At 38.4% G+C, this 72,089-nt stretch overlaps 1 protein-coding gene across 2 annotated transcripts; it reads left to right on the top strand.

Annotated features, from left to right (window-relative positions):
• Positions 1-13,887: 13,887 nt before the first annotated feature.
• Positions 13,888-68,452, top strand: AKAIN1 (A-kinase anchor inhibitor 1). Of its 2 annotated transcripts, none has more exons than XM_039463817.2 (2): positions 13,888-14,126; positions 64,845-68,452. In XM_039463817.2, the coding sequence occupies exons 1-2, from the start codon at positions 14,090-14,092 to the stop codon at positions 65,036-65,038; spliced, it is 231 nt and encodes a 76-aa protein (XP_039319751.1). In that variant the 5' UTR covers positions 13,888-14,089; the 3' UTR covers positions 65,039-68,452. The 2 variants fall into 2 exon arrangements, with proteins under 2 accessions (XP_039319751.1, XP_003924873.1); XM_003924824.3 differs by lacking the exon at positions 13,888-14,126 and adding an exon at positions 14,212-14,567.
• The last annotated feature ends 3,637 nt before the right edge of the window (positions 68,453-72,089 follow it).

Genomic DNA, 72,089 nt, shown 5'->3' with positions numbered 1-72,089 from the left:
TTCATTTTCTTCATCACATTCAGGTACACCTATCAAACGTAGATTAGGTCTTTTCACATAGTCCCATATTTCTTGGAGACTTTGCTCATTCCTTTTTATCCTTTTTTCTCTAATCTTGTCTTCTTGTTTTATTTCATTAAATTGGTCTTCGTCCTTTGATATCCTTTCTTCTGCTTGATCAATTCAGCTGTTAAAACTTGTGCATACTTCGCGAAGTTCTCGTGTTGTGTTTTTCAGCTCCATTAATTCATCTATATTCCTCTCTAAATTGTCTATTCTCATTAGCATTTCATCAAACCTTTTTTCAAACTTCTTAGTTTCTTTGCATTGGGTTAGAACAAGTTCTTTTAACTCACAGAAGTTTCTTATCATCCACCTTTTGAAGCCTACTTCTGTTAATGGAACACACTCGTTCTCCATCAGGCCTTCTTCCGTTGCTGATGAGGAACTGTGATCTCCTGTAGAGAGAGAGGTGTTGTGATTTGGGGTATTCTCAGCTTTTTTAGGCTGGTTTCTTCCCTTCATTATAAATTTATCCATCTGTCATCTTTGTAATTACTGACTTTCTAATTAGGTCTCTGAGTGGACATCCAACTTGTTGATTCCCAGTGCCAGAATCTGAGCAACTGGCTAAAATGTTTAGTAATGTTTAGCGGTGTTAAGATTGATGGTGCTTTTCTGACTCTGCACCAAGAACTGCTACGCCGAGGCCTGGCAAAACCGCCTCACCGGCCACAAGAGTCGTGCTGGCGATCCGAGGGGCTCCTCCGCTGGGAATCTCCTGGTCCGTGAGCTACAAAAATTCGTCTGAAACTGTGGTTTCCTTTCGTTCTCTGTGCTTTCACTGGGAGCTACAATCCCGAGCTACTAGTGATCAGCCATCTTGGATCTCTCCTCTACTCTTGTGACTAAATGTGTTTTTAATTCTGTTGCTATATTAAAGCAAAATTAACAGCTAAGCTCATTTGAGGTCTATTTGCCTACTATTTGACTTGGAGCATTTTAGTCTCTTTGTCTTGTCATACCTCAGGTGTTTTGTTTGTTTGTTTGTTTGTTTGTTTGTTTTTTCAAATGGAGTCTCAAAAGCTGGAGCAGAGAGAAAAAGTGCAAGTCCTTATTGATTTCAGGGTAGTGGGATGCCCTGCTTTTCTGCAGCAGCTTAGGAGAGGGTTGGACCCAGCAAACATTACAAAAATAATAATGACAATCTATTACAGGTTAGATTTTACAGTAGTTATGGATGAGAAAAAAGGATTATTTGCTTTTTAATTATTATGTTTAAGCATTAGCACTCCAATAGAGATCTTAATTTTCAACAAAACAAAATGAAGATTAGTGTGCATTTTCTATTTTAGCTATAGCCCATGTATAACTTAAACCACATGTCCTCATTCAGAAAATCAGAAGATGTGCCCTTGCCTAAGAAATGGCCATAATCAAGTCCAATCATCCTTTAATTACAAGATATGGATGTTTCTCTTTTCTTTGTTTTCTTTTTGAGACAGGGTCTTGTTCTGTCACCCAGAGTGGAATGCAGTGGCACCATCTCAGTTAACTGCAATCTCCACCTCCCTGGTTCAAGCACCTGCCTCAGTCTCCCTAGTAACTAGGATTACAGGTGTCCATCACCACACCAGGCTAAGTTTTTTTGTATATTTAGTAGAAATGGGGTTTTGCTATGTTGGCCAGGCTAGTCTCAAACTCCTGACCTCAAGTGATCTGCCCACCTCAGCCTCCCAAAGTGCTGGGATTACAGGTGTGAGCCACCACGTCTGGCCCATATCAGTTTTTGAAGGTAATGATGGATATTATTAAGGAAATAATGTATACAAAACATTTAATATAATTTCTGGTATATAAGAAGGGCTCAAGAATGTTAAAGAGCATTGTCACCTTAGTTTAAAGTCTTTTAGGGGAGAAATTCTGACAGTTCAGAAATAATAGCATTTGAATAATCCCTCTGGAAGCCAACAATCTATATAGGGGTATTATTTTAAGGATATTTTGTTTTGTGTATAATTTTTAATATTTCAGGTGAAGTTTACATAAAATAAGATTAACCATCTTAAAGTGAACAATAGTGGCATTAGGTACATTCACAATATTGTGCATTTTCTTAACTCCAAAAGGAAACCCTGTACTGATACCAACTGTACCGGATTCTTCTCCCTGCCCCTGGTAACCAATAATTCATGTTATTTCTGTATGGATTTTCCTATTCTGGATAATTCTTATAAATGGCCTTATATAATAGGTAAACTTTAGTATCTGCCTTCTTTCTCTTAGCATGTTTTTAAGGTTCACATTTTGTAGTGTGTATCAGTACTACTTTCTTTTTTATGGCTTGTTATTCCATTGTAAGTACATATCACATTTTTCTATTGGTGTAACTTTAGGCTGTTTCCAGCTTTTGGTTATTGTGAATAGTGCTGGTAGGAACAAGTATGTACTTATACTTGCTTAAGTACCTGATTTCAGGTCTTTTGAGTAGATAACTAGTAGTAAAATTGCTGGGTTGTATGGTAAATCCATGTTTAACTTGTTGAAGAACCACCAAAACTGTTTTTCACAGTGGCTGAACCATTTCACATTTCCACCAGCAATGCACAGGGTTTCAGTTTCTCCACATCCTCCCCATCACTTGTTATTTTCCATTAAAAAAGATACTGTAGCCAACCTGTTGGGTGTTGAGTAGTACATCATTGTGGTTTTGATTTGTATTTCCCTAATGACTAATGATGTTAAGCATCTTTTCACAGATGTGCTTGTTGGCAATTTATATATCTTCTTTGGAAACATATCTAATCAGATCCTTTGACCATTTTAAAAATTGGGTTTTCTTTTTGTTGTTGAGTTGTAAATGTTCTTCATATATTCTGGATTCTAGACTCATGTTAAAGTGGTTTGCAAATATTTTCTAGCATTCTGCAGGTTGTCTTCTTTCTTGATAACACCTTTTGCACAGAAGTTTTTAATTTCGATGATAACCAATTTATCTATGTTTGTTGTTCATGCTTTTGGTGTCATATCTAAGAATCCATTGCCAAATTCAGTATCATGAAATTTTTCTCCCATTTTCTTCTAAGTGTCTTATGGTTTTAGCTTTGTACCTAGGTTGTTGATTCATTTGAGTTAAATTTTGAATTTAGAATGAAGAAAGAGTTCAACTTCATTTTTTTGCATGTGGATATACAGTTGCTTCAGAAATGCAGAAATGTAAGATGCTAAAGCAACTGAATATGCACATGCAAAGGAATGGAGTTGAACTATTTCTTCATTCCATATTCAAAGAAAAATTGAACTCTTTCTTCATTCCATATCTTTTCTCCCATTGGATAGTCTTAACACACTTGTCAAAAAGCATTTAGCCATAGATTGGTTTATTTCTGGACTCTCAATTCTTTTCCATTTATTATATATCTGTTTGTATGCCAGTATCACACTATTTTGATTACTGTAACTTTGTAATAACTTTTCAAATCAGAAAGTGAGTCTTTTGACTTTGTTCTTGATTAAAACATTGTTTTGGGCTGGGCATGATGGCTCATGCCTGTAATCCCAGCACTTTGGGAGGTCAAGGCAGATGGATCACATGAGGTTAGGGTTTGAGACCAGCCTGGTCTTAATGTCTCCATTTTGATTTATGACTTTAGTTATTTGCATCTTCTCTATTTCTTTCTCAGTGTAGCTAATGTCTGCCAATCTTGTTGATTTTTTTTCTGAGAACAAGCAGCATCTGGTTTCATTTATTCTCTGTTGTTTTTACATTATCTCTTTAATTTATCTCTGCTGTAACCTTTATATTTATCTCTGCTATCTCTGGGTTTAATTTGGTCTCTTTTAAAAAAAATGTTTAAGTATGTATTGTGAACTAAATTGTGCTCCCCCATTCATATGTTGAAGTGCTAGTTCCCAATGTGACTGTATTTGAGGTTAAGTTCATTAGGGAGGCAGTCAAGGTTAATGAGGTAATAAGTGGGGGGCCCTCCTATGATAGGATTAATGTCCTTATAAGAAGGAGAGACATCAGAGCACTCTCTTGCTCTGTGTGCAAGCATGCACAAAGGAAAGGCCATGTGAGAGCACAGTAAGAAGACAACTGTCTGCAAGCCAGGAAGAAAAGCCTTATCAGAAACCAACTCTGATGGCACCTTGATCTTGAACCTCTGGCCTCCAGAACTGTGAGAAAATTAATTTTTGTTATTGAAACACCCAGTCTGTGGTATTTTGTTATGGTAGGATTAGCAGATTAAAACAAGGTGTGAAGTTACTGATTTGAGATCTTTCATCTTTTGTAAATATGCATTTACTGCATTTACTGCTGTAAATTTTCCTCTGAGCATTTTGCTATATCCTATAGGTTTGGTAACATACATCTTTTTAAATAAATTTAACTTGCTTTACTACAACCTTGCTATCATCCAAGGCAATAGTGTATAATAGCATTCAAAAATTTTTTGTCACAAGGCTTTAAAAACATCTTGAAAAGGTAGTAGAACCACACATACATGCACAAAAATCATGGTCCCAGTTCTCATTAGTTAAAAGAATTTCTTTTTTGCAAGGTAGAAACTACTTGAAAGATATATTCCTATAGATATATATCCATGAAATATACTCTTGATTGAAGAATATTTAGAAATGAATATGAAAGGAATGTGTTTGGGTTCTCCAGAGAAACTGAACCAATAGGACACACGCACACACACACACACACACACACACACACACACACACAACAGAAAGAGAGAGAGAGAGAGAGAGAGAGAGAGAGAGAGAGAGAGAGAGAGAGGCAGGCAGGAAGGGTAAGGGGTGGGATAGTTTTGTGATCACAGGGACTGGGAAGTCCAAAAGCTGTTAGGCAAGCTAGGAGGCTGGAGATTCTAGTAACATTTGAAGTTGCAGACCTGAGTTTGAAGGCTGAAAATTTGGGCAGAATTTTCATTTTGCAGTCTAGGATAAGAATTTTTTATTTGGAAAGCTTGTCTTTACTCGTTGCTTTTAACTGACTGGATGAGGTCCTCCCATATTACAGAGGGTAAGTTGCTTTACTTAAAGTCAGTTGATTATAAATGTCAATCACATTTAAAGAAAACTTCTATAGCATCACATAGAATCGTGTTTGACCATAGAACTGATCATTATATTCTTGCCAAGTTGACACATAGAATTAACAATGTAAAAATAAAATGAATATTTGAAGATATTAGAAAGAGAGAAGGCATAAACAAAAGTGGACAATTATGAGATCTCCTCTGAATGTTGGTTTTAACTCGTGATTATTTGAGAAACTAATTTAGATTAGAAAGATTTAAAAACAGTTTCTTTAGGCATGTAAATTCGTCATTATAGAATAGTTATTCAAAATATATTTGAAACTTGCTGAAAGCAATTGTGACAAAGAATGGGGCAACTGTCATATAGTTGTTTTTGTTCAGAATGCATCTTTTATCACTTGCTCACTCTGTTTGGGGGATTATTTATAGTGACTCAAATTGTGAGTCAGTAAGTAAGATGTCCCTTGATGTCACATTAAAAAGACTGGTGAGACTTACAAACTACAGGGACTTGATGAATAGATGATCTCTGGGATTGAAGTAGCATTTTTAAATGAGTATCTTTTCCTTGCAGCTGTCTTTGGGAGACAGCTCTCCTACCTCATGGATTTTGCTTTGTTTTGATGTGGGCCTAATACTAAGGTATTAGCCCTTTTTGATCATTTGTCAGCATGTTTCGGGCCCCTACTACATTCGCCAACCTTACGGCTTTATTAGGGGCGTCAAGTGAGTAATGCACGTGAAAACAATTTTGGAAGGGATAAAAAGGCAGGTTGATGATATCGGTAAGACAAGTCTTTACCAAAGAGATCATAAAATATCAGAGAATTTATCAGGAGCCACTGGTAGGCTTTAAAATTTCATAAAATATCTAGATGAATTTTGGTATTTTAGATGATAAAGATGATTGTATTAAATTTTAGAGCTTTCATTGTGGGAAGCATTAATGAGTTAAATTCAAAGTTCTAAAAGCAGAGGGAGGCAGTAATATGGCTTATGTGACTGTCAGTTTAACAAGGGTGAGTGGCCATTAGACAGAATTCCAAGACCAACACTATGGTTTATTATATAAAATGCTAATCGTGAAAATTTTTGAGAAAGTGTTCTCCTACAATCTGAACTGTCTTTTTTTTGCTCCTGCCTTTTTTTAAGTGTTGCTATTCCCCATCCCAGGGCATTATTTGTTCTTCCTCTATATCTTCTCCCTATAGTATTTCAATCAGGAATTGGCACTTAATAAGCACTCAGTAAGTGCCCAGGAGGCACTAGATGAACAGATTATAGTTTTTGTGAACATGTCTGTTTGCCATATTGGATTATATATAAATTAAAGAAGATTATGCCTATTAATTTCTGAATCCCGTATGTCTGGAACATGGCAGATACTGAATAAATTGTTACCAAATTGAGTAAAATAGGTCATAGAATACAAGAGATACATTTAAATACTGAGAATGGTTGGCTTAAGATGTTAGCAAGATGCTTCTGAGGAAAGCAAGCATTGGACATACACATGTAAATGACACCATGACTTATTTATGGAAAAATTCTGATGACTGCTAATTATATGCCAAGATTTTCCCAGGCATTAGAAATGTAGTGATGAATAAAAAAAGACACAGTCGCTGCTACTTGGGAGCTCATGATCCAGATACTGCATACTGAAAGAAAATTAAAATTGAGATAGCATATGACGAGTGATCCCACTTCTCTGACTGCAGTTAGAGAAATGGTCCAGAGTAAAACACTTGAGATTTGAAGGATGTGAAGGCACTAGTCTGGTAGAAAGGAGAAGATGCGTGATTTTCACAAAGGCAATAGGCAAAGCTCTGTTGGTCAGAAGAAGTGTGGCCACGTCTCAGAAAAAAAAAAAAAAAAAAAAAAAAAAAAAAAAAAAAAAAAAAAAAAAAAAAAGACCTTGTCCCTTTTGTTCCATCTGCTCAGGTGTCCATTTTGATTGCCTCTCTGCCGTTTTCAGGTCTTTTTTCAAATTTTGCCTTCTCAGTGAAGTCTTACCTGAATAGTACTTAAAATCTCAGACTTCCTTCTAATACGCTCTATTCCCTTCCTACACTTTTTTTTGATAACATTCATCATGGTGGAAAATATATTTTTTTGTAGTTATGTTTTTGTTGATCTCTCCTCAACTTGACTGTAAACTCTATGTGGGCAGGAGCTTTTTATGTTTTGTTCACTTTGTATCATCAGCCTTAGAACAGTGCTTGACTCGTAGTATATATTCATTATTTGTTAAATGAATGAATTAATGAATCCAAGTATGCATAGTGAGTAGGAAATTAGATTTATAAGTTTGTTTCTCAGAGAAGACTTCTTCACTGGAAAAACACATCAGAAACTTGTTAGCATGTAGATAGGTTGAGAATTTATCCACGTTGGTCTGGAACAATCTGGGCATTTTTGCCAATAGTACCCCTCCGTTCCTCTTAAAAATGCTCTCTGGTATGGAAGATTCCTTAAAAAATACATGATAGTTGAAACCATAGGAGTGGATTAAATTGCCTAGAGAAAATATAGAGAGTGAAAACAGGAAAGGATCTAGGAAGAGCGCTTAGGGTCTCTAACTTAAAAACTCATAAAGGAGAAGCACTGAGAGAAGCTGTCAGAGGAAGAGGAGGAAAACCAGAAGAATGTTAAAACAAAAACAAAAACAAAAAAATGCTGAGAAAAGAGCAGTTCAAAAGAGCGGATGGGCTGCGTACAGTGGCTCACACCAGGTGCAGTGGCTCAATGTCAGCACTTTGAGAGGTTAAGGTAAGAGGATAATTTGAGCCCAGGAGTTCAAGACCAGCCTGAGCAACATAGTGAGACCTCACCTCTACAAAAAAATTTAAAAAAATAGCTGGACATGGTGGCATATGCCTGTGATGAGGTTCAGTTTATCAATTATGTTCTTCTATGACCCATGCTATTTGTGTCTTATCTAGACAATCTTTGCCTACTGTAAGGTTGCAAAGAATGTCAATGTTATCAGTTGATTTTTAACAGAACCTTAAAAGTTACCAGTTAGTCACTTTTGTAATGATCTTAGCTATCATATTCTAAAGAACAATTCTTCTCCAACACTGAAATCCCTGTGCAGAGTACCATGACTCTCACCAATTCTGCATGGAGCCCTTGAATAATGATGCAGAGCTTTGAATAATTGCTTTAAAATTGATAAGTGTTACCAAAGGTAGTGATTAAATTTACTCTTCAAACATGCAGCCTAAGTGAACAGGATATGAGAAGAGCAATCAATTTTTCAATTTGGATTGTATTTAGGCTCTCCTCTTTGTGATACTTTAAAAAAATTATCTTTTCTCTCTTTCTCCTATTTTTTCTTTTTCTTTCTCTTTTTTTTTCTTTTTTTTTTTTTTGAGATGGAGTCTTGCTCTGTCACCCAGTCTGGAGTGTAGTGGCGCATCTCAGCTCACTGCAAACTCAGCCTCCCAGGTTTAAGCGATTTTCTGCCTCAGCCTCCCAAGTAGCTGGGATTACAGATGCCCACCACCACGTCTGGCTAATTTTTATGTTTTTAGTAAAGATGGGGTTTCACTATCTTGGTCAGGCTGGTCTTGAACTCCTGACCTCATGATCCACCATCTTTGGTCTCCCAAAGTGCTGGGATTACAGGCATGAGCCACCATACCTGGCCTTCTCCTATTTTTTTAAATATTCTCTTCTGAGTATCTCAGTATACATCTTTTCTGTCTTTTACATATTTCTCCCTTATGTATGCTCCTCCTTCTTTCTGTTTCCTGCCTCTTTTCATTCTCCTTTGCTTATTCCTTTTCCATCTTTCAACTTCTCTCTTCACTTCTTTTCTTTCCATTATTCTCTTTTAATTTTTCCCATTGTTTCTTCTTAAATTGACTTAGGGTGGAAGCTATAAATAAACATACATTTATACATTCAGAATTTATTGGATAAAGTTTTATAATGTCTATTCCTAATTTTGAATGTGAATTGAAAGTTAAGTTAGTTGAATGCTTTATGCTTCTCCTTATAAACTAACCATATAGGTTTTATTCTGAATGTTGTTTTCAACTAATTTGCCATCTTCTGTCATCTAGTAAAGTAAATAACATCATTTTGTGGTTTGGGAAAAACCTTGCTATAAAAATGAGCACAGGTACATAGTTCTTTGGCAGTGAAAAAGGTCTTCAAAGACATATTTTTTTCAAGAAAATATTCATTTTTCATAAAAATGCAAATATTAACTATTCTAGTGAAATTTTTTCAAGAAAGTTTTGCTGATGTTTACTTTCAGAAAATATAGCTCTTTTATATTCTCTTTTAAAGCATCCAGCAAGATTCAAAAACTGCTTCATAAAATGCAAACCTTCAGAGACATTGTCCTATACTCTTCAAGCCTGCAATACGCTTTAGCATTTTCTATTTTTTAATGTTATTTTTATTTTCCATTCCTCTGTATCTTACTGTCTATCTTAGTTTTTATTTTCTGTTCATGCCATTTCTCTCTATATATGTATTTTTACCTCACGTTTTTAGGTCTCTATAGGTTGAATAGCACAAAGATTAGTTTTTCTATATCTTTTTCCTTATTCAGTTTTTCTATTTCCATCTCTCTGTATACCACATTCTGTCATTCTTTTTTTATATTTCTGTTTTACTTCACTTCTGTGTCCTCCTTAGGCCCAATTTGACATCTTTTTGTAGCTTTTAGAAAAGAAAAATAGTTATTTTCCATTATTTTATTTCTGTAATCACTGAAACCTATAAGCCAAGACATTTTGGAAGCAATTTTAGCTTAATGCCTTAAAATGAAAATGCCTTTTTAAAAACCAATTTCAACTGTCCTTAGAGATGCTAAAATTATTTTTAAATGTAGTGGATCAAATGATCTATTTAAAATAAGCATAGAGTGGAAAGAATCAGGGAATGGCTGGAGTCAAGGTATGCTACAAATAACTGGGGCAGTGGGAATGTTTCAGAATTGGGTTTCAACATTTTTTATTTGCTTAAGCTTGAAAGAGAAAGTAGAGTAAATGAATATTAGAGTAAATGGATAGAAATTTGGGGAAATCTGAGAGTTGTAGCTCTAATCTGCCTATGGTGATTTTTTTAGGGTCTCCAATTTAATGTTTATGTATCATGTGAATTTTTCATTCTATCATATAATGTATTCATGCTCACTTTTTAATTTAAAATGTTCCCAAATCTCCTAGTAAACTCATTGGTTCTACCAGAGACTTTTTCCTCCTGTGCCTTCTTATTCATTCAGCACTCTATTAAGTATCTCAAGAAGTGGTGCCCCAGTTTGATAAGCTCCGCACTGCAGCAAAAAAGTTGGGGTATCTGGTGGAGCTTGTTTACTATTTACTTCCTATCACTATTCCCAAAAGTGACTAGATATGACACTGCTAAAAGTCTGAATGGGGTAGATGGTGTTGGTAGCTGACTCTCTGATAAATGGCTGTCTTCAAATGCAATTGACTGAGTAGAGAGTGAGCCATTCTGAGTGAAGGTGTTTAAACAGAAGCAAAATATTATTGAGAACCTCATTGTGGGGTAAGACTGGATAAATGGTCTATCAAAAAGAATCTGGTTCTTATCCTAGTAGAATAAAAGGAGACTTTCATTTTCCTATCAGGCATTCTATTGTTAAATTGATCGTTTATATTAAGATGCAAAGACATGAAAAATTCTAAGATGGAGGACAGTGGCTCACACTTGTAACTTCAGCACTTTGGGAGACTGAGGCAGGTGAATTACTTGCTCAAGACCATTCTGGGCAACCTGGTGAATCTTCGTCTCTAAATAATGCAAAAATTAGCTGGGCATGGTGGTGTGCACCTGTAGACTCAGCTACTTTGGAGGCTGAGGTGGCAGGATATTTTGAGCCTAGGAGGTGGAGGTTGCATTGAGCTGAGACGGCACCATTGCACTCCAGCCTGGGCAACAGAGTGAGACCCTGTCTCAAAAAAAAAAAAAATCCAGTAGTATTATTGGGGTTCAATAAAACTAACAGAATAATAAACCAAGTAGTAGTAAACATTGGAGATAGTACTGTTGACTGTAAAATTTACTGGTGAAATAAATGAAACTGTAAAATAGAAAAATCATTGAAGTGCCTTGGTTTTATTGGAAATAAAACAATAGTTCTGACTAAAATATATGCACACAAAAACTCGATTGGAAATATATTGTCCTCTGGCTAGTGGTGTTGGGCAGAAAAAAATGAAGAGATGATGGGAAGAAGAAGGGCAGAAAAGAGCTGAGGATGGGGCTGAGAAGAGTTTTTACAATTTTTATCTTTTTTTCTGTTTTTGACCTGTTGAGCTGGATTCTTACTACCTCCTATTGCTGCTGGAGACTAATCAAATAGCCGAAGAAGCCCCAGGACCATTTTCAGCCATTCTTTTTTTCTACTACCATCTTGGCTACTGCTTATCTAGGGTTTCTATGGGAATCCATCTGGGTTCTTTCTTTGTTTATAACTCAAAAAAAAAAAAAAAAAAAAAAAAAAAAAAGAAAAAAAAACAGGCCAGACACGGTGGCTCACACCTGTAATCCCAGAACTTTGGGAGGCTGAGGAGGGGAGATTACGAAGTCAGGAAATCGAGACCATCCTGCCTAACACGGTGATATTCTGTCTCTATTAAAATACAAAAAATTAGTTGGGCGTGGTGGCGCGCCCCTGTAGTTCCAGCTACTCAGGAGGCTGAAGCAGGAGAATCACTTGAACCTGGGAGGCGGAAGTTGCAGTGAGCCAAGATTGCACAACTGCACTCCAGCCTGGCGACAGAGTAAGACTCCGTTAACAAACAAAAGACTCCGTCAAAAAACAAAACAAACAAACAAAGAAAAAACAAAATGAAACTCAAAAAGATAAGTTCTGAAGTTAGGAAAAATAGAAGTAATTTCCTTCTTTTTAAAATGCTGATGCCTCTAATACCTTGCTATCCAAGTTTACTCCATAGACCAGCAGCATAGAACTTGTTGGAAATTCAGAATCTCAGGACCTAGTTCGTTTTCCCGCTGCTGACAAAGTCATACCCCAAAATGGAAACAAAATAAGATTTAATTGGACTTACAGTTCTATATGGCTGAGAGGCCTCAGAATCATGGCAGGAGGCGAAAGACTCTCCTTATGTGGCAGCAAGGGGCAAGAGAAATGAGAGAGAAGCAAAAACGGAAACCCCTGATAAACGCATCAGATCTCGTGAGACTTATTTACCATCCTGAGACTAGCACGGGAAAGATCGGCCCCTCATGATTCATTTACCTCCCCAGGTCCCTCCCACAACACCTGGGAATTCTGGAAGAATTCAAGTTGAGATTTCGTGGGGACACAACCAAACCACATCACTGCTGAATCATAACCTTTATTTTAACGATATGCCCATGGGATTCGAATGCACGTTAATGTTTGAGAAGCACTGATCTAACACATTTGGTTTGCTTTCCCACAGGGTGTACTCTACTCCCAGGGTGCCAGTGATTTCCTGGAATGAGTTTAATTGAGGCTGTGCTCTCTCTTAAGTAATCCATTAATCCATTTCACAGCTAATCCTTATAACAAACCTTCAAGATACCTTAATCCTTATATTGCAGACGAGACAGGACAGGTTAAGTAACTTATTTAAGGTCATGCATCATAAATGGTGAAGATGTTGTACCTGGGTCTCAGTCTGAGTATTCTCAAGTACTTTGTTGTTGTTGTTCCTATATTATATTGTTTTTCGTTGAACTTACTCATGGGTAACTGTTTATGTATTGGGAGATGAAAGCCCACTTAAACATAGGGGCTGTAAAAGAGAGCCCTTTTGAGTATGTTAAAAGAAAAATGTCTTTCATTCAAAAATTATTTTAAATACTGTTTTACCCTTTCCATGGGATGAAGCAAAGAAGACAGAGTGAAGCACCATTGGAGAAACTTGGCGAAATGGGAGAACTCCATCCCGTCGTGCATACACTTCACCCTGCCCGTCAGCTGACTTGCATCTTGTTGCTGCTGGGGTAGGCCCCATATGTTCAAGCCTGTGTTGAACCAGGTGCTAAGAGCAGTACTGATTGTATTATGTTGAGACTGTCCATATGTCTCCATGCAAACTGTAGTTCAAAAGCTGTAAAACTATTTGCATTTTCATTTTATCGGATGGCTTTGAACAAAACCAGTGCCAATAAGGCTATTTTGATGCTTTATATTTGCCAAAAGACTGTAGAGCTTATGGCCATCAACGGATTATTAAGAAATACTTAATTTTCAGAATAGTTATATTTTCCAGGGATAGTTGCAAGTGAAGAAACCCCATAAAACACTGGAGATGACCTTGATTACCTTTGTTCTTGGAAAACCATATTTAGCTGGAAGAATTGGGGAGAGGCTGGAGGATTATGGGTGGGTTTAGCTTTGGGTTTGTAACCCACATGAACCTGTTTCAAGCTGGGTGACATCTAGTGTGGGCTGTGCACACTGTACAAATATTACTTAGGTAATAGATACCTAAAATGAGCAATGGATCAGGAGCATGAAGTGAACATGAGGCAATCCCAGTACCTTTAAGGTAGAACTGAGTGCCTAGTGGGGGAAGGGGATGCAGACAGTTTTCAGCTGGATAAGGATAGGGGAAGAATTGATATTCCTTGATTGATCTCGGGGCTGTTCTCACACTTGCAGGGGGCTCTGTTGGCTCATCCTTGTCAAAGGTGTATGAGTTCTCTTTCCTCTGCCCTGGCCAGCTTTTTCTAAAGTGATGACCTTGAGAACCTTCAAGCTTAGGACGTTTCAGAGCCGGGTTTGCCACCTGGGAGTGGGGCCTGATAGTGGCGTCCTGCTCAGTGGCACACTCCTCGAGTGCTCCATAGCCACTCTGTCCTTCCCTACTGCTCTCTTCTTGACGTTATCAGAGGACTGGGACTCGCGAGAGAGGACTCAAGGACCTCTAGGACCTATTAACTTGACAGCCCCGCCCCTCTGTTCAAGCCAGCCAAACTCGGAGAACTCAGAGTCATCCTCGAGAGTAAAGAAAGCTCTTAAGAGTTTTTTTTTTTTTAACCTATTTTAAATGTCAGTCCAATATCCACGGGAGCGAGCGACAGCAGGTAATTAAAAGCAATTAGCTGTCCCCTGCCGGGAAGTTTGCCTTTCTCTGTCTTCCTCTTCCGTCCTTCCTCGTCCGTGAAAGCGGTGGAAGTGCTTTGCTCCGTAAGCAGCGGTGTACGCCGCCGAGCTGGCACAGGAATGAGGGATGGACTGAGCGGGGAGTCGCTCTCCTCCCACCGCCGCGCTGGCCGCGGGCGCAGAGGTGCTTCGGGCAGGCAGAGCGCGCCGCAGCGGCCGGAGCTGCGGCCCCAGGATCTCGCGGCGGGAGCTGTCCGGGGTGCTGACCGTCCCGTCCGCCGCCCGCCACCCGCCGCCAGCCCTGCGCGCCCTCCTGCACAGGACACCGCCAAGTAGGGCCTTTTCCCCATTCTCCGTCTGCCCGTCTTTCTCTTTTAATCCAGGGGCGTAGCGGCTGCAGGAAATCATGGTGTTCGCTCCAGGTACCCCGCACCTTGCTTTTTCACCAGGTGTCCAGGAGGGGAGCAGGGTAGAGGACCGAGAGGAGAGGGAGAAAAGGCCTTTACCTTTCGGCCTCATCTGCGCGTTTCGGAGTTCTGTCTGTGTTCGGGGGCGGGGGAGTGCCTCGGCGCGTCGCCTTCGCCCCTCTCCCCCGTCCCGCCCCAGCTGTCCTCTAACACCCTCCAGCCCTTCCTCTAACTCGTCCCGCTGCTCCTCTTCCCTCCTAGCTCCTCCAAACCCCATCCGAGCTCAGGCATCTTGAGAACTGGGACTTTGGCCAGCAGCACAGGCACCTACACGGGCGAGAGAGGAGCGGTGGGGCAGTGTAGTGGGCTTCGCGCTACTTTCGTGGGAATCTCCTTCACTGCTACTTCCTTCCCCCTCCGCAGAATTGGCAAAGTGACCTGGGTCTCCCTGGCCTTAGAGGAGAAGGAGGAGAAGTGGGCAAAGCCAAGGGGAGTAGGACGAAGGGCAGAGGAGCGATACTCCTTAAGGAATTGGCCCTGACACTCCGACCGGAGGTTGCACCACAGAGGCTGCTACTGCGGCGCCGCTGGAGGTTGCAGTGTCTTTTTGGAGCAGACAGTGGAGGACCTTGGTCCCTTTGCTGCTCTCCGTGGGTACAAATTGGCGAAGAGTCAGATTTGTCTGCGGTTGACCGGCTTACCGCCGTGTGCATGCGTGGGTATTTATTTGAGTCCGCCCTACTGGAGCAAGGGATGTATATCAGGGAGGCCAGGCTAAGCGAAAAAAGCGGGGAAAAGCGTGGTCATTGTGAATCTCCGACGCTTTTCCTAGGAGTAGATCCAGAGCATTTCTCTTTCATACATTTTAGGGTCTGTTTCCGTTAAAGACTACCGTGGAAAACAGGGAGTGGGGAAGGCTGGAGAGGCCTAGAACTCTCTAGCTTTGTTACAGGGGTCTTTAACTTGAAAGACTGGCATGCATTTGCTGCCGTTATGGGCCTCAGATGGCTGGGGAGAAAAGACATAATGTGTGTGTGTGTGTGTGTGTGTGTGTGTGTGTGTGTGTGTGTGTGTGTTTTAACGGAAGAATGGAGTCTGGACTTCAAAAAATTCAATTAGCAAAACTTGAGAAGAGGAAGTTAGTCCCCTCCCCCTCCGTCTCAGGATGCCAGCTGGGGAGGGAGGGATGAGTTTCTGTAGGCTCTAGCTTTACCACAGGCAGTGGTTCTTAGGGGAACGCCTTAAAGGAATACCCAGGAGCTCTTCCCATGCCTATCCCAAATAACTCAAGGGAGGAAATTTTTCCATATAGTGAGGACATTCAATCAACACTGGAACAAGGAAGTTGGAAAACAGCTCTTTGCTGCATTTATACAGCACTTAACACTTAACAAAGCAGTTTCATGCTGCTATCTCATTTGATGTTCTAATTACCTTAGGAGTTAAGGAATATCATCCTGCTCTACCATCCCCAGGGAGGCTGGTTCCAGATAATCTTGCCAGTCTCAAATGGAGTTTTCTGACCTCATGTTTTGTATTTTTCTCCCAGAACCTTTCTTCCTGACAAAATGTCTTGCCGGTTTCAGGGGTAGATGCTTTGTGGTCCAAAGTCAGATGTAGCTAGAGACTCACCATATCCTTTTCTTTCCAAGGAAGGGAGAAACATGGTGTTGTCCAAGAGTTATGGCTAACTAGTCATTTTCTAAGAGCAAGATTGTGAGTGATGGCTAGTGTAATGAACAGTGGTGAATTTCTGGAGTGGAGTGGCTTGGTTTAAAGAGCTCACACTTTGGACAAGACTTTACTTTTCCATTTTGCTTTCAAGTTTTGTATTAGTGTTTTGCTCTGTATGGAAAGTAAAGGTTATTCATAACTGTCGCAGATGGCATAAATTGACCTGGATAGGATAGATACCAAAACCTCTGGGGAAACATTTTTCTTTTGCATCACTTCTTCAATTTTGGGGTTCTCTTGAAAAATCGTAAGCATTTTGGGACAAAAACAGGGTGCTAAAAATATTATGTCAACTTACCTTCTCATCTATGGATCATTTGTTTTCTAATTCATATAGTGACATGTACTATTCTTTAAGAAAAGCAGAACAATGAATTGCTTTTGAACTCTGCCGGATTTTCAGCACTGCAACCTCATTTCTTGCCTATTGCTTTTCTAAATCTCTATAATAAACTGGGAATCCAGATGTTTTATAATAGTTAAAGGAAATACACTCCTATCCCTTTCCTCCAAGCTAACCTAACACCCAGAAAGGGAAGAAACAGGGTCATGTGCTAAGATCACTCCAAAATTATTAAAAGGGTGTTATGTAAGCCAAGATGAATATAACAATAAATTAACAAGAAGCTATTCATAAAATTGGGTCAATGGGTACTGTGGTCTTTAAAATATGTTGTAGCTTTTTTGGATTTTAGTGCAGGAGAGCAAGAACCCTGAAGTATTGTTCAGAACTTCCCTCAGATGACAGGTCTGCCTTTGAATGATTCTCCTGGCTCTTTACCTTAAAGGCAAGCATGAAAAGTGACAGATATTTGTAGAACAAGTTCTAGTTCAGAAGTACAATGAAATGAGGGAGAATTAGAATCAGACTTTATTAGCCCTAATTAGGATTCAGTCTTACCATATGGCGTAGCATATCCTTACATTTTCTTGTTTCAGTTAGTCTATAGATTGTAAAGAATACAGCTTAAGTTGGACAGGTATTTGGGTTGTTTTCAGTTTGCATAGGGCAGACAGCAGTTCACTTCTATTTTTTCCTCTTTTTAAAATTATTAAGTCAACTATAATTTAGGAGAGTTTTAATTTTGTGCCTGACAGTTTTCAAACCCCTTAAAGGTAAGGGACATGGCTACTAATTTTTTAAGGACTTAATTACTTGAAGCCCATCAGTTATTTATGCTTCCCTTTAAAGGAACTATACAAAATTATTAATGGTTAAATGAGGTATAAAGTATACATATATATTAATTTCTCTTTAAGTACCATATGTACCTAAATAGAAGTTAAACTAAGCTAGGCTACATGACTTTGGCTAAAGACCAAAATGAGGCCCCTTGCTTCCTTTTCCTAAATTGCTTTATTCCTCCTCCTCCCATCCCAGTAAACTGAAGATAGAAAATTTCAAGAGCAATATGAGAAAGCTAAGAAGCAATACAACCAATACGGAGAAATATATTTGTACCCATGATACAAAACTGATCCAGGTTATTTAGGCTGTGGATATGGCAATATCTTCCATTCAGGAGGAAAAAACAGTTCTGGGAGGGGTTCCTTACTTCTAACACAGTACTCTTGGTATTGTGAGGAAATATCAAGGAATTATTACTAATTTATAGACAAAGTCAAAGTGGAACTAGAAGAAAAACCAGTGGCCATTGGTAGTAAACGTGAAAAAATACACAAGGGAATGTCAGAATATTTCTTGGCCTAATTCCAGGATGAGAAAAATGATATGTTCACAAATCCAAATGATTTTTCGGTGCCATGGTTCCACCCAAAGAATTTTAGACTCTGAACAATCAGTTTCCTTTTCCTAAATTCCTTCTCCCTTGAGGAAGAGCTAATAAGAAACAGAGTATGAGGTGGAAAGTGAGGGCAGAAGTTACATTATCCCTGGGCCATTCCCCACTTGCTTTCATGATTTGTATATAATTCAGGGATTAGTGTACCTTTCTTGTGGATAGGCCTAATATATACTTGATTTGCCTTCAAGTCAGGTGAATTGCCAGCATAAAAATAGTTCTTTTCTTGCATGAAAATTAGTCAAGGTATGATAACAAGGATTCATGGAGGAATAGAAATGTTGTAATTGTAAGCAAAAATCTAGCCTCTTGACATCTAAGCTCCATTGGAAGAATATTTAGTACCAATATTTCTAGAAGGAGCTTCCTAAGATATATAAGAAAATATTCATTGCAAGGTATTTATAACTTGTCTTTATTTGTATAAACTGCTTAATAAATTCCTGAGACATTGATAAATAAATAAATTATGTATCTGACAGTGAGGTTTACAATCTGCCAATACAATAAATTCTTTTCTGTTAGCCTAGTCTTTCTTTTTTAACTTCGATTTATGTATTATTTAAAAAATTTATATATGGTAAAATTGGCTCTTTTGGCATAGAGTTATATGAGTTTCAATGTATGTATATATTCATGTAATGACCACAAAACAGTTTCATTGAATCTAGTTTTTCTCTTGTAATACTCCTTTGTAGTCAGATCGTTCCCCCTTCCCCCTCACCCTGCCAACCTCTGGTGACCACAGCTCTCTTTTCTAACCCCATAGATTTACCTTTCCAGCCTGTTGTATAAATGAAATAATACCGACTTTTAGACCACTGGAGCTGTTTCAACCAAATCCCATGGATGGAGTGGCTTATAAATGACAGAAATTTATTTCTCACAGTTCTGGAGGCTGGAAGTCCAAGTCCAAGATGCTGGCAGATTCAATGTGTGGAGAGGGCCTGTTTTCTCATAGACAACACCTTCTCACTCTACCCTCATGTGACAGAAGGGCCAGGGGTCTTTCTCAGGCCTCTTTTATAAGGGCACAATCCTTTTCATGAATGTTCCACCTCTGTGATGAAATCACCTCCAAAAGACCCCACTTACTATCACCTTGAGGGTTTAGCATAAAGTATGTAACTTTTGGAGCCTGGCTTCTTTCACTCTGCATGGTGTATTGTGTATATGGAAAGTTCATTGCTTTTGACTGTTAAGTAGTATTCCGTTGTATGGATGTACCCAAAGCTGTTCATTCCTTCCTTCTTCAAAAGGAATTTAGGTTGCATTCAATTTTTGGGTGATTATGAGTAAAACAGTATTAAATATTGCTGTACATATGTGTAAACATAGATTTTAATTTGTATAAATACCTAGGCTTGGGACTGCTGGGTCCTTCAGTAAGTACATGCTTAACTGTTCTCCAGAAGGGATGTACCATTTTGCATTACCACCAGCAATGCATAAGAATTTTACCTGTTCTTCATCTTTGCCATTCTAATAGGCACACAGTGGTATTTATTGTGGTTTTAATTTGTATTTTCCTAATGACTAGAGGTTATATATCTTTTTATCAGTAGCTTATTTGCCATGTGTATATTTTCTTCAATATATTGTCTGTTCAAATATTTCACCCACTTTTTGAAGGAATATTTATTTTTGTAATGTTGAGTTTTGAGAAATTCCTTTATATACTATGTAAATATTTTGTTGTCAGTATGTGATTTACAAATATTTTCTCCCAGCTTGTGGCTTGACTTTTTATTCTCCTAACACTGTCTTTTTTAGAGCAAAAAGTTTTAATTTTACTGCAATCTAATGAATTTTAAAAAATAGATTGTACTTGTGATATCTAAAAACTTTACCTAACCCAAAATCATGATGTTTTCTCATTTTGATTTGTGTAAGTGTGAAGTATATCGTTTCACTTTTTTGCATATGAATGTCCAATTGTTCTAATACCATTTGCTAGAGAGACAATATTTCTTCATTGAATTACCTTTACATCTTGAATAACTGTGTCTGGTGTGGTAGCTCAAGCCTATAACCCCAGCACTTTGGGAGGCCAAGGCAAGAGAATTGCTTGAGGCCAGGGGGTAAGACCAGCCTAGAAAATTTACAACATAATAAGATCCTGTCTCTACCAGAAAGGAAAGGAGAGGGGAGGGAAGGGGAGGGATGGGAGGGGAGGGGAGGGAAGGGGAGGGGAGTGGGGGAGGGGAGGGGGGAGGGGAAGGGAGGGAAGAAAGGGAAGGGAAGAGAAGGGAAGGGAAGGGAAGGGAAGGGAAAGGAAAAAGGAAAGGAAAGGGGAAAGGAAGAAAGGAAGAAAGAGAGAAAGAAAGAGAGAAAGAAAGAAAGAGAGAAGAAAAATTAGCTGTGTGTGGTTGCACATGCCTGTAGTTCCAGCTATTAGGGAGAATGGGGTGGGATAATCCTTTTTGAGCTACCATTGAGCCACTGCACTCCAGACTGGGAGACAGAACAAGACCCTGTTTCTAAAAACAAACAACAAACCCTAACTGACTATATTTATCTGCATCTATTTTTAAACATTTTAGTCGTTTCATTCATCTATATGTGTGTCCTTTCATTAAGACCACACTGTCTTTATCAATATAGCTAGATACAGGTGGAGCATCCCTAATCCAAAACTCTGAAATCTAAAATACTCCAAAATCTGAAGCATTTTGAGCACTGACATGATGCCACAAATAGAAAATTCCACACATACTTACAAACTTCATTTCATGCAAAAATTATCTAAAATATTGTATAAAGTTAACCTCCATGTGTATAAGATGTATATGAAATATATGTGTATCAGCTATGTGCATAAGCTATACATGAAATATGAATGAATTTTGTATTTAGACTTGACCCATTCACAAGATATCTCATTATCTATATGCAAATATTCCAAAATCTGAAAAATATTCCAAATCCAAAACACTTCTCCTGAGCAGTTTGGATAAGGGATACTCAACCTGCAGGAAGTCTTACAACCAAATAGTGTAAATCCTCCATTACCTTTCTATCTAAATTTTAGAGTCAGCTTGCCTGTATCTACATAAAATTCTGTCTAAATTTTTATGGAATTTCCTGAAATCTATGGATCAGTGTGTGGAGAATGAATTTAACTATGTTGAGCCCCAATTTATAAACAGATAAGTCTCTTAATTTATTTAGCTCTTCTTTATTTCATGAGAATTTTGTAGTTTTCAGCATATTGATCTTATATATTTTGCTACATTATACTTAAGTGTATCTTTTGAGAGGAGCTATTGTACATGTAATTTAAAAGCAATTTGACTTCTGAACATTCATTGCTAGTATAAGGTATCATTCAGTTTCACATATTGACCCTGTTTTCTGCATTCTTGATTCACTGTCTTAATAGTTTTAAGAGATAAGTTGCAGATTCCTTAGGATTTTTTTACTGTAGGCAGGTACTTTGTTTGAAAAAGGTTTTATTTCTTTTTTACTAATTTTATGCCTTTTTGTGCAGACTAGTGCTCCTACTTCAATATTAAATAGGAATAGTAAGAAGACATTCTTGCCTTGTTTATAATCTTAGGGGAAAGCATTCAGTCTTTTACCTTTAATTATGATATTAGCTATAGTTTAGTTGCAGATACTTTTTATTAGGTTAGAGAAGTTTTTTTTTTTTTTGCAGTACAACAATTTATTTCACATATACAATGTATTAGGTATTACAAGTAATCTAGAGGTGATTTTTTTTTTAATTTTTATTTATTTATTTTTTTATTGCATTTTAGGTTTTGGGGTACATGTGATGAACATGCAAGATTGTTGCATAGGTACACACATGGCAGTGTGCTTTGCTTCCTTCTGTCCCCTCACCTGTATCTGTCATTTCTCCCCATGCTATCTTTTCCCACCTCCCCACCCCCCCGCCCTTCCCCCATTTCCCCCCAACGGATCCCAGTGTGTAGTGCTCCCCTCCTGTTCATTGCAGCACTGTTTACAATAGCAAAGACCTGGAACCAACCCAAATGCCCAACGATGATAGACTGGATAGGGAAAATGTGGTACATATACACCATGGAATATTATGCAGCCATCAAAAACGATGAGTTCACGTCCTTTGTAGGGACATGGATGAATCTGGAAACCATTATTCTCAGCAAACTGACACAAGAGCAGAAAATCAAACACCGTATATTCTCGCTCATAGGCGGGTGTTGAACAATGAGAAGTTTCTTTTTACTCACAGTTTGTTGAGAGATTTTATCATCAATAGATATTGAATATTTTCAAATATTCCCTCATCACCAATTTACATATTGAAACCCTAACCTCCAATGGGATGGTATTTGCAGTAGGGCCTTTGGAATATAATTAGAGTTAGAGGAGGTCATGGGGGTGGAACTCGTACAAATGGAAATAGTACCTTTATAGGAAGATACATAAGAGATATTATCTCTTTCTCTGCCATGTGGGAATACAGGAAGAAGGCATTCATATGCAAGTTAGAAAGAGAGCCACATGCCAGAAACTGAATTGGCTGGCACCTTGATCTTGGACTTCCCAACCTCTAGAACTCTGTAAAATAAATGTCTAAAGTTTAAGCTACCCAGTCTAAGGTATTTTGTTATAGTAGCACAGATTGGGCTACTATTAGTAAATGGTGTGAATATTTCAGTTTTTTCTGCTTGAATAAGATAGATTGTATAATTTATTCTTTAAATGTTTCCTTCACCAGTAAAACATCTGGTTATAGAGTTTTGTTCATTGGGACATTATTAACCACAAGTACAATTTCTTTAATAGATAAAGGACTATTTTGTTTATCTTGAGTGAATTTCAGTAGCCTTTTAATAAATTGGCCTATTTCATTTAGTTTGTTGAATTTTCATGCATACAGTTGTTTTAATAATTTCTTATTTTCTATTTAATGTATATGAGTTCTATATTAATAGCCTCCTCTAGCATTTGCATGTCTCCTCCAAAACTCATGTTGAAATTTAATTGTCACATAGCAATTTTAAGAAGTGGACCTTTAAGAGATGATTAGGTCATGAAGATTCTCCCCTCATGAGTGGGGATGGGAGAGGCAATGGGAGAAAGATTACACAGGCATTTCAAAGATCTTCAAGGTTTCCCCTCTTAACTCAGGTTCAGAGCTCTAAGAGGGCAGAATGGTTTTGGGGGATGGGCATGGGGTGCCCTCTACAGTCTTGCTACCCAGAGTATCTAGGCTCTCTGATCCCTACATTTCAGCATAGCTCTCCTTGGCTGCTCCAGCCATGGCTCAAGTGGGCTCAGGTGTAACTCTACCTGCTGCTCCAAAATGTACGAGCTGCAAGCCTTGGTAGCATCTACATGATGCTAATTCTGTGAGTGCAAGAATACAAAGCTATGAAGGCATGGCTTTTCCCACCTAGATTTCAAAGAAAGTCATAATCAGCATTGGTGCCCAGGAAGACACTTGCTCCATGGGTGGAGCTACCACAGACTTCCTTACTAGGTCAATGCCAAGTGGATCCATAGAAGTGAGGCCACCCTTGAGACCACAGAACTGTAGAGTTACCAGCATACAATGCCAGCTTGGGAGAGATGCAGGCAAAATACTTCAAACTAAGAGAGCTGAAGCATGAACTGAGCCCAGCAAAGCCATGAGGGAAAAGTTGTCCAAAGTCTTGAAGTCCAGCTCCGTCCCAGGGTACCTAGGATTCAGGACATTGAGTCAAAGGACATTATTCTTCAGCTTTAAGATTCAATGTTGTTTTCTGCTGGGTTTCGGACTTACATGGGGGTCAGTTACCCCTTTTTTTCTGGCCTATTTCTCCCTTTTGAAATGGGAATGCCTATCCTATGCATGTCCACCATTGTATTTTAGAAGTAGATAACTTATTTTGATTTCACAGGTTCACAGCTAAGAGGAATTTGCCTCAGAATAAATCACACCTTGAATCTCAGCCATCTTTGATTTAGATGAGACTCTGGGCTTTGAACTTTTGAATTAATGCTGGAATAAGTTAAAACTTTTGGGATTATTGGGATGAAATGCATATACTTTGCATTGTGAGAAGAACATAAGTTTTGAGGGGCTAGGAGTAGAATCCTATATAGTTTGGATGTCTCTCCCAAACTCATGTTTAAATTTAATTGCCATTGTAACAACAACATTAAAGAGGTGGGACCTTTAGGAGGTAATTAAGTTGTGAAATTCCTGTCCTCATGAATGGGTTAATGCCATTGTGATAGGAGTGGTTTAATTATTGCATAAGTGGGCTCCTGACAAATTGACAAGTTTGGCTTCATTTCTCTTCTGTCTCATATGCTTGCTTCTGCCTTCCACCTTCCCACAATGGGATGATCCTCACCAGATGCCAGCTCTTGGGCTTCCCAGCATCCAGAACCATAAGCCAAATAAAATTGCGTTTTTTGTAAATTACCAAATCTGTAGGAATTATGTTGTAGCAGCAATGGACAGAGACATTTCCCTTTCATTCTGGATATTAGTAATTTGTGTCTTTTATCTGGTTTTGTCTGTTTGGCTACAGGTTTATTAGTTTTAGAATCTTTTCAAAGATACATATTTTAGTTTCATTGATTTCTTTATTGGTTTTCCTGTTTTCAATTTTGTTGATTTCTGTTCTTTATTATATCTTTTTTTTTCTTGCTTTGACTTTATTTTGCCTTTTTTTCTTGATTTAAGAGAGAACTTATATTGTTTATATGAGATAATTCTGTTTTCTAAAATAAGCATATAATGCAACAATTTCCAGCTAAGCATTGCTTTAGAGTTTTCTAAAAATTTTGATGTATTTTCATTTTCATTCATTTAAAAATATTTTCTAATTTCCCTTGAAACCTCCTTATTATTCCATGGATTATTTAGAAGTGTGTTGTTTAGTCTCCAATTATTTTGGAATTCTCTAGATATATTTTTGTTATTGATTTCTAGTTTCATTCTATTGTGATCAGATAATAAACTTGTAATTGTTTCAGTTGTTTTAAATTTGGTAAGGGATGTTTATAGGCCAGAATGTGATCTATATTGGTGAATGTTTTACATGCAATTTTAAACAATGTATATTTTGCTCTTTCAGGTGGAATGCTCTATAAATGTCATTTTGATACAGCTAGTTGAAGGTGTTGTTCATTTCTTTTACATCCTGGCTGATATTCAGCCTACTTGGCCTGTTGATTGCTAGAAGAGGAGTACTAAAGCCTCCAGAAAAAAATAGAGGCTTTTTCCATTTCTCATTATGGTTTACCACTTTTAGCTTTATATATTTTATAATGAGAGAAGGTCTCTCATTAGATACATACACACTTGAGATTGTTCCGTCTTCCTGGTGAATTGACCATTTTGTTGTTAGGGACTGTCCCTCTTTATTTCTAGTAACCTCACTCTGAAGGCTATTTTGACTGATAATAAATCTGGAGCTTTTTAGTTTTATTTTAGGTTCAGGAGTACATGTTCAGGTTTGTTACATTAACTGCATGTCACAGGGGTTTGGTGTACAGATTATTTTGCCATCCAGGGAATAATCATAGTACTTAATAGGCAGTTTTTGATACTGTTTCTTCTCCCACCCGCTACCCTTAAGTAGGCCCTGGTGTCTGTTGTTCCCTTCTTTGTGTCCATGTATACTCAATGTTTGACTCTCACTTATAAATGAGAACATGCAATGTTTTGTTTTCTGTTCTTGTGTTAGTTTGCTTATGATAATGCCTCCAGCTTCATCCGTGCATCTACGGAGCTCTAGTTTCTACAGTTCCAGCTGCATCCATGTTGCTGCAAATGACATGATCACATTCTTTTTATGACTGTGTAGTATTCTATGGTGCCTATGTACCATATTTTGTTTATCCAGTCTACTGTTGATGGGCATTTAGGTTGATTCCATGTCTTTGCTACTGTGAATAGTGCTGTGATAAACATACACCTGGATGTGTCTTTATGGTAGAATGATTTACATTTCTTTGGGCATATATCCATTAATAGGATTGTTGGGTCGAATAGTTATTCTGTTTGAAGTTCTTTGAGAAATCACCAAACTACTTTCCATGATGGCTGAACGAATTTACACTCCCACTAGGAGTGTATGAGCATTCCCTTTTCTGTGAAACATCACCAGCATCTGTTATTTTTTGACTTTTTAAGAATAGTCACTCTGATTGCTGTGAGATGGTATGTCATTGTGGTTGTGATTTGCATTTCTCTAAAGATTAGTGATGTTGAGTATTTTAAAAATATGTTTGTCAGCCACATGTATGTCTTCTTCTGAAAGTGTCTGTTAATGTCCTTTTAAAAGACACTTTTAAATAATGTCCCGTTGATTTTTATCCTCCTCCTTTTTATCCAGGTTGCTTATTTTTTGCTTGTGAATTTGTTTAAGTTCCTTATAGATCCTTGATATTAGACCTTTGTTGAATGCATAGTTTGTAAATTTTTTTTGTATTCTGTATGTTGTTTGTTTACTATATTGATAGATTCTTTTGCTGTGCAGAAGCTCTTTAATTTAATTAGGTCCTATTTGTCAATTTATGGTTTTGTTGCAATTGCTTTTGGCATCTTCATGAAATCTTTTCCAGGGCCCATGTCCTGAATGTAATTTCTTAGGTTATTTTTCAGGGTTTTTATAGTTCTAAGTTTTACATTTAAGTCTTTAATCCATTTTGAGTTGATTTTTTATATGGTATTAGGAAAGGATCTAGTTTCAGTCTTCCACATATGGCTAGCCAACTATCCCAGCACCATTTATTGAATAAAAAGTCCTTTCCTCATTGCTTGTTTTTGTCAACTTTGTTGAAGATCAGATGGTGGTAGGTGTGCAGTAATATTTCTGGGCTCTCTATTCTGTTCCATTGGTCTACGTGTCTGTTTTTGTACCAGTATCATGCTGCTTTGGTTAATGCAGCCTTGTAGTATAGTTTGAAGCTGAGTAATGTGATGCCTCCTGCTTTGTTCCTTTTGCTGAGGATTGCCTTGGCTATTCAGGATGTTTTTTTCTTGTATGTTTCATATGAGTTTTAAAATATATATTTTTTCTAATTCCAAGAAGAATGTCATTGGTAGTTAGTTTGATAGGAATAACACTGAATCTGTAAATTGCTTTGGACAATATGACCATTTTAACAATATTGGTTCTTCGTATTCTTGAGCATGAAATTTTTTCCATTTGTTTGTATCATCTCTGATTTATTTGAGCAGTGTTTTGTAATTCTTATTATAGAGATCTTTTACCTCCCTGGTTAGTTGTATTCCTAGGTATTTTATTCTTTTTTGTATCTATTGTGAATGGGATTGCATTCTCAATTTGGCTCTCGGCTTTGAGGTTATTGGTATATAGAGATGCTACTGGTTTTCGTACATTAATTTTGTATCCTGAGCTTAGCTGTTGTTGTTTATCAGAACTAGAAGCATTTGGGCAGAGACTATGGGATGTTCTAGGAATAGAATCATACTGTCTGCAAACAGAGAGAGTTTGGCTTACTTTCCTCCTGTTTGGTGTCTTTTATTTCTTTCTCTTGCCTGATTGCTCTGGCTAGGACATCCAGTACTATGTTGATTAGGACCAACTTTCTTTTGATTAGTATTTGAATGATATGGTAGATCCTCATTATTTGTGAATATCATATTTGCAAGTTTGCCCACTCCCTAAAATTTATTTGTAACCCCCAATTCATTGCAGCACTTTTGCTGTCATTGTGGGGCATGTGCAGAGTAGCAGAAAATTTGAGCCACCTAACACATTTCCAGCTAAGGTTGAACACTCTCTCTTTGTTCCTGCTCTGATACTATAAACAAATGTTCTTGCTGTGCTCTATTAGTGCCATGTGCTTTGTATTTTTGTTGGTGATTTTACTGTTTAAAACGACCCTTGAATGTAGTGCTGAAGTGCTCTATATTGTTTCCAAGCACAAGAAGGCTGTGATGTGCCTTATGGAGAATACACATGTGTTAGGTTGGCTTGATTCAGCCATGAGTTATAGTACTATTGTTTGTGAAATCAATGTTAGTGGATCAACAGCATATGTTAAGTAAGGCGTCTTTAAACAGAAACACATATTAAACAAGGTTGTGTATTTATTGCTCAATTGTAAAAAATGTTGTGAAAGAGGCTCACAGGAAACTAACCCTGCATTTTTCATAAGATCAATAGTTTCAATATGATCTAATAAGTCTTTGCAGTAACTTTATAGAAAATAACTACTGTGAATAACAAGAATAAACTTTGTATCATTTTCCATTTTTTTACTTTTAAACTACCTTTTACATTAAATTCAACACTTTTTTAAAAATCTTGCTTTTTAATCAACTGCAAAGAGTTTTAAAGGTGGTTTAAGTTGGCTACTGACTACCTACATGTCTTTCTTTTCTAATTACTGTATTGTCTGATTTCACATTATCATTTAAAACTGAATTGTATTTCACCATTTGAAAATTTTTGTTGGTATAGTTTTGGAAATTTTAGAAAGTGTAACTAACCAAATGAAAATATAAAATCACTCACAGTATCATTCAACTAATCATTACCGACACATTGAATATAACTTCATATCCTTTGTCTGTATGAATATATATTTTTCTTTTTGTAACAAAAATTTTAACCTGACATGCAAATTATTTTTTGATGTGTCTGTTTACACAGTGAACTCTAATTTTTTTTATGTCATTCAATTGTCTTTTAGATATCATTTTTTAAAAAGACAGCAAAAGGTGCCATTATTTATATTTTTCCTTTCAGATGATAAAAATGAGACTCTAAATACCTGACCTATTTTAGGTTTCAGAACCAGGATTTGAAAGTTGGGCCATTTTTTTTTTTCCTGTAAACAACATAGTTATTAAGTAGGAGGTAACAAACAATTTGCATAATAGATTTAGGGACAAAAAAATATGTGCACTTTAAAACTGGTCTCCTTAGAAAGAATCTTCTGTATGTCCAGCACCTTTTCTTCAAAGTTAGAGGATATAAGATGCTCTTCTGTCCTGCAGAGAAGTGGACTCTGTGTTTGTACAATTCCTAGATTCTTCATGTATTCCTGAATGCTGCTGTCAGGGATGGAGAGTAAAGAATAGACAGCCAGGATTGCCAAAACTTGTCTAGACAAATAAGAAGACCTAACAAATTCACACTGTGCCTTGTAGTTTTCAAAGCATTTATATTAACTAAGTGCCACGGGCATGAGCTTTCTTGAGGTGAAAATCAATAGAATTGGCTAAGTACAGTCTCTCCGTCTCTATAAAACTGATAAGAATATTTCAGTTATTCCATAGCAATTCAAATATGAGGCAAAGTTGGTTGTTGCAGAAGCTTGGCTTTGCAGACAGATAGGGCAGGTTTCAAACAACTAATTTCTGCCATTTTCACATTTAGTGGCATTGTGTAAATTATCCAATTTTGCTGATGTGCTTATTTGAAAAATGAAGATCATAATATCTGTTTTCCAGAGTCGTAGTGAAAATAAAGATGAAATGCCTAGCCCATGGTAGGGTAAAGAAGCTATTACTGATGTTATTGTTGTTTTATAGAGGGATGACTAATAATGTATCTTTCATATACATTTGCATATGGTGATCTCAACATTGAACCGTCAGTGGGGATCTAAACAGTTGATTCTTTCCATGGAAAAAGATCAACTTACTGAATTACTATGTTACCTGTGCAGATAGTAAGAAATTTTAAAGCAAAATGCTACAATAAACTAAGTTGATGATAAAGCGGATGTCTGAGTGCATCCTGAGATGAATAAGTTATGAATCATGGAAAGTTGCTGTTTAAAGGCTAGCAGCTGCATGCTCGAAAGCAGATGGCCATCTTGCTCATCTGAATAATTCTGATCTCTTCCAAATTTAAAAGTTGAATACATTTAGATATGAAGATGAACATGTCAAAACACCTGGTGTCCCTGAATGATGATTTTCTGGTGAAGGTATAGTGCATTATGTTTTTAATACTTAACTACTTAGGTAGGGTCAATTTGTATTGTGAGGTATTTAGATCTACATTACCATCCTGTGGTCTTATGTCATAGCTAGACACATATATTCTTGGATACTTTTCTTTGACCATTATCTTTGATCTTGAATGCTCTTAGGAGGAAAGCCACAAACCTTGTTGGTGAAACAACCATGCAATCACTAGGCAGGGATTAGGAGAGGGTTGGAGTTTTCTTCAAAAGCACTGACTTGCTGTGTGACTTTGAGTAAGTTAATATAACTCCTGTACCTCTTTTAAAATCTTGATTTTGTTCCACATCGTCATCCCCAGAATCCTTGGAGATTTAGCTTCTTAGCTCTCACTAATGACTTTTACCAGGCAGAGGAGATGAATGTAAGAAAAGGCAAGGGAGCTTACACTTATAGAAGACCTACTCTGTGCCATATGCATCACTTGCACTTTTCAGCAAGGAACAACTTTATCCAAATAAATGCCAAAGTAGAACTGTCTTTCTTTAACCTGTAGCTAAAATGCTGTTCCATATTCCAAATAGTCCCAGCTGATCAGTTTGCTACAATGAGAAGACAAAAGTAAAATGTCTTCTCCGAATTCTTTTAAAAAATTTTATGTCTTTTATTCTCTTTTTGAGGTGGGGTCTTACTCTGTCATCCAGGCTGGAGTGTAATGGTGCAATCACAGCTCACTGCAGCCTCAACCTTCTGGTCTTAATCAGTCCTCTTACCTCAGCCTCCCGAGTAGCAGGGACTACAGACACATGCCACCATGCCTAGCTAATTTTGCATTTTTTTTTTAAGAGATGAGGTTTCACTCAGTGCTCAGGCTGGTCTTGAACTCCTGGGCTCAAGGGATCCTCCCACCTCAGCTTCCCAAATTGTTGGTATTATAGGTATGAGCCACCTTACCTGGCTATTTTTTTTTTTCAAACTAAGACAAGTGTTGCTATGGCTCTCCAGACACACAATGAAATTATGAATGTAATATCTATATTCAGGACAAGTATGATGAGTTTTTTTGGTATTTAGACAGGAGGGCTCTATGGGATCCACATCTTGTGTTGCCTGACAGAAGCTGTTAATTTTTATCTCCATGAAATTTATTTCTAACATTCTTGTGCACTTATTTCAAACTTTCCATTTTATTTTTGCATTTTGGGGGGAATAAAAAATGAAATTATGTGTTTATTGCCATACCATAGATGAGATTTTAATAACTCTCCAATCAGGAAATTTAGAATGAAGTTCCCTACAGCCTTAATTGCAATCTGACTCATGCTTCAGAGTAGATTATTTCCCCATCTGATTAGGTCATGCTATATGAGTTAATAATTAATAGTTACTTTACTCTAAAAATAACTTATGTCAGGAAGGACAATGTGTAAAGCTTCTCTTATCTTGCCATTCTTTGCTGTGCCTACAGGACAGTGCTAGTTGAGTGGAGCTGTTGGCCATATGAGCACCAATATGAGCACCTCTCCTGTATCGGCCTTAGACAGGAGTAGGTCTGTCCCCACGAATCTCTCAGTCACATGCACCTGGCCTTGGAAAAAAGAAAACAACTGCCTTGGTGGGAATGGAGCTGAGGATATCAGTTAAGGCCATAAATATGTGGGCAGTATGGAGGATAAACACTTCATATAATTTGATTCATTTATTTCAGAAACATTCGCTGCCTGTCTTCTATGAACTATGCACTCTGCTAGGTAGTGAGCAGAACCTTAATATAAGGAAGGACACTAAAGTGTCAGAGTGCTGTGATTGAAAGGCAGAGAGCAAAGCAGGTTGGAGAGGAAGATGCATCAGTTGTTTTGGGGAGAAAGTGACTGCCTTGCTCTAGGTTTGAGTCCCTCTGGGAAGCCTACACTAAAGCTGTGTTCCAATAAAGAAACCCTCTTCCACCAACAGTCCCTTAGCACCACTGGGCCAAGCATGGGACTCCATTTGTGAGTGCTGGAATGTGGGATGGGGAAAGGGAAGCTACTGAGGGTGAAAGAGGGTCCTTTTTGTCATGTCCTTTTAGGTACATAAGTGTACCTTATAAAGAAATGGCCTTTAGTACCTTTAAACAGCAACAAAGATGTCTTCGAGGAAGGAGCATATTAAAGAACTGAAAATAGACTTTCTAAGGGGAGCAGATGTATTTGATATGGGTCCTACCTCAGGCCCATGAAGTTTATCTTCTACTTGAAGTTATCTCCTTTTAATGAGCACTGCCACAGCTAAGACAGGATGAAGGTGTGCCAGGCTTCCAACTTCTCAAAAGACTAAAACTAGAACTACCATTAGATCCAGCAATCCCACTACTGGGTATCTACCTAAAGGAAAAGAAATCCTTATATCAAAAAGATACCGCATTCATATATTTATTGCAGCACTATTCACAAGAGCAAAGATATGGAATCAACCTAAGTATTCAAAGAAAATATGGTATACATATATATATATATATATATATATATATATATATGTACATACACTTATGTACCTAAAATATGGTATATATATATACACACACATATACTCAGCTGTAAAAATGAATGAAATAATGTCTTTTGCAGCAACATGAATGGAACTAGAGGCCATTATCAAGTTAAACCACTCAGAAACAGAAAGTCAAATACCACATGTTCTCACAAATGGGAGCTAAATAATGTGTATGCATGGACACAAGGAGTGAGGTAACAGACATTGGAGACTCACAAGGTAGGAAGGTAGGAAGTGGGTGCGGGATAAGAAATTACTTAATGGGTGCAATGTACTCTTCAGGTGATGAATACACTAAAAGTCCAGACTTCACCACTAATCAATATATTCATGTAACAAAATTGCACTCTTATACTCTTAGTCTATTTTAAAAAATGATGCTTTGAGCATGGTTAGACATGTTTTTTCCTGAGTTTTCTAAGCATAGCTGAGATTGACTTTTATTAAACATGAAGAGAAAACCCAAAGAAAATTGGCATACCAATACCTTTAAAGGGTGAGGATTTTTAATCTGATTGCAAATATTTTAATTCTTAGTTCCTGTTCCAGCTTACCTCATTACTGTCTGTGCTTTGGCTCAGGGATTATCAGAGCTGAGTGCACCTGGAAAGCTCAGGGAACCACCCAGGCTGGTAAAATAAAAATTTCTAAGGGCGTGTCCTGGCATAATTTTTTTTTAAAAGCTCTCCAGGCAATTGATTGTGTGGTTGGGTTGAGAAGTTCAGATCTGACTTCTTAAGGGCAGGCACAACAGGCAGGTGGCTTACCTGATTCTTTATTCTCCTGCTGCTGTGCATCTCCTTTTGGCACATACAAGTGCTCTGTACATGTTGTATAAATGAAGGAACAAATGACTATCTTTCTTTCTATCTCACAGTTTTCCCATTAAGTATAAACCAAGAGAAGATTCTAACTCTGCTGCTCCCATGGGGGCCTTCCCCTCAAGCCTAGCCCTGGTTTGAAGAACACACCTTTCTGGTCACTGGCAGCTCTGCAGGATTGTTGCTTTTTAGATACTGAGAGTAATCTTGTCCCAATTCCATTTTTTTTTTTTTGAGGTGGGTCTTGCTCTGTTGCCCAAGCTGGTATTGAACTCTTGGGCTCAAGCAATCCTGCTGCCTCAGCCTCCAGAGTAGCTGAGCTTACAGACCCCAGCCACCATCCATGCCTGGCTTGTTCCACTTCTTCATGGTGAAATCTCAATCATTCAATTACCATATCATGCACAAAACCATGCATATCAATAAACAGGAGGGTCTGTCTGTCCTTAGGCAGATGAGTCCTACCATGGTTAGGCTAGGGGATGAAGCACAGTCCTCAAATACAGGAGGCAGAAAGCAGGAGCATGAAGCCACCCAGAGCAACACCAACCTGGATGTGCAGTGAGGACATTAGGGACACTCTTGCCTGGCTGTTTACCTACAGACATGACCCAGGTGGACAAAGAGTTACAGTTGAGGAAGGAATAAGACAGAATCCACAACATTTGCGCTCAGCAATTCCTCAGGCAGTGTTGACACCATGTCTTCTCCAATGACGTTCTAAGCAGCTTTTGATGTTCCTTCAGACAATCATCTGGGTCAAATGGAGAAATAGGGGCAGTGTTCTTAGTACCGCATTTCAGAAGGGCATGGCACTGAAAATTTCAAACAGAAGAAATAATCGAGTGTATTATCAAATCAGTTTTTCCTTAGGCTCAAGGCTTCTATTTTTGTTATATGACTTAACTTAGAAGCAATTTATATATGAAAAATAAACACAGCATATTTATTATTTATAGAGTATTTATACAGTGCATGAGTCTGAAAATAAATATTTAATGTTATTTAACATGCTAAGTATTTTACTTCGTTTTGAGAATTCTGGGATTGAATTGCCTAAATGTTTGTCAAACTTCTGCAAAAGGTAATTATAGCTATAGATATCTATGTATATGGAAAATAGAAAATACACATGTAAAATGTCATCTCTTTTAAAAAAATAAACTCCAAGTCAATATGCAGGTATCATGGCATAGGAAAACATTGCTGGGCTTGAAATCAGAAAATTGGTTTTAATACAAGGTTTTTCCACTAACCTGCTATTTGACTTGAGGATAGTTAGTCTTTCTGAATCTAAGTTTACCTAATTATACAATAGTAATAATAATTTCTTTCTTTCTTATCATATAGGGTTATAACAATGATTTAAATAGAAACATTACAAAATCTGCTTCGTAAACTATACATCATATATAAATTTGAGTTATAATTTGCATTTAAGATTTTTAACTTTAATTGAAGGCTCACCTTGCATAAATCAATAAGAACAGAACTCCCTGATATCGTTAGGCATTTTTATGGCACTCTTAGTGAGCTTACTGCTGCCACTGAGCTAGCTGAAGCTGTGATTCCATTGGATGCTGGCCTTTGGGAACCACAGTATTTCATTGTATCCCAAGAGCAACACACCCTGAAGCTACAGCATGTGTCTGAGTTGAACTATGTGTACCCTTGGAAGTACATGAAGACTTTCCAAGCTGTATTTAGGTGCAGGGAGAATTTAAGTGAATTAGATTTTCTGTTGTTATTTTATGTGTTTTTTCTTAAAGTTGCTTGAGAAATACCTGCAGTTTTTATTATCTAGTCATTACTTTTCATATTTGCTTTTTTCTCTTTTTATCAAAGAAGGAGATGTGTCTCATCCTTTTCTAATCTTACATTGTCCTGACAGAAAAACACCAAATATTGGGAGGCGCGACACATTCAAAAAAGGATCTTAAGTTTAGACATCTTATCATAGAACTTGGATCCTACGGTGTCTACAGGATTTTAAGCACTTGGCTTTCATAACACTTTTTCATTTGAAGTTGTGTGAGTCTTTGTTTACCAGTTTTTGGGGTTTTTTTTGAGACCGGGTTCCACTCTGTCACCCAGATTGGAGTGCAGTGGTACGATCTCGGCTCACCACAATCTTCACCTCCCAGGCTCAAGCGATTCTCTTGCTTCAGCTTCCTGAGTAGCTGGGATTACAGGCACGTGCCACGACTGCCCTGTTAATTTTTGTTTTTTAAGTAGAGAGAGGGTTTCACCCTGTTGGCCAGACTGGTCTCAAACTCCTGACCTCAAATGATTCACCTGCCTCGGCCTCTGAAGTTCTGGGATTACAAAGTGTGAGCCCCGCCTGGCCTATTTACCAGTCTTTATTTGTCATTTTGATAAAGACAGACTGTCTAGGGCAGTGGTTCTTAGCCAGAACCAGAGGTGATTTTATTCCTCTCTTCCTTCTCCAGGTGATATCTGGCAATGTCTGGAGACATGTTCATTTGTCATGACTGAGGATTGCTACTGGCAGGGCCAACTACATAATTTGCAGGGTCCAGTGCAAAATGTAAATGTTGGGCTGTTGTTCAAAAAGCATGACAAAATGTCACCAAATGCATTAAAATAGAAAGCGTTCTCTCTCTCCTCTTATCATTGTGTTTTGAATTTGCCATTTCGTGTTTTACTAAGCAAAAAAAAAAAAAAAAAAAAAAGAAAAAGAAAAAAGCTATAATTTAAAGTTATGAGCATGAGCATGAATTTTATTATTCATTTTAATACCATACAATATTAGTTTCAAATACAAATTAAACTCATATGCTGAATCAATAAAATTGTACAAGCTGAGTTTCATAGCTTGTACATGCATATGTATTTCTTACCTGAAGAGTGGAAATGCTGCATAAACTTACTGAACTGTTTTTATTTCATTTTGTGATATGCACATGTTCCACCTACATGGTCTACCTTTGGCTTACTGATGAGTTAGGAAGGACTGAGAGGAAAAGGAACTCAGGACTTCTCTGTCTCTCTCTTGCCTCTATGTCATCATTTTCAGTGTAGATTTTTGGCCAATACAGGGAAGAAACAAGAGCAAGAAAGAACATAATAGGGTCCCTTGGTTGTTTATGTTTCCTAGGATGCCATGATCTTTTCTGTGTGTGTTCTAAGCAAGTTATAGTTCTAACAGAAAGCGTGGCCTTCCACTTACCCACACTCAGCTGCCAATGTCCCATGCTTACCTTCTACTCACTTTGAGGCTTTAAGTCTCTTTGAACTCACAGGCATCACATGGCACTGTAATTCTGTGCTTGTGGGGCATCGCTAAGGCTTTATGCGTATATAAACGGAGTGACAAGGAATGACAAATTGCACACATCTCCTCTCTGCAGGTGAGGTTCCATTGTTCTATTGAATTTCGCTTACAAAATGCAAGTCTTATGAAGATAAGATCATTAAGAATTTTGAGACAGCAACAGCAGAGCTTTAAACCAAGCACAGAGTGCTTCTGAGTGTGGGGCCTTGTGTGGTTATATTGGTTACTTACCCATAAAGCTGACCCTAGCTACTGGTATCTAGTCAATGGAGGCTAGGGATGCTGCTAACCCTCCTACAGTGCACAGGACAGTCCCTCAAAGCAAAGACCACCCTGGAAAGATTAGTATTCTGTCTCTGCAGGGCATCTGGGGCCTGCACATGAGGCCAGTTTCCTCCTATTCAGTAGAGTTGTTTCCATGATGGCATCTGCTCTGTTCTACAATGTCACGGCCACTACATCTGAGATGATTGCTTTCTGCCTTTTATTTTATTTTATTTTATTTTTTAATACAGAGTCTCCCTTTGTTGCTCAGGCTGGAGTGGAGTAGCACAGTCTCAGCTCACCACAAGCTTCACCTCCAGGCTTCAAGCAGTTCTTGTGCCTCAGCCTCCCGAGTAGCTGGGACTGTAAGCGTGCACCACCATGCTTGGCTAATTTTTGTATTTTTAGTAGAGATGGGGTTTTGCCATATTGGCCAGACTGGTGTCAAACTCCTGGCCTCAAGTGATCCACCTACCTCAGCCTCCCAAAGTTCTGGGGTTATAGGGCTTCCTGCTCTTTGAGAGGCTGTTTACTCTGCAAAATCAGTCCTCCTCAGTGCTTTATACAGTGGGCAATTTTGCTTATCACTCTTTGCTATCAATTTGCTGATAAGACCAGACAAAGTGGCTTAGCTTTCTTTTTGTTTTTTCTTTTTTTAATTGCATTTTAGGTTTTGGGGTACATGTGAAGAACATGCAAGATAGTTGCATAGGTACGCACATGGCAGTGTGATTTGCTGCCTTCCTCCCCTTCACCTATATCTGGCATTTCTCCCCATGCTCTCTCTCCCTAACTTCCCATCCCCCACTGTCAGTGGCCTAGCTTTCTAAGGTGGACCTTGGCTGCTCCTAGGTGGGGTAAGTGGTCCTCACAGTCCCTATAGGCAAAGTCCCTTGAAAGAGAATTCTATTAACACTGCCTCTTCCACAGCACAGGGCATAGGGAGAGTAAGCCCTCAAGAGCTTGGACCTTCCTAGGCAATGGCACTCAGGATGTTTCTCACCAGCCTGGATCATCTCCAACATCAGAATCCACAGCATGATTGCACCTTCCCTGCACATTTGAAAGTCTTAAAAAAGGATGTTCATGGGAGAAAAGCTGACATAGGTGACCAGGAAAACCAGGGGAGAGAGCAAAGAGCAGATCTGAAATGAATACAGGGGAGGGCTCTGGAGCAAAGGCTCAGAGCATCTTCCTTCGATTTTTGTTGTCAAAGTTCAGAAAGAGTGCTGGGGTGGGCAAGCAAAATCTCAGTCAGCCCAGAGTTAATTTTCCACCCCCTTTTTGGGGCTGCAATTCCATTTCTCAGTCTTTAGTTGCACACAGCAGACGGCCAAAGGTTATCATACCAAAGACGGCCCAGAGACGAGCACTTCCGTAGCACTTAATGCTACAGGCACCATCAATGCAACAGAATGTTTAGGGATCACCAGCCCCACTGCACTTCTGCACTCCTAGAGGTCAAGATGATTCATTGAACCTCATCTTCAAATTCTCAGCAACGGAAACAGCTTGGTCATATTGACTATTTGTTAGGCAACCATTACGTGCCACACCTAGGCTAGTGCTAAACAGACAGGACCCCTGCCCTAATGGGTGCTGAGTGTGTTAAGGCACAGAACCAAGAAACATGACACCCCGCCAGTTGTCTTGACTGTGTTTTTTCCTCCAAAGGACAGCACATTATTTTATTCCAACTAGAATATAACAAAACTCAACCCCTGATTTCTGTTTTGGCTCCCAATAGAGCTGCCAGCTGTCTCTGTTGGGCTTTCAAATCACTGATGGCTGTTTTTCTTTTTGGACATGGAGAAAATGTCAGTTTCTTGAATCAGTGATTTGGAAAAAAATTACAGAAATTTGGAAAGCTTTTTGATGGAACACAACACACACACAAAACACCAATAATGGACCATGATTTAATATTTTTAAAGTTTTGTTTAATTCTGAAAATAGCTTTCAGCAATTGTGTTCAGTTAGTCCCAAGGAAATTTGCATGTATTATGCCGCCGTGTGATGGTCAGTAAAAGTAAATTATCTCCTGGGAAAGGATCTGAGCATTTTCATGGCCATTAGTAATTAGTACAGTTTATTAAGCTGCTTAATTTTCACATTACAATATCAACTTGTGGGGTTTTAATGATTCAATAATTTTTAACCAATTGTGAAATGAAATATTTCCCATCCATTGTAACTCAAACAATGTTTAAATAAGATTTTTAACCAAATCATTTATCTTGCTTCAAATTATCTAATTATGCTGCAAACTTTAAAACAAAAGGTGTGTAATTTAGATACCACACCTATTTTCTTCCATAGTAACTCTTTTCTTCACTGGCAGAACTTTAATTTTCATATTCAGTCTTAAAATGTTCCTTAGAGGGGGTTTTATAGGTATAGTATAAATTAATTGACTTGGGCTTCTTAGAAATTGCTTCTCCCAGCAGTAAAATTTTAATTTTTTATATATTTTTAATAAACATAAATAGAATAGATCAAGAAACAAACTATTTTCAGATATAGGACTTTTTTCCCTCCCTAAAATATGTTGTTGGCAATCATTTAGCCTTTGGTAACATAATTTTTTAGAGACAAATACACATAGTTACATAAAAATGATGTAAAAATGTATTTTAAGTAATTAGGTTAGCTAAGATGCACATTGCAGTGTCACAAGAAATCAATATGACTAATTATCAAAGACTATTCTGTAAAACTTTTAAAAAATTTTTAATTTTTGTGGGTACATAGTAGGTGCGTATATTTATGGGGTACATGAGATATTTTGATACCAGCATACAATGCATAATAATCACATCATGGTAAATGGTGCATCCATCCCTTAAACATTTACCCTTTGTGTTTAAAAATTCTCAAGTATACTCTTATTTTAAAATGTACAATTAAATTATTGTTGATTAAGGTCACCCTGTTTTACTTTTTGTACCCATTAACTGTCCCCATTTTGTCCCCACTCCCCACTACCCTTTCTAGCCTCTGGTAATGAGCATTCTACTCTCTGCCTCCAAGAGTTCAATTGTTTTAATTTTTAGCTCTCCCAAATAAGTGAAAATATGCAATGTTTGTCTTTCTGCATCTGGCTTATTTCACTTAACACAATGTCCTCCAGTTCTATCCATGTTGTTGCAAATGACAGGATCTCATCCTTCTTTATGGCTGAGTAGTACTCCATTATGTATGTGTATCACATTTTCTTTATCCATTCATCTGTTGATGCACACTTAGGTTGCTTCCAAATCTTGGCTTTTGTGAATAGTGCTGTAATAAACATGGTAGTGCAGATATCTCTTTGAGATACTGATTTTCTTTCTTTGGGGTATATACTCAGCAGTGGGATTGCTAAATCTTGTGGTAGCTCTGTTTTTAGCTTTTGTGAGGAACCTCCAAACTATTCTCCATAGTGGTTGTACTAATTTACAATCCCACCAAATATGTACAAAGGTTCCCTTTTCTCCACATTCTCGCTAGCATGTGTTATTGCTTGTCTTTTGGATATAAACTATTTTAGCTGTGGTGAAATGATATTTCATTGTAGTTTTGATTTGCATTTCTCTGACGATCAATGATATTGAGTACATTTTCATATGCCTGTTTGCCATTTGTATCTCTTCTTTTGAGAATTGTCTATTCAGATCTGTTGCCCATTTTTTATTGGATTATTAGATTTTTTTCCCAAATATTGTTGTTTGATCTACTTATATATTCTGGTATTAACCCATCATCAGATGGGAAGTTTGCGAATATTTTCTCCCATTCTGTGGGTTTTCTCTTCACTCTGTTCATTGTTTCCTTTGCTGTGCAGAAGCTTCTTAACTTGATGTGATCCCATTTGTCCATTTTTGCTTTGGTTGTCTGTGCATGTTGCGTATTACTCAAGAAATCCTTGCCCAGAATGACTAATCATTCTTTCAATAATCACTTATTAAATGGAAGTGTAGCATATTGCTTAAGAGTTCAGCCTGCAGACTTTCTTTGTCTCAGTTTCCTCATGTGTAAAATGAAGAAAAAATACTACCAGCCTTATTCTGTTACTGTATAACAACTCACCACAAAATTTTGTGTCTTTACAACATGACTCCGTTCATTTTGGGTCATTAATCTTCCATTCAGAGGGCAGGGCTGGGCAGGAATAGCTTGGACCTGCTTCACTTGGCATCAGCAGGGATGACTTGAATGCTGGTGTCTGGAATCATCTTGTTGGCTGCCATGACTGGTGGTTGATGCTGTTCAGCAGGCAAGATCTTAGCTGCGTTCTGTTGATTGGAACATCCGCATGTGGCATCTCCATGTGGCCTAGGTCTCCTTGCATCATGTTGTCTGGGTTCTAAGGGAGACAAAGCCAGGTAATCCTTTTTATGATGGATCCTTGTCATTTTCCTTCTACCATATTCTATTGATTGAGGCAGTCACAAGTGGCCACACAAGTTCAAGGGGAGATGAAAGACATTCCATTCCTTGTAGAAGAATGACAAGGTTCTGAAGAAAATGAGGAAACAGATATATTGCTTTGGTCATTTTGAAAAACAATCTGCATACCATGGTTTTTATGAGAATTAAATGAGTCAACACACACATAAAATGTAAGTGTGCTATTGTTATTAGTGAGGATATACAATGTGGTAGGGGACGGCACAATATCTTTGCTTAGAAGAGACTCAAAATTCTAGGGTTGCCTCTTTATTTAAACATAAGGAAATTGGAACCGAGTGTTTAACTTGTTCAGTTATTCAGTAAAACAACTGGGGCCATGAAATCAAAGTTGCAAGTGCTTATTATCGGTCAGATTATGGAATATGGAAACACAGAGTTAGCAATCACATAAATAGACCTTGAAATAGTTAATTAAGACACAGAATGAATGCCCTGTCTATAGAGATCCTTGGAACCTTATTCAAGGATAGATGTAAGTATAAAAGGATGGGTCTTTCCTCTTACTTGGAGTTTATTTGTGTTCCATTGCAAAGTTGACTTTTTGCCTTTATTTTGTGATTGATAGGATCAAATGAATTTCTGCCAAAATTTCTAGTGCCACGTATTTTGCCACATCACACATGATAGGCAGTATTTTTGTTAAAAATCAGAATATTTTTGAATATCCCAAATTTGTGAATTAGTAATACAGAAGGCATTCCAGTCTTACTGACAAGTATAATTGTACCCAGTGTAAAATTTCAAATGGTTATAATTATTAAAATTTTAGGCCAATATAGGCCTGATAGCCTGCAGGTGAAGACTAACTGTAATGTGCCAGGCATCAGCTAGAATGTTAAGTAGTTTACATAAACAGGTTTTAATGAGATAAGCGTCATTTTGTTCCTAGACAATTATGTATATAGATTATCATGAAGTTTTATCTTTTTGCTCAGAAATATGTTAATTGGGACAAAATGCTTTTTTTGCTTTTAATTTATCTGGATTTTGTAAAATCCATGTAAACTGGAAAACAGTAGTATTTTTTAAAATCCAGATAAACTAAGAGAGACCCCAGAGGAGACTGGGGCTGCCACATTAGTTGCTGGCCTCAGCAAACATGATCTGTGGTAATGGTACTGGACTACGTGGTCCAGACTATGGATGACTGGTAGATTTCAATTCATATTCTAATTTTGCTTGGATTTTTGGAGCTGTGCTGTGTAGAACTCAATGGAGACGAGGGCCTTAGCTGATGAATGATGTCTGTCATGGTCTCAGGCAGAGAGGGGGGATACATATACATGTGGTATTGCTGTACTGCATTTGCTGTCCTTGCTGTGAATTTCACCTAACCTTTCTGTGATTGTATATTTTGCATCAACTTGGCTAGGCTATGGTATCCAGTTGATTGGTTAAACACCTGTCTAGATGTTGCAGTAGGATATTTTTAAAGATATAATTAACATTTAAATCATTAGATCTTGAGTAAAGTATGTGACTCTCCATAATGTGGGTGGTGCGATCTAATCAGTTGAAGGCTTTAAGAGCAAAGACCAAGGTTTCCCAATAAAGAAGATTCTCTTCAAGATTGCAACATAGAAACTCTGGCTAATTTTCCAACATGTTGCCCTGAGGAATTCAGACTCAAGACTGCAACATTAACTCTTCCCTGTGTATCCAGACTGCCAGCCTGCCTTGCAGATTTTAGGCTTGCCATCCTTCACAAACACATGAGCCACTTCTTAAAACAAATATTTCTCTCTCTCTGCATTGATTCTGCTTTCCTGGTGAATCGGGACTAAAGCACCTCCTTCAGGTCCCTGATGTAGCTCCCCCATCCCTGGTTTGTTGTTGTTGTTGTTATTATTATTTGTTTGCTTGTTTATTTTTCAAGTAGTTGCCTCCTATGAGGAGACAAGCACCTGTTTGTTATGCATGTCATCCAAATGCCCCTGTTTATTATTATATTATGACCACTGTTGGGTAATGGTTTATGAGTCTGCCCTGTAAATATCACCTCTGTTATAACCTTAATTATTTTAAGCTCTTCAGGGGATGATATTACCTGGTATGTCTGCAAAGTTAACATTTGTGGGTCAAGATTTGGTGGCAGGATCCATAAAAATGGTTCATACTAAGACAAAGATACAAAAAATTTGTAATAGGTTTCAAGATAAAGTAACAGTGTAAGATACAGAAATATGAAGACAGTGTGGTGCTGAGGAGGAATGCTCATGAGTTTTGGATCTGAACTGTGATATGCAATTTAACTGGATACATGGCCTTTGGAAAGGTGTTAGCTTTTCTGAGCTCCAGCTTTCCACCTCTACAAAACAGTGGAAATAATATCCAAATTCCTTACAGATGGTAGACAATGTAGGTGTTCAAGCAATGGTAGCGACTTTGGCTGTCCTGGTTATTAAGAAAGGGTACATTTAAGCCATGGCAAAATAATGAAGTGGTTATGCTTTTTTTTTATCGCTTCCTTCTGCTCTGCTATAACTAGGTTTCCTTCAGGTTAGCCTCCTCTCTTTACTTCACTCAATGCTGCTTGGAGACTATTCATTCACATCGAGATTTGTGACAAATAAAAGACACATTGTTACCTCTTTGGTAACAGGGCTTAAAAATCAGCAAAAGTAGCGAAATTCTGGTAATAACCAGAGTGCAAAGGAAGTTGTGTTCAGATGGGGTTTGGGTACAGGGAAAGGAAGTGGTGGTTTCTTCCACAGCCAGCCCGTGCACATGTCGCGTTCTACTGCCTGCAGTAGAAGTAATGCTGTTTCCCCCTACATTATTTCCTAAGGGGAAACAGCATTATTCCATAAGGCTATTAAGAGAAACAGATGAGGTAATTCATGAAAAGGTGTTAATCTGCCAGGAACATAGCAAGTGTTCAATAAAGGTTATTAAGAAACATTAGCTATTACAGCAACAGCAAGGGCAGCATGAATTTTAGTGCAAAGATTGGCATAGAGCACTGGAGTGGGTTGAAAGTGTGGAAAAGGGCTAGATGAGAAAATAAACATGGCATGTATACTGGCATCAACTAGCCTGTAGAAAAAAGTTTTCACTGGGGACTAGTAAAAAATAAAACATTTAAGATAGGGGACAGTATCCTAAAACTCAAAGCATTGTTATATAGTTATTATTACCATTGTTTGGTAATGGCTTATGAGAGTCTGCCCTATTAAACATCACCTCTGTTATAAACTCAATTGTTTATAAGAGCTTCAAGCTCTTGATGGGATGATATTACCTGGTATTTCTGCAAAGTTAACTACATTGATGTGGCAGACATTAATGCTTGCTTAAATAACAGTAATTCCTCCTTCATTCATGTAGATGAGTCCTGATTTTGTTCTCATATCTACCTTTTGCCCATGTGACTCAGGCAAATGCTCAGAAGTCTAGGTTATAATGAGGCTCCATTTCCATTGTCAGTGATTGGTTCAAGGGTGGCCATATGACAGAAGACATATGAAAGGAAGCCTGCTGGTTGGGATGTGTATGTATAGGGGGCATTTCACATTTCACCATTCCCTGCTTCCTATCTGGAGTTAGAGATTTCACAATTTAAAAAAATCTGACTCTTTCAGTACATTTCTCTGCTCACTTGAACTGCCATATTTACCATATATCAAGTAACAGGCTTTTAAACCTGCTCCATTCATCCATCTGTGTCTGTTTTGGTGCTATCATCACACTGCTTTAATTATCATATATTTGTTAACAAGTTTTAGTATGAGGAGTGAAAAGTCATGAGTAATGTCCTTCACGTGTCATTTACTACTCTTAGAGAAGGGAGACCATTCTTTAATAATGTGTGTTAGCATAATGGATTGCTAGTCACTGTCACCTAAGCCAACTAAGTGCAATATTTTGTAGGTGGTGAAAAATGTTATGGAAGATGTGACTTTAGGAACAGAAACATGTTTAAAAGAAGTGTCTACAACTGATTCAAAAGGAAACAGATGCTCACATGTTTTTGTGAACTCTGGTTTGGAGTTACTCAAGATACTTACTGTGATTAACATTCTTGCAACCTTAAATCATACTTTGTCATCTTCTAAGGAAACAGTTTCAAATGCCTTATTGAGTAATGGTGGCATAACAAGAACTAAATCGAGTTCTGACCTTCTTTTCCTGCATATTGAGTGAACTGTTGTATCTGAAATGGACATATTTATCATTTTTTCTGCATATTTACCATCGAGGTGTTCTTTAAATATGGTTCTTATTTCATGAAGTATATAGAAGTATGACGGCTCTGAGAGTTGGATCTTCTGCTTTTGGACACAAAATGGGGCCTTGTTCTGTGAAACAGCACTGGATGGCGGTCCATGTGTCTGTGTGGGAGAGGGAAAATAAGGGAGAGAAAGCATAGTAATGACATTTTCTATGCCTCCGAAGGCAAAATGAGAGGGGAAAAGTTGGTAACTCACTAGTGCCTGAAGAGTCAAATTTATTAATTCAGAAAATAAAAACCCAAACATTTTGTTGTGACAAAACAGCAAAAAAATACATTGCTCAAGACTTGAACCTCTTAATTCCTGCCAATAATTAGTAATATAATAATGAATTAGATTAGAAGAAGGCTTGCATATAGATGATGATAATATGATACTTTAAGTAATCTGATATGTAATTTGGGGAACTTTCACACTAATAGATGCTTATATTCTTTCTATATACATTGTAATTAATTTAGTAGAAATCGGGTAGTTTGAAAGCCATGAAAATAATAGCTTTTTACAATCGTTGCATAGCACATTCTAGAAATTTAAATATTTGAGGGATTTTTTTTCCTTCATAAAAAAGGAAGCTTGAACCCAGACATGACAAGTGACTTGTTGAAATCACTTAGTAGGTTAGTGTTGAGACTGGCTGCAAATCTATAACTTTATTCTCAGCACAGTATGGGTTCCATCATACTAGTTACTGTAAAATGCTTTTTACAGTGATCAACGGGCAAAGGCCATTTAGAGAACTGTGTGAAGCATCCTGACTCAAGTTCACTTTTAACAAGCAACAAGATAGGTTAACAGTGCTCACCTTAGAAAGAGGAGTGGTGATACATGAGGCCTACCCCTGCTATCCTGATATCATGCCTTCCTTTTATTTTGAGACACCAATTTGTACCTATTCTTAGCACATCTGTTAAGGATTCCTTTTAGGCCATATTTGACATCTGAGTCAAGCTCCCTATGACCTGATTTTAGGATCAGAAATGAAAATTGAACAGGTGCTTATATTAGAACCCTGAGTATCTTGCTTTGAAAACTCCCAGCTGTACTCTGAAAACTGAGTGTGGTATAAGAGTGTCATTATTCTCTTACTGCGTTTATGGGTTTGAGTTCATATTATAATTACAAGGAGGAGATGAGTATGGCGAGGAGATGCTGCTGTTGCTGTGCTTTCGCACACCTTACTTACCGCCTCCTACCGTCTTTGGAGTTTTGACAGGCAGACCTTGCCACTCTCCAATTACAGGTTAAGCATGGGATAGAGTCAGTAGCTGAGGGACAATTTTACCTTCTTTTATTAGTTACTAATTAAAGTCTTGGGTGATATCTCCCCTTAATAAGGAGAAGATACAGATTGCAGCATTCCAGTAGAATGTTTTTCTGGGCTCATCAATCTTTTAATGGGCCCTGTATCAACCCATATTTCCTCTGTTAGTTTTTATGTTCTACTACCTACCTGATTGGCAGATAGGCATAAACATAAGAGAGATAACAATTGTGCACAGCAGGAAATGAAACAGAATTGAAAATTATTGGCTGGGCGTGGTGGCTTACACCTGTAATCCCAGCACTTTGGAAGGCCAAGGCAGGTGGATCACGAGAGATCAAGACCATTCTGGCCAATATGGTGAAACTCTGTCTCTACTAAAAATACAAAAATTAGCTAGGTGTGGTGGTGTGTGCCTAGTCCCAGATACTTGGAAGGCTGAGGCAGGAGAATTGCTTGAGCCCGGGAGACGGAGGTTGCAGTGAGCCCAGATCGTGCCACTGCACTCCATCCTGGTGCCTGGTGCCTGGTTATAGAGCAAGATTCTGTCTCAAAGGAAATAAAGAAAATTATTTAATTAATAGCCTAGGAAGGTAGCAATAAATGCAAATCATAGAGGAAAATGTTACTTATACATTCAGTTACCTTTAGACATAATTGAACATACATTAGTGGCTTGTACACCCAACTCTTTAATGTTGATTTTTAGAAGACCAGTGATGTGACAATTTTCCTTACTTATCGTTACCAGAAATGCATTGTCTGCACCAATTTATTTTTATGATAGATGAGGGTGATATAATTGTTAGGAGCTGCCTTTGTATAGAAAATAACACTAGCATAGTATGTATTACTTGTAAGGCAAGTATTGTAAATATTTTCAAACGTCATGATAAAATTTTGTTAAGCTACTCAATCAACTTCAAACATCTCTTCTCAGGGGATACACTGAAGACAGCTTTTGTGATGTTATCTGTATCCCTGGAAGGGACTCAGATTTCTGGCTCATTCTAGATTGTAGCAATGACCTTTACATTCTTAGCCCTATAAAAACAGATCAGTTCATTGGTTAGAGATAATGAAGTAGAAATTACAACACATTTTTAATTTATTTTTCTAGAAGTAAATTTATTTTTCAGTGAATTAAACATTCTTTTGTTAAAATAAACACAGAACTGTGATATATCTTCAATTGACCTGTGGTGCTAAGTTGTTTTAACCTTACCCCAAGTCACAAGAAATGAATTGCTTACTTTTCTATCTTGCTGAATTCTGGCCTGTTAAGACAAAATAACTTTGTAATAAGTGAAGGTACTAGTCTATGCATTTTCCATCCTTTTTCATCTTTCTTTGAATTAATTTATCTATTCCCCTGGGGTAACATGATTTTATATAAAATCATTTCTACATGCATTTTAAATTCAAATATGACTTTGCTTTTTCACTATACTTTTTTCATCTTGCTCTAAATTTTCTGCACATGGTTAGAGAATATTTTCCACATACAGGTTTAATATCTACCTATAATACATATTATAAAGGGTATTGGCCATTTCTGTTCATTTGATAATTAGAAGTACAACCTTCCCCCAGTATTCTACAAAAGCATAATAGTTGTATTATTGGATTTTAAAAATAAACTGCCCAGTACATGATGTGATTCATGTAAGTATACCAGATGGATTCAAAAGATAGTGAGTCATATTGTTCAGCCTTCTGAACACACATATCAACAATATTATTTGCCAGCATTTCTTCTTTATCATTTTGAATGTTCTATATAAATTCACCTATTAAAGCTTTATGAGATTTGGAAGTGTATTTTCTGATTTTCATACTTCATGGAAACCATTTCAGTTCAGTCCTATTAATTCCAACGCAGTATTGAAATACATTGCTTGGGGGCTGTCAAGAAGACAACATGACTTTAACATACAAATAATTGAAAGCATATATGGGAGGAAATGTTTCCATAGGTAAGAGCTTCTAATCTGACATTGTTTCTGACCAATAAATTTTTGGATTCATGGTAAGGTAGAAATTTGAATAATTTCCACTTGGTTTATTTCTATCTCTCAACAAGTCAAAAATGATCAGAATAGCAGTTCCATTTCCCTTTAATAAAAAGTTTTTTTTTTTAATATTGCACATGGACCTGAGTGCTTTGACACATTTAATATAATAAAAGAGGAAATCCTGGAAATGATATTTATCTTCATAATCCTGGTTTGAGGCCTGGAGAGGGGATGGATAAGTAACAGCCAGAATTTTGAAATTAATGCTTAAAACCTTGTTGAGCTTTAATGGTTGACTCTTGTTTCTCTAAATGCAGTGCAGATTGGGCAATCGGCTGATCAAGTGCGTGGAAAAGGCAGAACTTGTGCTTTGGGGCTTGAATCATCTGCTTGGTTGTGCCCATTAATTAAATAAGCTGTAAAATAGTCACTTAGCTACCAAATTTCCTCACAGTGTGTCAATACAGACTGAAGTTGAGCATTGAAGAACAGGGTGGCTGTCTGAAACCTGCACCAGAATTTCCTGCAGTCATGGCTAAATACGTACATTCCTGAGCATCATCCCAAACCAACTGAATTGGAATCTGTGTGTGGAGCAAGAATCTTCAGTCCTAGGCAATTCTTATGTATACTAGATTTTGAGAGTCACAAGCCAACAAGAAGCTCCATGACCTGCTTGAGGCTGTCACTTAGATTTGACCTTTCCTGTAACTGGTCACCCTCTTTATCACTTTTCCCTTTGTTCTCTGCTTTTTAATGCCTCTACGAGGGCTAGGTAAGCCTTTTCCTTTTCACACCTCTGGCATTGCTCATTTTTGTTTGTTTGTTTTTTGTAAAAAGAAATAAGCAAAATGAGAATTTGCAGCTCACAGTAGCTTTTGAAATCAGCCCAGCAGCTACACACACACACACACACACACACACACACACACACACATACACACACATCATATTGAACTCTTCGTAAAATTGGAATATTTACTACAAACGTTTATCCTTATATTCATCCTAGGCATTTCTATTGTGAAGGAAAGATGAGTTAAACTAGGGGCTAGGAAGTTGAAACTTGCTCATGGTACCCAGATATTCTGTGCCTTTGGTGAACATTTTCAGGACCAGGAAATGTAGATTTTCTCAATATCCCCAATGCCTAACATGTTGCCTGGCCTGTGGTAGACACTGAATAAATGACTCCAGGTATTATTTACCTCCTCTGGCAGATCCAACCCTCCAGGACATGGGCCAAGAGAGAGGTCAGAGCAGCAGGGTACCTAGGTTGCTCAGAATCCTTACCTAGGGGATCAGAAGAGTGAAATCCACCTTTCCCAGCTCTGGCTATCTGATTTCTGGAGTTTTCTTTATAAGAGAAGATTCTAGTAAATAGGCCAGGTGAGACAATGTGGCCATGCAACTGTACCATTTGTTATTTTCACTGATTTTGACCTAAGTCTCTATAATCCCTTTAACAGTGTATAGACTTGTTAGACCTTTTACACATAAATCGTTCTTGTCTCAGTATCCATTAAAGTATCAATTATTTTTGGTCTGTGGTATATACCCCTCTCAGATCTCTCAAAAACCTTGAAGAGCTCCATCTTTTATTACTGTTTCCTTCATTTGCATGTGGCTATTAGCAAACACATCCAGCAATCTATGAAAAGAGTAATGGATCACAAATGAGGGAGTTTATCCAAAGAATTAAAGATTGGTTAGCATTAGAAAATTGGCCAGTGTGCTTTGCAATATTCGTAAATTAAATGAGATTAAATAATTTGTTTATCTCAATGAATTTGGGAAAATATTTGACAAAATTTGATAGGCATTCCTCATTAAAAAATAAGTCTTAGGTAACAAGAAATAAAAGAAAATTCTTACACTGACAAATGGGACCTACCAAAAGCTCCAGAAAACAGTACACTTAATATTGGAATAGAAAAATCTTTTCCCTTGAGATTAAGAACAACATAGGAATCACCACTTTTATTCAGTCTTTTACTAGAGACTCCAGCCAGCATAGAAAGGTGAATAAGTAGGTAAATAAATAAATAGAAGGTAGCGAAATTGAAAGGACAGCAAGTTATCATCATTGGAAGATGAAATCATTGTATATGGAAGATTCAACGGATTATTAGAATTAAGAGAAGTTGGTGAATTTTCTTAATTTAAAAACAATAATTAACATAAAACATTAATTTCTAAACATTAACAACAAAGACTTAGAAAATACAATTTAAGAAAAAATATAATTTACTATGATGTGAAGTGCCTTGGAATAAATTTAACAAAAGATGTACAATATCTTCGTAAACATAATATTTTTTAATTAAAGGAGACCTAAATAAATAGAGAAATACACTATGGACCATGAAATAGAACAACAAAATATGGAAAGATCTAATTTTCCCAAGTGAAGCTAGCAAAACTCCATGGAAATATGGTTTCTCAACCAAAATCCCAACAGGCTTTTAAAGTTTTTAAACCTGATATTTTGATTGCCAGATTTACATAGGAATTCAAAGGGATAAGATCAGTTAAGATATTTTTAACAAAAACCATAAGATGGAGAGATAAGACAGAGAAATGGGTACAAGTCAAGCAGTTCAATGGAAAAGAATAAATAATTTAAAAACAACCCCCCACATATATGGATACTTGGTTTATAATGAAGGAACCATGGCAGGTCAGTAGGGAAAGGCCAAATGTCTCAAAACATAATTCTGTTGCAATTCACTATCCGTGCGAAAACATAGGAAATCAGGTCCTTACCTCACAGCATGCACAAAAATCAATTCCAACTGGATTAAAGTCCCAAATGTAAAAGCAAAATTGTAAAGTTTTCAGAAGACAATGGAGGAGAACAACTTCATGAGCTCAGGTTAGAGAGCTCAAGACCACAGCAAATTATTAACCAGAAATGAGTTTAAAAAGGCAGATTTGATTACATTAAAATAAACTTCTGTTCATTAAGAGAACCACAGATTTTTTTTTTTTTTTTTGCCACAGAGAGGGCCACAGAAGTATCTGTTGCACGTTTAATTGCCAAGGAATATATACAAAATAGTAAGAAAAAGGTAAGTAATAAAAGAACTCAGTAGAAAAATGGACAAATTATCAGGTACCTCATAAAAAGAGGAATCATTATCATAAATCAATCTCTGAATGCTCAATCTCATTAATTATCTGAGAAATGCAAATAAAATCCATAAAATGTAGTTGTATGCTTATCAGGTTGAAAATTTTAAAATGGTGACACATACTAGGTATTGGTTAGGATTTTGAACAAGAGGGTTCTTTGCTGAAGAGAGTACAAATTTGCAGACTTCCTTTGGATAACAGGTTGGCAATACTTGGTGAATCTGAACATACTTATTCTTCTCTACAATGCAGAAGACTACTCCTACTTCTAGATTCTGGAAGCTCCTGCACACATGTAGGCAAGGCCAAGAATGTTAGAATCATTCATAACAACTAAAAATGGCAATCAAGACAAATTCTATTACTGTTGGAATGGAAACATTTTGGTCTATTCATTAAATGGGACACTGTATAGCAGTGAAAATGATCAAACTATAGATACAGACAGCAATATAAATTTGTGACAAAATATTGATTGTGAGAAAATCCAGGAGATGATTTATTTTTAACAGGATTAAGGGGACACGGTTGGAGAGCAGCACTCAGGTGGCTTCCAGGATCTGGCCGATGCCTAGTTCTTAGATTGAATGGTGTCTAAACAGCAAACCAACTAACAAATTACATTAGAAGAGTTTGCGGCTAGAGAACTTAATATTTCATAAAAAAGTAAGGTGAACTGAAAAAATGCAAGTGTTATTTTCACTAAATAAAGCAAAAATGACAACACAATGACCATGTTGTCATTGTAAGCTTTTTTTTGTTTGTTTTTAGTTTTTGAGATGGAGTATGGCTCTGTAGCCCAGGCTGGAGTACAGCGGCAAAATCTCAGCTCACAGCAACCTCCGTCTCCCAGGTCAAGAAATTTTCCTACCCCAGCCTCCTAAGTCGCTGGGATTACAGGCACGAGCCACCATGCCCAGCTAATTTTTGTATTTTTTAGTAGAGATGGGGTTTCATCATGTTGGCCAGTCTGGTCTTGAACTCTTGACCTCTTGATCTGCCCACTTTGGCCTCCCAAAGTGCTGGGATTACAGGCATGAGCCACTGCGCCCAGTCCATTGTAAGCTCCTGCATCTTAAACTAGTCAGTTAGTATATCTTCTACAATTAATTTCTATTTACCGTAGTTTGCTTACTAGAAACTTTTAAGCCACTATCTACACTTTTAGTTAGATAACATGTAATTTAATTTTACTAGATGGTAGCTAATTTGCATCCTCACATATACTGTGTCGCTATTCCTCCCTTCCTCTAGCTCTTCTGACCTCCCTCCTTCTCACCTCCATTTCTGGTTCTCAGACTAAAAGCTCAATACATTTGACTTGGAGTTTTTGAATGTGTCAGCCAAGGCTCCCCGAGACACAGGGTGAAACATGTGATGTTAACTTCCTGTCACACAGTTCTAACAAATACTTCTAAAGTCTGGGTTTATTTTTCTTCAGCTTCTTTTTTCCTTCTGAAATATCATGGAAAAAAAAAAGACATCAAACATCTGATCTTGTTCTTCACTTCCTTTTCTATTTCCAGCCACCTGTTCTCTCTTTCTAATTAACCCCAACATAGTAAAAAGAGCCAAGATTCTCATTCTAATGGTTATAGAAAAAAAAAAAAAAGGTGTCATAAAAGAGAAGCCACATTTACTAGGATAAGGGAAGCTCGTGGCTGGAGCAAGATTTTTGCATTTCTCTAACCTATTTGTAGGTGAAGCAATGGTGACTCATATTCTCATTTATCTGCTTCGAAAATTAATCAGAAGTTTTCACCTGTATTTTGTAGTTTAGGTGTGAGAAAGCCGAGGCTTGTTCGGGTGAACTCAGAAAGGTCCTGAAATGGGGGATTCAAACCCAGTGCCTCTAGAACAAGGGCTTTCTCAGCACAGGCTTGTAACTACAGAGCCTCAGAGTATTGGCAGGACTTGATTCATTACATTCCAATGTGTGCAGGGTTCAGGATGTTTATAAGCTTAAGGAGAATGTTGTCATGGCAAATGGTTGACCAACAGGAACAAAATCATCTGGGAACATCATGGGGCCCAACTGAAAAGAGCTTATTTTCACACTTCCTTGTTTTCTAGTGTTTGAAACCAAATGAAGGGAGTGGAGAACTGACCCCCTCAGAAGACTCACAGGCATGCAAAAGGAAGAGGAGGAGAGAGAAAACAAGAAGTTAGGTGATGGCAGAGATGAACTAGGTGTAAGATTTTAAAACTGCTAATTGGCCTAGCCATATGCTGCCTGGAAATTGGAGCAGCCTTTCCAATATTCACACTCCAGTGTGTTTTCTGCACTCTCAGCAGAGGGGCTAAGCTAACACCAAATGAGTGTCCCCTCAGCTGCTCCCCACTGGGCCATTAACTCTCACTGCAATGAATCAGCATAACACAGCAAAGGAGGCCAAGAGCAGAAAATTAATGGGAGCAGAGAAAGTAGGGGAAGAAAGAACAGACTGGAAAACAGTGACTGCCACAGTCACTCATTGAACCCTACTTACTGAGTGTGCACTGGGCACATGGGGGACAATGGTGAGTGAGAACAAAGGGGGTCATTCCTTTGAGAGCAGTTGCTGTAGGGGACACAGGCTGCAACAACCTTGTGAGGGTGTGCCATTATTGTGCCCATTTAGAGGCTAAAAAGCTGACTTGTTCAAGGTCCCACAGTAAGTGGTAACAGCTCTGGGCCTGGCATCTCACACCTGTAATCCCAGTGCTTTGGGAGGTGGAAGCAGGAGGATCACTTGAGGCCAGGAGTTTGAGACCAGCCTGGACAACATAGTGAGACCCTATCTCAACAAAAAAAGCAAAAAATAAAAAAATTAGCTGGTGGGAGTAGGATGCATTGGTAGTCCTAGCTACTCAGGAGGTTGAAGTGGGATTTGAAGGCTGCAGTGAGCCATGATCATGCCACTGCACTCCAGCTTGGGGGACAGACTGAGGCACCCTCTTCGAAAAAATTTTAATCATTTTATAAAATGTTTCTAAGTTATAATTTTTTAAGAAAATTATGTAAGTGGTAATAAGTCATACATACACACATGACTAGATTTTCTCTTTGATGAACTGAGTGCAGAGTCATAAGAAAGTCAGATAAGTGAGAGGCGGGGTGAGGGAGTGAGTCTGCACGAGAGGCGGAGGCTGGTCACACAGGGCCCTGAGGCCCATGGTGAGAGGTTCGAACTTTCTTTCCAAATGCAATGGGAGACCAAGGAAGAGTTTTGCGCAGGTACATGACAGACTGGATTTACATTTTTAAAGTTACTCCAGCTGCTGTTTGAGACAGTGGAGCAAATGGAAGCACAAAAAGAAGTGAGGGGATATGTTTGTGCATGTTCCATTTTGTGCAGAGAAGGAAATAATCTTTGGACTTATATCTGGACACGAGCTCCTTGCTTTCCTTCCTTATCCTGAAGACCAAAGCTTCAGCAAGAAGGTATCGTGGAAGGGACTCTGGCCCAGGGTGTGGATCACACTGATCTGAACTGGTGTGTGACTTCAAACAGTATTCTGAGCCTCCAGTTTTCCACTTGAAAAAGTATAGAATTGATACTTCATCTTGGTTAATCATTTCATATCTTAAAATCTTTCATGATACTTAAAAATTGTGAAAAATCTTAGTTATCACATTGCCCCTGAAGGTGAAAACTCAGCCTGCCATATGCAAGCCTGGTGACGTTGGACATTTAATTAATGTTTCTGAGTGACTATTTAGGAGAGGCCAGAAATTGAGGATAGCTGGTGGAAGGCTTCCAGTTTCACACCATGACCTGTACCCCACCCCTATCACAGCCTTGCAAATTCGTCATTGGGAATTAGTTTACAACATCTGTCTGCTTTTTATTGCTCCTTCTAATGCCTCCTGCCTGATGTGAGAGCAAGAAAGACCCTGAGGGCCATGGAACTGTTTTAAAGCACAGCTATGCCTTATCTGCCCCTCAAAGTTTTGGCAGTTGGAATACACTATCTCACATAACTCCTGCAATTTTTCAAACATACGGGATATAAAGGCTGTTGTGATTAATAGTATTCAAATTCATCTAAAAGCATTACTAAATTCATAGCCTCTTCCTGTCATTGTGTCATGAAGGGATATGGGAAATATTTTGACATTACAAAGGAATCCTCTTCAAAAGGTTGGGAGCTGTTCTTTCAAGGAGAGTAGAAAGGATTTTGCTTTATGGCAGAGGACGGTCTTCCTTTGGATTGCCTCCTGAGATTCCCACTTTATATTCACTTCCTCCAGGGACTAAAAATTACTTTCGAGACATTATTTAGTTAAATTCCAGACTTGCACTTTCTGATGACTTGTCACATCTGGGAATTTGATTCCTTCTTTGGCAGAAAAAATGGTGACTGTGAAGATTGTGCTGTTTATTTTAGGGAAGACAGTGGCATAGGGCGGGGGTGCTTTTTTGTTTGTTTTTGAGGATTCCTTTAAAATCACTCACAGTGTTCATATTGGTTTCCTCCCCCCTTCTTCCCAGGAAGGGAGAGTATGTGGCTCATGTTGCTTGGGAACTCAGAATCTTTTGTTAAATATTTAAGAGATCTGGTAATATGGTCCAGTAATTCTTATCTGAATAAGGACAGGAAACTTCTGGACTCCATTTCCAGCTGCCTCAGAGCTCTTGGGAGGACGAACCTATAAATGGCCTAGTAAGCATTTTTGTTGTCAGAAAGTGCTGTGGATGTATGAGTTACTCTAAGTATGTTTGACAAAATAAAACCAGCCCTTGTCTCAGGAGTCAAGGATATTCCTTATCTTCTTACCTCCAATGATCTCTTTCTCCTCCTCCCTCCTCCCTTCTCTTTCCTCCCCTTCACTTCCTCCCTCACCCCCTTCGCGCGCACACACACACACACACACACACACACACACACACACACACTCTCTCACGCACTCCAGGAACCAAGAGCCAATCAATGTCTTCATCCCCAGGAGGCCACCACTAGGACACAGCAGAGGCTATGGAAGGTTCTGCAGTGGGGAAGAACGTATGTGAGCCTCTGGCTTCCAAAGTTTGCCTTGCGTTCTATTAGGGCCTTGGTGCTGTGACTTCCTTTAGCACATGTGATCACACAGTGTCTACTGTTGCTGTCCCCTATAAATACCAGACTCCTACATCTGAGAGTCCTGAGTTCAGGCCAGCCTGGCTGTTGCGTGGCTCTGGATTGACTTTCCTGAACTTTCTGTTTGTCAGCTGAAGAATGACTCGGTTCATACATTTGGAAAGGAGGGCTTGTTTCTCATACAGGGCTGCAGCTTGCCGGGCAGCCATTCTGACCAGCTGGGCAGTGTAGCCAAGGAAACACACACTTCGGGGAGGGGCACAAGGAACAGGAATTCTGGCTGAGCAGGCCAGATATCCATATTCAATAAGCTACAGGAGGAGTCATGAATATTTATGAAAAGAGAAACCTATGCATGCGAAACTGAGATTCATACCTCTCCCTGGTTCCCCAGTTCAAAACATAGATGAGTTAGCATGAGCCCAGGATGGAGTTTTCAGCCCTCTGACATCAAAAGGTGAAGCAGAAGGTGCAAAAACCCTCACTGCACAGCCTGCACAGACTCGTTGGAACCATTCCATGGTTGGTGGTCTCTTATGCCGAAGGAAGCCTCCCTTTGGGAGGTTGAGCAGGATGGATTGCTTGAGCCCAGGAGTTCAAGACCAGCCTGGGCAATCATCGGATAGAAAGTGGGACAGACCTTGTTATACCTCCTCCCTCGCCAACCCCGTTAGGCTTTCTGTCCTAAGGTTTAAACAGAAATCAGCCCTGTGGTGTGGCAAGACACAGTCTCTACAAAAAATACAAAAAATTAGCTGCGCATGGTGGTGGGAGCCTGTAGTCCAGCTAGTTGGGAGGCGGAGGCGGGAGAATCGCTTGAGTCTGGGAGGTCAAGGCTACAGTGAGCTGAGCTCGTGCCACTGAACTCTGGCTTAGGTGACAGGAGGAATGCTGGTTAGTTGTTTTGTTGAAACATAAAAGGGAGGGACAGTGTCAGGTAACTGGTTCGTTAGTGAGGAGTCTCCTGAAAGGGCTGGTTTCTGTTTAACCCTTAGGGAATAAAGCCTAAAGGGGTTGGCAAGGGAGGAGATAGAATAAGGCAGGTCCCACCTCCCATCCTGTTAGGGCCCCGCACTCAGTTTCCCAGCTTACTCTGGGGTCCCCTTGGCCAAGAAGGGTTCTGTTGAGTCGGTTGGAGGGGTTTAGGAGTCCATTCTTATTTCTCATTTCATAGATTTTTCTAGAGTTCCTACTGACGGCAGGAAGGGAGAAACTCTTGGGAGGAGTTTGATTTCTGAGTCTCTTGGGAGTGAAAGGAGGAAAACCTAAATTTCTGCTGAATTTTACAGAAATTTATGTGGTGGTCAGAACAGCCTTTTAAGTCTCTCTGAACTTATAACACCGTCTTGATTGTTACCTAAGTGCTCAGGAAAAGGAAATATTTAAAGAGTCCAAGACGGTATTTTTATAAGCATTCTCTGTGCCTCCACCTCCAGTGAAAAGTCTTTTTTCAAATGTGTGTTTCCCTGGTCAAAACCACTTATTTTAATCTATCCCAATTTGTCCAAATTTTTCTTTATGATTGTGCTTTTTGTGTCCCATTTAAGAAATCTTTGTCTACTCTCAGGTCACAAAGATATTTTTCTAAAAGCTGGACTGCTTTTTTAAAAATAAATTTATTTTTTTATTTTTGTAGAGATAGGAGGTCTCACAATGTTACTTAGACTGATCTCGAACTTCCAGCCTCAAGTCATCCTCCCGCCCCAGCCTCCCAAAGTGCTTGGCTTACAATTGTGAAGCAGTTTTAAGTTCACAGGAAAACTAAGCAGAAGGTACAGAGATTTCTTATATGACCCCTTCCCCCCCACACACACAGCCTCCCCCTTTCTACATCCCTCACAGAGTGGTGCGTTTGTCACAGTTGGTGAACCCACACTGACACATAATAGTCACCCGAACTCCATAGTTCATATTAACGTTCACTCTTGGCGGTGGTGTACATTCTATGGGTTAGGACAAATGTGCAGAGACGGGTACATCATTATAGTATCTATCATACAGAATTGTTTCCCTGTTCTAAAAATCCTCTGTGCCCCAAATTATTTTACTTTTCAAAAATAGATATGAAATCCATTTGGAATTTTTTGTGTATAGTGTTAAGTAGTCACTTTTATGATTTTTCTATATGGATAATGAATTGGCCCAACCCTAAAGATGGAAAATGCTGTCCTTTTCCTACTGTACAACAGCGTCATATTTTCTGTAAATCGGGTGTTCCATATATGTGTGGGGTTGTTTCTGTACTCTTTAATATATTGGTCAATTTTTGTATCCCTGTATTATTATCACACTTGCTTAATTGACATAGCTTTATAACTGGCATTAATAGCTGGTTAATTAGGTCCTTCCTATTTCTTGCTTTGTTATTTTTTTCCTTCGAAATTACTTTTGCTTTTTCTTGGCCAAAATAACTCAGTAAGCATTTGGATTCCTAGAGTAAAATTGTCTTTTCCTTTTCAAGTTTTATTGGTACCATTTTTATGGCTTCCCTAAGGAATTAAAATCCTGTAATACTGTATCATTTAAATTATGTTCTAAAATAATTCAGCAGCTCTGCAAGTAAAAGCTTTCCATGACCCTGTTCGTCAGCCACTTGTCTGCCCTGCCCTTCAAGGCCAGGGAAAAAATTCACTTCCTTTTCCCCTTGGCCTTTCCAAAGTCCATCTGTGTTTCAAGGCCTTCCCCAAATCTTGCATATTCTTGCCTTAATTTTGTACCTCTCCTCAGACTTCTGTAGCTATGCTGAGTGGCACAGATATGAGGATACTCTCAGAAAAAGGCCCCAATACTTCCCCAGGGCCTGGGCTGCTCAGGCTGGCCTCCTTTCTACAGGGACTTTGCTTGTCTCCCTTCCTGGTAGGCACCAGCCACTCAGACTGCCTTCAGCTCCTCTCTGACCCTGTTCTTGTTACACAGATCAGGGACTCGCCAGTCAGGTGTGGATCCTTTTGCCTGGCATGCTCTTCCCTTCCTGCTCCCAGCACCTTCCTTTTATTAGTTAATGTTCATTAATCCTTAAGTCCCTGTTTGGCATCTTTCTCTAACCCCTAAACTAGATCAGTTTCCTTTGTGGTATTGTGATCATAACAGGTTGATTGCCTGATGCGCACGTCAAGTCAATCCGTGAGACACTGGGTTGCAACAGAGACACAGATTTAATCCTAGAGTTGCCGACGAGGAGATGGGAGGAAACCTCCAATCCGTCTACCTAAGGTGATTGGGGCTATGGATTTTAAGGGTTTGGAGTGGACTGAAGTGTGTGGAGATAGTTGACTGGTCGAAGAGTGCAGGGTGAAGTCATGGGACAGGAGGATAAAGATGTTGCATTCTCATACTGATCCTGTTCCTCTACGGGAGTTGGCATCAGCTGTTTCGCTAGAATTTGGATTCTGTAAAAGTTCTTAAGTGATCCCTAAACAAAAACTTCATGATTGTAATGTCAGCTATCCTGTCTATAGGAACAAAGGGGATGCACAGGCAGTTTCTAGTGTTGAGTGACTTTCAGCAACAAGGAAGTAGGCCAGAGGGCAGCCTTACTGATGCTTAATTATAACTATATTTCTGTCCAGTGCCCGGCATTCAATTTCTATCAACCCTGTGGGGATGGTTTCAGTATGCTCCCCATGCTCCCTTCATAAGACGTGTCCTAGTTCCCAGTTATAAACCTATTTGATTAGCTGATTAACATCTGACCCTTCTAGATTGTAAGCTTACATAGGGCAGGGGCTATAACTGTTCTGCTCAACATTTTAGTCTCCAATACCTACCCTAGTGTTGGTCATGCAGTAAATGCTCCATAATTCTTTTATGAATGAATGCATGTATGAACGAAACACTGGCCTAGTGGCCTATGTTACTTTCCATAGTACCACGAATGGAAGTCCTCCATAAATATCTTTCTGATTTATCTCATCTTGTTGTCTAGGACATTTTAATAAAGAACTCCATATAATTTCTAAGAGTAGATGGCTACATTCTGAAATAATGTGACTGGCCATTATAGGTAGAGTCAGAGGTGATTCTTAATTCCCTGTATCTGATTTGATAAGGGTGGTGGTGGTAATAGGCAGTATCATTCAAATATGATTTAGAAGTATCCTGTGCTTGCTGATGGCTGTCTTGCTTTTTGCATCTCAAACCTACCTAAAATACTTCTGATTTGGTTATGGTGCTTAGGGGAAGAGCATGCTCAGTGGGGCTAGCAGTAAGTTGGAAACTCAGGGGCTGTGACTTTTCATTGCAGGAAACTCATGTGACTTTAGCTTGTTTGGTAGCAAAGCAGGGCTCCTGGGTTTGCTTTATTTGCAGTTGGTGTAGATGAGTGAGATTTAACATCTGGTCCTTTATGGAAAATTCCTTTAGTTCCAGAGCTGGAAGAAAAAAACCATCATTCTATTATTAAAGGACCCAGAATTAGTTCTTGTTCTCTGTGTTCCATATGCTCGTCATTGATAAATGATCATTCTGTCTTTGCAGTCTCAAGCAATCAGAAGGGGAGATAAAATATCTGCTCCCCAGTTACCAGCAGCAGCCCTGTGTATTGGAGAGTGTGTTCAGGGAGCGGTGCTGGAGTCCTGTCTTGCCCTGATAGGGACTTCTGTAATTTGCATATTTTTTTTTTTTTTTTTTTTTTTGAGACGGAGTTTCGCTCTTGTTGCCCAGGCTGGAGTGCAATGGCAGCGATCTCGGCTCACCGCAACCTCTGCCTCCTGGGTTCAAGCAATTCTCCTGCCTCAGCCTCCTGTGTAGCTGGGATTACAGGCACGCACCACCATGCCCAGCTACTTTTTTGTATTTTTAGTAGAGACGGGGTTTCACCATGTTGACCAGGATGGTCTCGATCTCTTGACGTTGTGATCCACCCGCCTCGGCCTCCCAAAGTGCTGGGATTACAGGCTTGAGCCACCGCGCCCGGCCTAATTTGCATATTTAGTGAGTCTGTGGGGAGAGATGAGAGAGATGGCAGTTCCATACAACCTCTGCTGCCCTGCCTGTGCATTCTAGAAAAAAAAATAACTAACCAGATTCTGTCTCAAAATGGAGCACTGACCTTTTCCAAAACCCGCCTCAGTAGAATATAACAGGGCTAATGTAATAGAGGGAAATGACACTTAGGCTCTGGAGGGAAAATTGATGTAAGTTTTTATCAGGAGGGTCATCAAATGAGATGTTGGTTAACCAGCTTCACTCAGGGAAATGAGTGCAATATTGTAAGAAAGTCAGAGCAGTAAGATGTAAGGAAGTTAGAGTTCGTAGAGAACGTGTGCAGCGGAGCTATCTACACACTGGAGTACCTCTGAACTGTTAAACGAGAGAGCAATGAATGTCTCTGTGTGAGCTGTCCTATTTTTGAGTTTCTCTGTTAAACAGCTTAGTCTATTTCCTGACTAACACATAATTGTGGACACTTAAAATGCTTCCTATGTGTTAGGGACCACACTGAGTGCTGAATATGCTTTATGTCAGTTAATTCTCCATCAACCATCCTAAATTAATCTCACTTGCCCATTTTACGGATGTGCAAACAAGCTTACATAGGGGAAGTATCTTGCCCAAGATTGGCTGAATGCAAGTGGCAGAAAGGACCTGAAAGCTCCGAAGTGATTCAAAACCCATATTCTTCATAGCTGTGCCCTCGTGACTCTTCATGTAGACAAATTTGTATTCTTCTTGGCCGCTTCAAAGTTTCAGTCTATTGCAAGTGATGCTTCCAGACTCCCCTGCTCAGTGTGGTGTAGACTGATCATTTTATCCTGTTTATAAAAATACTGTTTTTTGAATAGGTTTATCTTGTTCTGAATAGGTTTATCTTGCTTCGTTCACGAAATTGTAAATCCCTCAAGGGATGGATAAAAATGCTCAATGAATGATGATTATATGTCTAAATAGATAAGAACTGTCTGATATTCCAGAATTACTCAGTATTATATTTTGCCATATTTCCTCATAGGTGTGTAGATTCTGTTGTTACTTAATCAAACCCAGTGAATGTGTTCCCTCCAATTTTAAATATATCTTCATGGTAGTGAGCATATTTGTGTGGAGAAAATATCCAAAAAGATGATTTTGAATAAGAAACCATGCCCATTTTGTTTACCACTATAAATATAAATAGGTGGGATTTATGGTTTTCCAGATTGCACTTTAACCAAATGTTAGATTCATGATCATTCTACCATGAATGAGTAAGTATTATGTCTGTTGCACAATTTAAAAAAATGCAAAATAGCAGTTGCCTTAAACAAGGTATATATTTTTTTCTAACATAAAAAGAGTCCTGGAGGTGAGCATCTGGGAACTGATATGGTGGCTTCTTGGTCATTGGATCCCAAGCTCTTTCTTTTTCTTCTGAAATCCCTGAAAGTGGTTTCTATTCTAATGGTTCTAATGGCTCTGGCCCTTGTAATAACTATCAGGCCAGAGTTGCAGGCAATAGGATGGGGAGAGGGCAAAAGGCCTTTATCTGACTTTACCCTTCTAAGTCCCTTTTCCAGAATTTTTACTAAATGAACTTCCACTTCCACACAGAACTTAGCTATACCTAGTTACATAAGTACTCAAATAAATTTAAGACTTTGTTTTTAACTAAGAAAGAAAGTAAAGAATCAGTATTGCCTTGCCTTCTAATTAGAAAATTCCCACTATTCCAGATTGGGGGTTGACAAACTGGCCCACGGGCCAAATCTGGCCTGTGGCCTGTTTTTTTTGTGAATAAAGTTTTAGTGGAAGAAAGCCATATGCACTCATTTGTTGCTGATTTCATGCTACAACAGCAGAGTTGAGTAGTTGTTCCAGAATATGATCCATGAGCTTAGACTCTCTTCTAGCTGGCTCTTTAAAAAAAAAGTTTCAACCCCTGCTCTAGATCGCAAGAAGCAGGTTCTGATAAAAACGTTTGCCAAGCCCTGCTCTAGATCACAGGGGGCAGATTCTAATTGCTTCACTAGTTGTGATGCTATTATAGAAGTACAGTTGACCTCAGTGTGGATTCAGTGATCATCTATTCTCCAGCCCCAGTGAGGTTATATATACTAGACATGTATTTGGCTGCAAGTAACATAAAACTTGAATAATTTTGGATTAAACAGAAGGGATTTAATTACATGAAATCTCAGAAGTACACGACCCAGGGCTGGTGCAGATGCTCAGTGTTGCCTTCAAAACTGGGCTGCTTCTTTCTCCCCAGCCATGCCTAGAATGTTGACTTTTGTCTTCATGCTTACTGGAAGATGAATGCAGTACCTGAAGGTGTTATGTCTACATTTCCTGAAGGAAGTCGGGAAGGTGCAAAAGGGCAAGGGTCTGTTCTTTTCTAGAAACTTTCCCAGAGGCCCTCGTTGGCCAAAGCTGTCTCTCTAGAAGCTGAGGATCCTAGGATTCAAACAACTGTGGATGGAAAATATTGGGGAAAAAACCCAATAAAAGAAATAACAGTACAGCAATAAAAAATAATACAATCTTAAAAATACAGTACAACAACTATTTACATTACATTTACATTATATTAGGTATTAAAAGTAACTACAGATGACTGAAATGACTTATGGGAGGATGTATGTAGATTATATGCAAACATAAGATTATATGCAAGCTAGGTCATTTTATATCAAGGACTTTCATATCCACAGGGTGTCCTGAAACCAACCCTCCAGTTGTATGTGCTCTAGTGGGCTTCTCATAGTGAACCAGCCCACTCCAGTGTGTTCTTACAGTCTCACTCTTCCCTCCTATCTTTTCCCCCTACCCTTCCCTCTCACATTCCTGAAATTAATTTCTCTCCTTTTCCCCTCCTTCTCATGTTTTTGGCTAGGTGAGAAACCTGGAAATGAGCCTGAAGAGGTGAGGCTGCAGAATGCCAGCAAACAGATTGTGCAGAATGCAATCCTGCAAGCCGTGCGGCAAGTCTCCCAGGAGAGTCAGCACAGGGAAGAGCGAATCAGCGACAGCCGGGGCCACATCCAGCTGGGTGTTGGGGAGTTAACCAAGAAGCACGAAAAGAAGTAACATGGTGCATTTAGCTCTTGACGTGTGCTCAGTTTCTAGCCTTCCTCTTAGTATAGGACGCATCACCAAAATGTTGCCAATTAAGTAAACCGAAGTGTCATTGGCACCTAGATGTAGAATGAATCTGCACTAGCCCCCGGCTGAAAAGCACTGTTTTGAAAAAGTGCATTAGATGATTCTGTTCCTATTTATGCAGTGCCTCTGAAACATAGTGGGGCCAAATATGACACTGTAATTGCAAAAATAGTTTCGCAGGCCAATGGATTTTTAAAGTTCTTGTATTTGAAAAAAAGAATTCTAGATCTCATTTATTCACTTCTGCCTTTTATGTGTTCCTTCTGTGAATTTAACAAGCTGTCTTTTTGCTTAAATACTGAGTACATTACCGAGTTCTTTATATTAAAAAGGCATTCTGGAAAGGTGAGGGAATGGAGTTTTAGTTACTTTTGAATGTGAAATTGAAGGCTTTTATAAAGTGGATTCAGGTCTAAGATCAAGTCAAGCAAAGGCAAATTCTAAGACTGAGTCCCTTGGGATCATACCAAGGCCTATGTTAATATTTATGTTATTTTAAGAAAGGGAGGAATTTAGGCTTTTCAATAGCTCAGTCTTTTAGTCTCAATTCTCTGAATAGTTTAATAATTGGTGTTTCGGCTCTGTGTAGAAATCTTTTGGGAATATGGATTTCTTTTCTCATCTTAAGATTCGATAAAATAAGACAAGTGAGTCTACATGTGTGAGTTGTCAATAACTCAATTCCTTAGAAACTTCATGGAGAATGCCTAGAATTGTGTATTTCTTCAACAGCTGCCTATCTTTGAGAGACTTATACTTGGGGCTGACTATGGGGTGCAGCATCCTTGGAAGGGATTCTGAGGCCTTACAAATGCTGTTTTGCCACCTGACTATGTGTTTGCATTAGGACCATACTAACTTTTACCATCCACAAATTAAAATTATTTTTTTGAGATTATGAAAATCATTCAGATCAGGAATACATGAGAATACAGTGGGCACAGTAAGGCAACAGTGTTGTGAATGCAGTGACAGAGATCTGTGTGTACATTTGTAATAAAGGCATCTGTGCAGCAACAGGATCAATCCCTGCTCCACTTCTTGAGGATAATGTTTATATTTCTGGAGTATCTAGAGTCCCGTTTCCTGGGCTTCACAAAAGTTATTGAATTGGTACTCTTGGGGACAGAGAAAGAATTTGACCGTGGTTAAAAACCTTCTGGTTTCAGAGTATCAATATCTACATTTGATTTCTTTTGAAAGCAAAGTATTAGGGCATAAAGTGTGACTGATATTAAAATATAATTCTAAAATTCCAATACACTACAGTTTCAAGAATAAATATTTGGATAATCGATAATGAATAAAAAAATGTCTTCTCGGCTTTGTTATGCTATCTCCCAAAGTGCACAGGTGGAATAAATTCACAGGGAACATGGATGGAGAAGGAAGTAGAAGAGCTTACAATTTAAAGATTGTTTACTCATAAGTATTTCTTTTAGCAGAATTCGTGCCAAGTGAAGAATGAGTTTAAGTTGACCAAAAGTCATGTAACTGATGTGATATAATTACACAGCATAGTGAGAATGAAGGTATTCAGGGAAATTATTCAGGAGTGCCACACAAAAAAAATACCCACAATAAATCTAATGCGTGTAGTTTGCAAGTGATCTAGTACTATGTCTACTCAGATGTCTGGATATAACCGGCCTTTGTTTTTGCTGTCGTGGTGACAGAAAAATGCAAACATGCTATTTTTCCTCTCTGGTGTGTCTGTGCTAACAAATTGGAAATTTTTGGAACATCTTAGTGACCTCTGTATCTAAATGTTATTTATAAATAAAACATATACAGCTTTGAAATATTTTAAGCAAAGTTTTCTAGACTCTGCTGTTTGGCTCATTTTGTACATGAATCTTACCATTATTTGGCACCATGAGATTTCCAAGGCTGTTTTCAAACCCCTAGATACCATGACCAGGGGAAGTGTTTCTTTAATGGGCCCTTCTCTGTTACTGTGTGAGGACAGCCATGGGATGGTGGGTCCTGAGGCTTGAAGGGAAAAGGAAGTGTACTAAGAAGTGCCCTTTTGATCTCGAGAATTAAAGGTAAGTGGCTGCCATGTTCTTTGAGATGGAAAATCAACAGCAAGGAGAAAATATATGGCTGAGTTGTTGGGAGGACACAAGAAAGTTCAGCAACCCCCATTCTCAATAGGTAGGTGCCATGTTGGCAAAATTCTAGGAAAGCTCAGTCATAAAAATAAATGATTTAAAGATCTATAAACTCTTACAGATCTTTGAGTATGAAGAAGAAGTTACTAGATTTTACAAGGGGGCTATAGAACTTCGTTTGATACAGGATTAAGGTGGATTTCCACTTGCTTATTGTCATAAACCAGATCACAGCTTTTAGTTTCCGAAATGAGTGGGAACGTTTACTTAGTGAATTTTATTTTTCTGATTTACAACATACACAGGATTCCCATCTCTGTGTGTTTAGCTGTTGTCTTTTGCGTTGCCTGCCCCTAGGGTGGAACTAAAGAAAGAAATCCTTTCATGTTACTTTGCTTTGCTGTAATCATCTGTTCAGTGCAAACATTGTTGTAAACTGATGCAAAATGATTAACTGGTTTCCTTCATTTCTTTTCTTATTTCTTTTTTAGGTAGTTAGGTTTCCTAGCTAAAAAATGGTGGAATTTCAGGTTACAAAGAAATGAATCTATAATTTAAAAGTAATCATTGAATTTATGCCATTCAGAGATGAGTTATTGGCCATTTTCAAAACTGTCTTAAGGTTTCTATGATAAAACAGCGCAAAGAGAGGGACCTTTAATTTATCCACTGTAATAGCTTAGTCTAGTAAAATACAACAAAAAAATAAAATCTGTGAAAAATATGAAACTAATTTAGCCTCTATAATACCAAAACAGATGTAGAGACAGGAAAGTGGAAATTATAATATCTTTCTTGAGTATGTGAAAGTTTGCGAAAGATATTAGCACACGTTCCCTCATTTATCTCATTGCCAAAGCCTCAAAATAAGGTATAGCCTGAAAAGATCTTGATATCTTTGGGTCTGTCCCACCCAAAATCTCACCTTGAATTTAATCCCCATAATGCCCACGTGACAAGGTGGGACTAGATGAAGGTAATCAGGTCATGGGGACAGTTTCACCTATACTGTTCTCATGAACGTGAGTGAGTCTCTTGAGATCTGATGGTTTTATAAATGTCTGGCATTTCCCTTGCTTGTACTCATGCCATCTTGCTGCCCTGTGAAGAAGGTGACTACTTCTTTGCTTTCCATCATGACTGTAGGTTTCCTGAGGCATCCCCAGCAATTTGGAACCGTGAGTCAATTAAACCTCTTTCCTTTATAAATTACCCAGTCTCGGGTCTATTGGAGAGAAATAGGGGAGGGACAGCAGGGGGTGGGGAGTTGGTGGGGGGATGGCATGGGGAGAAATGCCAGATATAGGTGAGGGGGAGGAAGGCAGCAAATCACACTGCCACGTATGTACCTATGCAACAATCTTGCATGTTCTTCACATGTACCCCGAAACCTAAAATGCAATAAACAAAATAAATAAATAAATTACTCAGTCTCTTGCAGTTCTTTATAGCAGTGTGAGAATGGACTAATACAAACCTTATTCTCCTTTACAGATAAAGTCACACTGAGACTAAGGGAGGATAAATATAACCTAGATGGAGAAAGTGAGCACTATTGTTCACAAAAATACATGAAATCAGTCATCTTAAACTCTGTGAGCATCTGAACACAAAATTTAAGAATATAAATTCTAGGGATTTTAAGATATACATTCTAGAGATGTTAAAATGTAAGAATGCAACAGCTTTAGAGAAAACATTTCTGAGTAAGAAATTTAACAAAAATAGTAAAGAGTCAGTTAAAATATTTAATAGAAAAAACTCAATGCCATTCAACTAAAACTAAGGAAAGAAAGAAATTTCAGAGGGAATGAAGTAGAAGACCACAGCAGGGTCTGAGAAGTCTATCAATCTTTCCTTCGTTCCTCAGAAACCATATTAGTAAGTGCACAAAACCTTGAGCTATGTGTGAGAAAAATAAAGTGAGTGACTTTGTACTTTGTCTTCTGGCTACAGGGTAGTGGAAATGACTGTTGGGAAGAAACAGGTGAGACAAGAGATGAGATTCCTCTCAGATGAAAGTGGCAACTTTGGCCGGGCGTGGTGGCTCATACTTGTTATCCCAGCACTTTGGGAGGCTGAGGCGGGCAAATCACCTGAGGTTGGAAGTTGGAGACCAGCCTGACCAACATGGAGAAACCCTATCTCTACTAAAAATGTAAAATTAGCCAGGCTTGGTGGTGCATGCCTGTAAATCCCAGCTACTCAGGAGGCTGAGGCAGAAAAACCTCTTGAACCAGGGAGGCAGAGGTTGCAGTGAGCCGAGATAGCACCATTGCACTCCAGCCTGGGCAACAAGACTGAAACCCCATCTCAAAGATAAAAAATAAAAAATAAATAAAAATAAAGTGGCAACTTTGCCTTACAGAAATTAAGAAAATGGAAGAAAATAAAGGAAGGAAGGAAGGCAAGAGGGAAGGAAGGAAAGAAAGAAGGTAAATACCCACATCATATTCTAGGAAAATAGATACAAAATGCTCGACAGCAATACTTCCACAATAAAAGAAAACTAATTAAGTTCTGGGCTGAGAGCAAGTCTTTTACAAAGGCAAATTTTCATGGTGGCATCAGATTACTTCATAGAAACATTCAATACTGTAACATAAGGGAGAAAAAGCTATATAGGAGCACTGAAGAAAGGAAAGTATGATGGAAGGTTATTATTCCCAGCCAAGATGTCACCTAAGAATAAAGACAAACATTAAAAAAACCAAAAAGCAGAAAAAACTTAAGTGTTACTAGTACTCAAGATCTCTCTGTGAAAAATCTGCCTTACCATAAATTTCAGCCAACTAAAAAATAAATATAAATAAAAACTTTAGGAATGGAGAGGCTGCAACAAAAGGACGAGTGAAGAGCAGTGTCTTCACCTAAATATTAAAGTAAATAATGCATAATTGTGAAAATTACGGCCAAAAAGAAGTATGTAAATTGTTATATCGTGAGAGCATAAAATATAACTAACAAAAATCAGGAGGTAGGCAAAGAAAATGACATCATGCTAATGACCTTATCTGTCAGAGAGAAAAGATGATTTATTTCATCTCAAGTTGAATGATTTAGTTAATAAACTCCAAAAATGCCCATCCCTTATTAGATTTTATAATTCCTCTTCTTAAACTTTGGGGAATGTTTTAGAAACTAATATAACATAGAGTTGTTTAAAGTTTAGCAATTTCTTTAGTTTCCACTTGGTATTTTTTTCTTTCACTAAATTTAAAAGAAATAAAGTATTATATCAGTATCTTTTTTTTTTTTTTTTTTTTGACAGTGTTGCCCAGGCTGGAGTGCAGTGTCTTAATCTCAGCTTACTGCAACCTCCACCTCCAGGGTTTGGGTTTAAGCAATTCTCCTGAATCAGCTTTCTTAGTAGTTGGGACTATAGGCATGCACCACCACAACCAGCTAATTTTTTTTTTTTTTTTTTTTTTTTTTTTTTTTTTTTTTTTTGTAGTGACAGGATTTACCATGTTGGCTAGGCTGGTTCTGATCTCCTTACCTCAAATGATTCCTCCCATATTGGCCTCCCAAAGGGCTTGGATTATAGGCATGAGCTACCGTGCCTGGCCTTTTATCTGTATATTTTTACTGTGTCCTTTTCCACTGAAATACTCCCGTGACATCATATGTGTCCCACTGTTAGCACGTTCTTCTGCTGAAGCTGACCATGAGGACTCCTGCTGCATGTGAAGGCCTCGGATGACTTTCTTAACTCAAAAAATTAATTCCTTTGATCATTTGACTTAAGCCACAGGTTGTACATAGTCTAAGTCATAAGAGAATAAAAGAATAGCCTTATTCCTATAGTGTTTTTCAATTTTTAAAGCAAGTTACTATTCTTTCCTTAGCTGATTTCTACTTAATCAATTAACCAGTGCTTTCACAACATGCCTAACACTTGTGTCTAAGAATTGATGCTCTTGCATGAATGCTCCACTAATTGAGTTAAATGTACAGCCAGTGTTGTTGCCGTCCTTCCATATGCCTTCAGCACATGTCATTTCCCTGTTCACAGATGGCTTCTGGCTGCAAATAGCTGTCACTTTTTGCCTGTGGGCCTTTTCTAGGTATATCTGTGGCTCAGCCTACACAAGGGGTTGACCAGAAGTACCAGGGAGCTAAGGCTCCAGGAAAGCCTTCCAACAATAATGGATGGGAGATGGTGCACAAATACTCTGCCCTTCTCACCCTCCGGAGGGCCAACTCTGAGCTGTGTCCCATGGTCTCCCACTTGTTGCCACCTGATGAAGTCCCAGGTGTGCAGCCCCTTTCTCATTTCTCTACCTTCCCATTGGTGGTTCCTAGGATGAACTGCTAAATGAGCTACTTTCACTCAAATTTTTGACTCAGGATCTACTTCCAAGGGGATGAAAATTAAGACCATGGCATTATAGTGCTTCCTATCAAAGAAAACTGGGTTACTAATTATTTGTCTCTTGTTGCAGAAAACTTGGACCTGGCTTTCTGAAGAGACAATCTGCCTCAACCAGGTATTGAGCAGTAGCTGGTGTCCTTCAAAACAAAAGAAATCATATGTGTTCTGTATTTTAATTTTATTATGGCTATCTTGGCTGGCTTGCGATTGATTTAATCTCAGTTCTGTTTTCCAAACTGGCTAATTTATAATCACTGAATCCACAGAAATATCACATGAATAGGTACTGGAGGCTGATGTACTGAGGAAAAGTGATACAGAGACTATTGCCAGGCCATACAACTTATAAACCTAAGGAACTGACATTTAAAACATAGGAGACAAATATCAAATTCAGTAATTTTATCAGCACCTTCCCTCCTGAAACTAGATAGTTTTGGCAAGTTTTGGCAAAAAGTCATCCCTTTAAATTTATACACTGTTTTGC

Source organism: Saimiri boliviensis, chromosome 13 (assembly GCF_048565385.1).
Source record: "Saimiri boliviensis isolate mSaiBol1 chromosome 13, mSaiBol1.pri, whole genome shotgun sequence".
Taxonomy (NCBI): Eukaryota; Metazoa; Chordata; class Mammalia; order Primates; family Cebidae; genus Saimiri; species Saimiri boliviensis.
This window is presented reverse-complemented; position numbering and strand designations above follow the sequence as displayed.

Bases quoted from the DNA above. Each gene is read 5' to 3' on its own strand.
- AKAIN1 (XM_039463817.2), top strand. From the start codon at position 14,090: ATGTCAGTCCAATATCCACGGGAGCGAGCGACAGCAG. The intron at 14,127-64,844 runs GTAATTAAAAGC...GTTTTTGGCTAG, and splicing joins ACGGGAGCGAGCGACAGCAG to GTGAGAAACCTGGAAATGAG.